General features: G+C 38.0%; 1 protein-coding gene across 2 annotated transcripts; it reads left to right on the top strand.

Annotated features, from left to right (window-relative positions):
• The first annotated feature begins 34,645 nt into the window (after positions 1-34,645).
• On the top strand, positions 34,646-53,733 carry LOC131620355 (uncharacterized). 2 transcript variants are annotated; one of them, XM_058891409.1, is made up of 7 exons: positions 34,648-34,997; positions 35,082-35,165; positions 36,660-36,800; positions 37,028-37,093; positions 52,272-52,439; positions 52,938-53,267; positions 53,408-53,733. In XM_058891409.1, the coding sequence occupies exons 1-7, from the start codon at positions 34,716-34,718 to the stop codon at positions 53,519-53,521; spliced, it is 1,185 nt and encodes a 394-aa protein (XP_058747392.1). In that variant the 5' UTR covers positions 34,648-34,715; the 3' UTR covers positions 53,522-53,733. The 2 variants fall into 2 exon arrangements, with proteins under 2 accessions (XP_058747391.1, XP_058747392.1); XM_058891408.1 differs by having other exon boundaries at positions 34,646-35,165.
• Positions 53,734-72,089: the final 18,356 nt, after the last annotated feature.

The raw sequence follows: 72,089 nt of genomic DNA, 5'->3' as shown, positions 1-72,089 counted from the left end.
TCATTTCCAAATAACACGGGAATTTAAAAACAACATGCAAACCACAGCGGAATAATCATCTCATCAAATAAATGGTAAAATAGGATGATTCCCATACATCATCCACCATGTCTCAACATCTTGGCTCAAGGCCACACATTAACCAGAATAACATATTCAAATACGAATACAATATGAGTAAACAAATATCTCATAGCATCGAGTCATAAAAACATAAAACCCAACCCCCATGTGTTACATATGACCAGAGCACAAGTGACTACTTAGTCACGACACCCTACTAGAGATCTAGATCTCGACGCTAAGCCTCCTTCGAAGCATCACTATCCATGAAACTTGCACGTTACCAACAAAGGATAACATTCAAACAGAAGGGTGAGAATTCAACTTCTTATAGATAAACATAATATGGGAAATGTAAAACACAATAAGAATACATTTCAAGAATTCATCACTCTTCACATAAACATGCATCATATGCCACTAATCGGGATTCACATGTTCTTGCCATACCACCTAGTTCATTCAATTCCACATAATCATACATGATTACTAAACAATGTACATAATCATATTTCACCAACATCTAGATTCTAAGTACATATAATTTCACATCTACATCACATATGTTTCAATCACATATATCACAATTAAAACACAACAATCATTCATATCAAATGAATCACTAAATTCACTTATCACAGCTCATACACACATAACAATCACATAATTGCATACATTCAAACATCACATAACACCAATGTGACTCAATGCAAGACATGTGACTCTATGCATGTGGTACCCAATGTGAATCCAATGTTTCACCGCTTTCCGATTCAATGTTTAGAATCCAAGCCACGCTCCCGATCCGGACAAGATCAAAGCCAACACGCCTATTTCCAATTAAGGATCACGTCTGCTACGCCTATTTCCATTCAAGGATCAACGTCTCTTACCATGTGAACCCAAGTTTCACCGCTTCCACCATAAAGCCGACCATGCTATGAATGTATGTACAATTACCAACAACTTATGCAATTAAGATTATCTCATCAATCTTAACTTACCGCATACCACAATAATCCAACTCTATGAATTATCTGCCAATTGTACACCACATTCACAACACAATTAACAATTACAACAAGGCATAACAACCATCATATATCCAGTCACAATCATCATGAATATATTACCACACATCTTACCAATAGTTGTTATTCATTACATACCAAAACGTAACGCACATAAAAGCATTTACATGTATTCAATCCACATCTCAATACATACACCTTAAAATGATCATTATCAACAAGACACATTCAAATAGTACATACAAATGTATATTTATATTCATTCCAACATATCATGGATACCACATCACTTAAGACATATATGAGTATTAACCACAAGTCTTAATTCATAATACACACATAAGTAATCTCATGTTATCCATATATTAACATCCAATTTAAACTATTCCACCTCAACTAGCATTTAGAATTCAATCACATAATTCGCGGTTATCATATCACATAATACATCCATGAACATTGATCATGCACAATTCATCCATAACATACACATATAGGTAAATGTTATTCTCATTTATCATCAAAATTTATAAAACAAGTGTCAATCCATTCTATCCTATCATATAGACAATCTCATTAGCTTCCCAACGCTTCGAACGGCGCATAAAACGGAGTTACGGATCAAAAGTTATGGCCTTTCAAAGTTTGGAAAAAAGTTCTGTAAAACAGGGTTCGCGGCGCCAACAGGGTTCGCGGCGCGAACTGAGCGAATTCAAAAAATTCCAAACTTTCTACCAAGCAGTTCGCGGCGCCAACAAGGGGTCGCGGCACGAACTGAGCAGATCCAGTTTTTCCCAAGTTTCTGCCAAGAGGTTCGCGGCGCGCACAAGGGGTCGCGGCGCGAACTGGCGATTTCAGAAAACCCCAAACTCAGAAAACAGCATACGAAACCCATCCAAAAACCCCCAAACTTAACCCAATCAAGTTGGAAAACACCAAGCATCACGAATATCAACAGAATACATGTTATAGACACAATTATAACACATTCCAAATCATCAATTCATGCATTTGTTCATAAACCCTAACTTTTCTATGTTTCCATGAAATTGCAAAGATGAAGAGATAATCACAACAACACACATTACCCAATCATATAGTCTATAAGAACTTGTATTCAAACCCTTACCTCTTGAATTCCTCCTTCTAACTTCAAGAAATCTACAATCCTCTTCTCTTCTCTCTTCTACTCTTTTGCCTCTTTTCTCTTCTCTACTTTCTCTCTAGCCTCTTTCTCCAAAATGAATGTTATGAGAACTAACCTAATTTCTCTCTTACTATCTTTCTCACATAAATGGGCTTAACCCACAATCTATTATTTCTAACTAAATTAGGCCCATCAACTAATATCTCATAATATTACTAATAATTCAATTAATCCAATTAGCACAAATCTCAAATTAAATAATATCATACTAAATAATTGAATAACATGAATAATTAGTAAAACACCAAATAAAACTAATTAAATAAATAGCTAATAAAATCGGGATGTTACAGTAATACCACGCTCCTGGAGATCCCCAGAGTCATCCTCAACTGTTGGTAAATCTCAGAACGCATCAGATTCACGTAACCAAGGCTGCACCATGGTTTGGAGTTTCAATCTCAAACTCTCGAATTAATTCATATAAATTATTTCCATCTATATATGTGTGTTTATAATTATGGGAGGGATGTTTTTAACGTGTCGTTTGTAAGCTTTGGTACAGGAACAAGAACCTGCCATGGTTATAATTTAGTGATTGCTCGTATCTCCATGCCCTGGCCGTTTCAGTGTCAAATAAGAGCATCACGGTGGTCGTGACGGCTTATAACCGTGATCTGGGTTATTATTTTTGTCTGCCATGGTTGTTTTTGCAGGTTTGAGGATCGTGGGCTTTTGCTATAAAATCGGGCGCAGGATCCGCAGCTAATTCCTAGCTATTTTTGGTAGCTAATTGGTGCAGGTTTTTTAAGGTTGAAGACGAGCTGGTGTGGCAAGATGCTATTCACTGGTTTAAATGATTGGAATTCCCGGAGTGCGCGCGTGATCACGATTGGCCGGTCAACTTTTCCAAGTTCTCTCCCTTTCTCTGATTGGCTGCGTATGGAGACTATTTGGGCCCAGTTCTAATGATCGTTTGACCTTTCCATTTGAATGCCTTTCTTTATATTTATTTAATCTTGGTTAATGTAATAACAATATAAATGCATAGCTCATGTGGTCAGATGTGAAACGTGTGACACAAAGGGAATGTGTTCGATCCTTGCTTGTTACACATCCCTTCTTATTTTTTTCACGAATAACATTGCCCACTGATCCAGTACCCCACGCCTACGCAAGCTTATAATGTACCCTCACAGCATAACCACCAGATTCCTTCAGCACCAAATCCGAGTGTCCAGATGCATACCTTACCATGGACCTGCACATGCTCGCCTCACAGAATCAGCGCCAGTTCTTATTTTTCTTTTTCCTTATTTATTTTGTTTTTTTCTCCATTTAAATTGTTTTTTTAGGAAAATTCCTTTAATGCTTAAAACCCTTTCTTTTCTCTCTCATTAAGTTTTAATTTAATTAATTTAAAATGATTAAGATTAATTAGGTGAATTAGTTTTAATTATTCTAATTAAAATTAGGATTAATTAATTAATTTAATTAAACAAATTAGAGTTTAAAAAATTAAATTAGGAAATTAAAATTAATTAGGTAAGAAACCAACCAATAATTAATTTTAGGTTTGTTAGCCTCAATTAATTTAGAAACCCTAGTAGCCTTATGTATTTTTAGGTAGGTGTCGTCCATTAACTAGTGCGTTGATTTTTCTCATAAACCTTCATTCCCTAAAAAAATCAGGGTTTACCCTGAATGTTTTCAAAACCTATATCTTTTTCAGAACCTCTTTTATCTATTATCAATGCCTTGTATTTGCCACAAAAAGTTTTCTACCTTTCTCTTCTTCATTTTTCAGGGTTACCATCAGGGTTCTTCCGACTACGCGCGTTCATATCAAAAGCTAAGTTTTCTAATTTCTCTTGTTTAAATATCATTTTATTATTATTTTATTTTATTTTATTTTGCCTTTTAATAGGGTTTGCCCCAATAGCCATTGAATCTGTAATACACTAACACTTATTTATTTTCCTCTTAATTTGTAGAGTTGATCAAGGGTTCGAGGAAGATCAAGGCTCAAGATAATTATTCATCCCTCTTATTTTTTCCGTCTTTTAATTTCCCCCATCGTCTTTTAATTTCCCTCATCCCCGCAGGTGTTTATTGTAATAGCGTAGGAATTTATTTTCTGCCTTTAATTTCTGTAATATTAATTGTTGTGGTTAGTAAATTAGGGAGTGCAAGATCATCAATCAAACGTTAGAGCACTAACAATATAAGATTAGATATTCGAACTGAACCACATGATTATTGCACCCACACACCTTTAGGGTAATCCCTCTTGTTGCCTTATACTGTTGCCTTATTAATTGGTTGCCTTAATTTCGTTGCCTAAAAATAGTCAAGTCCCTCGATTCCGAGGATACCTAAAGCAATGTTGCCTGTGGCCTTCAAAGTTATTGAAACTCCCTCGAAGCTGCCTTACATAGAATAATTGTCCCAATTGCTAAGGTATCCTCACATGATGCCTAAAGATATAAAATGACTATTATATCCTTCCCTTAGACTACCTGCCCTCTTTATGGCATGGGACAGTCTTATGGCGAACGATTATTCTCGATGACCCTTAAACATCCAATTGAAAGACTTCCTACCCTCTTATGGCATGGATAGATCCTTTCGCCTGAAAAACTAAAAGAACGATTTTTCAAACTTAGGGTAGTTGCTACTAATTGCTTGCTCTTATTTCAAATTCAAATTCAAACTCTTTTTCCCATTAATTTTCAAATACTTTTCAAAAAGACTACGCTTATTTACAAGCTAAAGTTCTTATTCGAATTTCTATTCGCACCCCATTTTTCAAACAATTCAAACATTTTCAAAACAAAGTGAGCTAAGCAATTAAGAGCCCATGGATAACCATGGATGCAAATGGTGCCTTACATCTTCCCTTTGTATAACTTACCACCCGAACTCAAAATCTTTTAAAAGGTCTTTTCCTATTCTTTTAGCCTTTCTATTAATTGGATAAAATAAAAGTCGGTGGCGACTCTTGCTATCCGCAACATTTCAATAAAGTCAGTTCACCGTATTACAGATTAGAATGAGGTCCTTAACAAAATATTTGATTTTCCATGATTTATAAAAATTAATTATCACCTTTAAATGATCAAAAATTCATATAAAATCAAATAAAATTCAAAAATTCGTGGAAATTAAGTTTGGAGTCTTGGATAACTTGAGGATCAAGATTGGATCATAAAAAGTTAGGCCTTTTTACAAGAAAATCCATTTTGAAGCCTTTGTTTCACATTTTTCCCTTTAAAATTGTCCAACTTTGACAGGGCATATCTCCCTCAATTTTTAAGATATGGAGAATTTCTAAAACTTTTTGGAAACCTCAAGATGTCCTCTACAAGCCACTTTGGAAGCGTTTTTTCATTTGAGGATTTTATCTTGATGATATGGGCTTTGACAAAAAACTGCTTTTGGTTGACTTTCAAAAAGGACCTATAATCTTTTGATCCATATCTCTCAAATGAAGCATTTTTGGACTTGGCTTGTGAGAGAAAAATTTGCAGAGAATTCAATTTCCTTAAAAATGAGCTTTGGATGGAAAATTTCTGATGTTCCATGTGAAAGTTACGGCTGGTCAAAGTTAAGTTGACTTTAGGTCAAAAAACCCTAATTTAGAAACTTTAGGTTTTGTTGATTTCTGATTTTTCCTTGATGAATCATGATCAATCCTTGATCAAATGATGAATGATACTTCAAAATAAGGTTGTTGACAAAAAATCAGGAATTTTGACTGCACTTTGACCACAGTTGACTTTTAGGTCAAACTAGTCGACTATTGACTTTCTGAGCAATTGACTGGGCAATCCTTGGAATTGAAGCTTGTACTTTGTCATAGAGATGGTTTGAAACATCATAAGCCATATGAAATCCATTTGAGACCTTGATTCATTGATTTTCTTTAGAGAATTCAAAACCCTAGTTCATTGAGCCATTGTCTAGGAGAGCGTGTCCTTGAGTTTTGAACTTTGGTATGAGCTTGAAAGGAGAAGTGAGATGGGAAAATTTTGGGGTATGATAGGCACGCAGGCCAAAAGACTTAAACATAGAAAATATTCATGCACCTTCTTCCATTTGAACTTCCCCGGTCTCCTGAGTCGCTGGCTCGTCCCCGAAGTTCGGAGAGACAATCTGGTCACCCTCCACGTGATGGTACGACCCGGTGCCCTCGGTCACCAATTCCACCCCATGATTCTTTAACTTAAGCTGGGCCACAGTGGAGTTGTAGGTGTCCTCGACAACAGCAACACAATCACCCCCCAGGACTCCTATGTACTGGATCAAATATGCCCGGGTCAAGAGGGCTTTCTCCTCCTCCGTCTCGTCCTCAGCAGAAGCCTGAGATCGGCGAAGAGAAGCCTCATTCACCGAGGAAGACAACATCATCCCGTACAAAGTCCGGTAGAGCAAAGTATAATGGCCATGCACATCCGCCAGGGTGTCCTCTTTAGCACTCAACCGAGCCTTCACCGCCGCCAGTTCTTCACCCTGCTCCTTCATCTCTCGGTCTCGCTCTTCCAGAGCAGACGCCTTAACCTTGGCATCCTCCTCGAGCATCCTCGCCGCCTCCACAGACAAATGCACCGACCGAGCATACAGAGTGGCAAGCTCGAGGACCCTGACCACAACCGAAGCATCTTGCACCAGGAACCTTTGACGAATAGACGGCTCCAGACACTCAATATGGAGAGATTCTGCCCGAAGAATAGTCAAAGAGGGCCCTCCCTCGAAAAATAGAGGCTAAAGAAAGCACGAGTGTAACACCCTACTAATACCCCGCATAAATAATAAACAATAATCAGAGTAAACATGAAAAAGGGCATTACAACTTCCAAATAATTAAACAATAATACTCATGTCATGCCATAAAAGAGAACGTCAACCAAATTTATTCAGATCATCATGTTTAACACAGCGGAATTATCTTTAACATCTGAATAACAAACAGCCAAGTCACAGACTTAAAACATCAACATAAAAATCCATCCAAAATAAAAAGAGTTTAACAAGTAACTCTAAACGACGCCCCCAGTGTTACACGACCAGAGCATGACACGGACCCAACTGACTCTAACGAACTACTTGACGAGCTAATCCTCACCAAGTACGAGAGCTACTCCTCAATCTGGAAAATAACAACAGTAAGGGTGAGTCTCATTCACATTTAACTAATGTTATAAGATATAGATAATAAAATATCATTTCACATGCCATTCACCCAATCACAGTTATTATCAGATTCAAACCATACAATCAGTAAGCAAATAACCAGATTAACACATATTATAACATTGGACAATCTTCCATTCATGTTATAATAGCAAAACAGCCTAATGCAATGCAACTACATGCATGTGGTACCAAAATCTGGGATAACCCAACTCACCGACCCACCATCGTCAAGGATACGGTAACACCCACTCACTAGTTCCACACAATGGGAATTAGCTACCACTGATCCACCATCGTCAAGGACCAGCCACATAATGATTATGAATGCATGTGTAATACGGTGAACTGACTTTTATATCGAAATGTTGCGGTTAAGCATGAGTCGCCACCGACTTTTATTTTATCCAATTGGAAAGGCAAAAAGAACAGGAAAGACCTTTGAAAGATTATGAGTTCGGGGGGTAGGTTATACAAAGGGAAGGTGTAAGGCACCCTTTGCATCCATGGCTATCCATGGGCTCTTAATTGCTTAGCTCACTTATTTGTTTGAAGAGTTTGAAGTGTCGTGTGTGAATAGTAAAAACTTCGTTAAGGACTTTAGCTTGTAAATAAGCGTAGCCTTGTTTTAAAATTATTTGAAAGGAGGTGCGAAAAGTAAACCTTGAAGAAGAACTTTAGCTTGTAAATAAGCGTAGTCTTTTTGAAAAGTGTTTTGAAGTTTAATGGGAAAAATAGTCCGAGTTTGAATTTGAATTTGAATTGAGGTGTAAAAAGTAATTTGAATTAGAGCAAGCAATTAGTAGCAACTTCCCTAAGTTTGAAAAATTCGTTCTTTTAGCTTTTCGAGGCGAAAGGATCTATCCATACCATGAAGGGTAGGAAGTCTTTCAATTGGATGTTAAGGGTCATCGAGGTTTATCGTTCGCCACAAGACTTTCCCTTGCCATACAGAGGGCAGGTAGTCTAAGGGAAGGAATATAATAGTCATTAATCTTTTTAGGCATCATGCGAGGATACCTTAGCAATTGGGACAATCATCATGTTTTTACCGAGGCAACTTCGAGGGACAGAATTGATGATAACGAACTTAGGGCAACGTTTGTTTTGCTTTAGGTATCCTCGGAATCGAGGGACTTTGACTATTTAGTACAATTAGAGGCAACAAGGCAACAGGCAACAAAGGCAACCAGAGGGATTACCCTAAAGGTGTGTGGGTGCAACATTCACGTGGTTAACTTCGATTACATTTATCTTGTAGTTAGGTGATCTATGTTCAGTTCATGGCTTGCACTCCCTAAATTACTAACCACGCAGTAAAAAAATAATATAACAATTTAAGTGCCTTCAAGGCCAATCAATACAACCAGTAAACAGATACATAATAATATGGGGGAGGGGACAATGAAACCAGCGGATCCCTTAATAGGGCTTAACATAAGTAATAATAAAAATAGGGTTTAGGTTTACCAACATCCGTAGCTTTGGCAGTTTGGGCAAACCTTTAGCTTTGAAGGTTGATGGGCGGGGGTTTCTGACGATAATCCTGAAAAGTTGGACATAAAGAAAAAGGATGTAGTGAGTGTATGGCTAATTCGAGGCAAACCCTATTTTGGGCAAAAGGCAAAAAGTAAACAATGTTTAAATAAAATAAAGATTGGAAACTTAGCTTTTTAATTGGCATGGCGCGTAGTCGGAAGAATCTCGATCATTAACCCTGAAAAGGACATAGGAAAAGGAAAACATTTTTAGTGTAGGCACGTTCTTCGTAAACCTTTATTTAGGGTTCAACAGTTGATAACAACAGTGATTAATTATCATGCCAAAATAAAATCAAGGTTTTAAAGTCATGGGTCAAACATGTAAAGTGACTAAATTAATATATATAATAAAAAAAATATAATCGAAAGTTCAATTAAATAAAATTTAAAAGGGCATGAAAAATATTTATTTAATAAACACAAGTGAAAAAAGAAAGAAAAAAAAAATTCTTTGCATTAAGTTTCTTTAAAAATAAAAAAAATAAAAATAGGAATTATATGATTAAAAATAAATTAATTAAAAAAAGACTTAGCTTCTAATCAGGTGTGATGGCCCTTCGATGGTGTACCATGGACTGCTTTGCTTATCTGCGTTGGATCAACCTGGGCGGAGATCATATGGTGGACGTGTGAGGGTCCATGATGACTTTTGCGTGTGAGACGCACCAGATCCGCAAGCCAATGACTTTTTAAAAAATACTGACGTTGCCTGGGTTCGAACCCAGGACTCAGAGATGGCAAGATACTTCAGTTACCAATTGGCTGCGTTTATTAATTCGTAGATAGTATAACACGAATTAAATAAAAAGGATAAAGCTCACTGAATGTTGAATTGAAATCAAAAGTCAAAGTGAGGCCTCCCTGGGTTAGCGTGAACCAATAAAAAAGGAGAGAGAAAAGGGAGACTTATTGACCCTCCAATCAAGATGCACGCGCGTGGAAGAGAGAGAGATTGTCACTTGACTGGCCAATAGAAACGTGCGAAGAGGCCACGCGTACATGTCCACCATCCCAGCACCACTGTTCATCTTTTCTCCCAAGTTTCCTGCGGATTTCTTTATGAAATTTGCTACGCATTTACCTGCGACTTTTCTTGCCAGTTCTCCTCCTCCCGTAGCCGCGGCTTGGAGCCTGCAAAAATCAAACAAGCAATGAAAGCAAAGTGCCCAGATCCTCTTAATAGCTTACCACGGACTCAACAGTGTCATCTTTTTAAACAAACAAGGTACGGAACATGGAAAACGAAGACCTCCATCTTTGAAGCTCTAGGAATGGTGGATCTTGATTCAGGACCTGAAGCTCTCATGTAACACATTACACTTGCTCTAATATATCTCAGGAACTTGTTAGTGGTGTTAGTTCACGCAAAAAATCAATGGAATGCAAAATATGAATATTGAAAGTTTATAGCCAAACCGAGTTCGTGATATGTGTGTTTCATGGAAGTTTTGCCACGATCCTGGACTGGTACTTACTCCACAACACTTTAGAGATGTAATGGAAGCGTTGGTTGGCCTCGAATCCTTCTGAAATCTCTTTTTCCTCGTGCCCTAGTTTGGAGTATTTTGTGAGAGTTATGGAACATATGTGGAGGCAAGGATTTTCGTCCCCTCATGAGGCTGCATCATTAGGTATATATATGAAGTGGATTAGGGTTTGCAAATATTGGAGAGAGGGCATGAGATTTGAGTGAAAAATATTTGGTTTTGATCATGCATATAATCTTTCCAATCTTGGCCAATTCTATTTTCATGACCTCTCATTCACGTGTAATTTGGCTTGGTGAATCAATTTGAATATCCAAAATTAATCTCACGATATTTGAGGATTAAATCATAATTTTATTTGATTTATTTTTGAACTTAAATGGATAAATTCAAAAGTAAAAGAATAAAATCACAAAATATTATATGAGATTGATTTATGGGCCCCCAAGATGATATTAGATAGACTTTGATTTGTAATATTGATCACATAATCCTTTATCATTTATTTTATGATTTCTTTTATTTTAAATTGAATTTAATTGAATAAATTCAAATAAAAATGCAATAAGATCGAGAAATAAATAATATTTGGTTTATGGGCCTCTCATGAGCTTAAAATCATGTGAGAAAACCAAAAGTCAAAGCCCACTACTCAAAGATTGAAAATTTGCCAATTAGGGTTTTGCCATTTCCTTGAAAATCGACCAACTTGTACCAAGCGTATCTCCCTCATTTTTAATCATATGAAGGTGTTCTTATACTTTTTAGAAAGCACAAGATGTTCCCTACAAACTCCTTTTGGTTTCATCTCAATTGAGTTTACCATGTTCAAGTTATGAGCTTTAAGAAAAAATGACTTTTTGCGATCTCTTAGAAGGACCTATAATGTATTAGCTCATATCTCTCAAATGAAGCATTTTTAGACTTGGCATGTGAGAGGCAAAGTTGTAGAGAATTCAATTTCCTTCAAATTGAGCTTTGGATGGAAAATTTCTGATGTTCCATGTGAAAGTTATGGCCGGTCAAAGTTCAGTTGACTTTTTCCTTAAAAACCCTAATTTAGAAACTCAGGTTCTTGATGATTCTGGCTTTCCTTGATGAATCATGATCAATGCTTGATCAAATGATGAACGAAACTTCATAATGAGCATGTTTACCAAAAATCAGAAGTTTTGACTGTGGTTTGACCATAATTTGACTTTTAGGTCAACTAGTCGATTATTGATCGTTCGGGCCATTGAGTGAGCAGTCTTTTGAATTAGAGCTTGAAAATTGGTATTAGGATACTTTGAGGTATATGAGAGACCATGAAGTCCATTTGAAGCATCAGAAGTTTATTTTACTTGGCAGGAAATAAAACCCTAGTTTTGGTCCTCATTGTTTAGGAGGAGAGTGCATGCTTTCTTCTTGTATATCTTTGAGCATTTGAAGATCATATGAGTCAGAGTGTTTTGAAATATGATGGGCAAATTTTGGGGTATGACAGCTGCCCCTGTTCAATCTTCTTAAACCTGAAGATGTAGAGTGGTTGTATGCCAGTCGGTATCTGAAGGTGGAAGTTGATTGAACACTAGAATACCAAGAAATTTGCCCTATTTGAAGCAGGGACTTTTGTCGGAGATGGGCTTGTAGATGCCATCTGGTAGTTGTTGGAGTATGGATTGTTGCGAAATTTCTGCTTTTGCCGTCTTCTCTTTTTTGTTTGAATGTTGAGGAACCGTCAAAGGTGTCGACTCAAGTCTGTGTTGGGTTATTTAAGGAACCGTCTAAGGTATCGACTTAAATTTGAAATACATCGTTAAGGAACCGTCCAAGGTGTCGACTTAACTCTTGATGTGGGTTGTTAAGGAACCGTCAAAGGTGTCGACTTAACTTTGAAGCATATCATTGAGGCACCGTCAAAGGTATCGACTCAGATATGTAGATAGATTGTATAAGGAACCGTCAAAGGTGTCGACTTATATCTGAAGCATATCATTGAGGCACCGTCAAAGGTATCGACTCAGATATGAAGGTCGTTAAGGAACCGTCAAAGGTGTCGACTTAACTTTGAAATGGATTATTAAGGAACCGTCAAAGGTGTCGACTTAATTCTGAAAGGTCGTTAAGGAACCGTCAAAGGTGTCGACTTAACTTTGAAAACAGAGACAGCAATATCCTGAAAAGTAAAGGTTAGTTTTCTTATGTCATGATGCATGTGTTATGTAATGAGTACCTCAAAATAAATGAGAGACTTTGTATGTTTATGAGGTGATGTATGCGATGTATGAATATGTTTGTGTCGTATGGTATGCGAAATATGATTTATGTTGTCTTAGTCGAGAGAATAAATCTCCAGGTCTCTGTGATTTTGATGTTTGATTTCGTCTTGAAAGATGCTCAACTGGGGATTTATGATTTCTGCTTGGGGATGATCAGTAACTTGATGTACCCTGATTAGTGATAAAGATATTAATGCGCCCTGTTGGAGGAAAGTGAAGTGTCGGAGGACCGGTAGCGTTGAAGGTGTAAACTCTGTTGGGGAGTCATGTCTTTGTCGAGACGAGAGCATTTGAAGATGATTACTCTGTGGGGATATGATCTTATGAACCCGGCTCTGTGGGAAGACGTGGGTGTCTTGAATGTTGCCCCTAGTATTATAGTACCTGCCATTCCTGGATTTAGGACATGTCACTGAATGTTGATCAAGATGTCAAACTGGACTTGCATAGATTTGCCCCAGTTAGTAGGGACTTTTGGAAAGATTCGCCTCGCGAGGATTTTATGAGATGTGCACTATGGGCGTCATGCCCCTCGTAATCATTGGTCCAGGACAATGTCCCATGTTGATTGGGGAGTGGCTTTATATATACTTGGATGCATGCCCTTGATTGTTCGAGCATCCATGAGAGATTCTCGGAATCTTGACTTGATTTCCCCAGATCGATCGGGGGAGTAGTTTGAAATCCTCTTGGGATGTATACCTTTGAATGCTTGGCTTTTGAAAGATTCTTTGAATCTTGACCTGATTGCCCCAGATCGACTGAGCAAACGTGACATGCCCCTTGTATACATAGGAGACATTGCTTCTCAGAGTAACCTTGTCTGTCGGGATAACTTTCAGTCATTAATTGTACCCTGTTGCAAGTTCTTTCTGATGCTAACATTTGAAATTATGTAGCAGAATATGTTTAATAATGAATTCATGAGATGCAATGCATACGTTTGTCTTGAGTTTTAAAAAACATTTAAGCAGGAGATGTAAAAGCGTGACATTTGTAGAATCGTGATGTTTTTTAAAAAACAAAATATCAACTCAGCATTTGTAGTAAACCTTAAGGAGTCGGGATACCTTTGTTGTGATAGTACGCTTTCGAACTAACCATGCTTCAGTTAGGACTTTTAAGGGTTGTAACGTGGCTTGGTTCACGGTTTAAGAAACAAAGGATAATGGCTCAAAATTTATTTATACCCATCCCCTTCATCGTGATATTCTTCAGTCCTAAGCTCAGTTAATGTAACTTATGCATTCAGGTTCCAAGAGACTTTCGGATTTGCACCTTTGATCTTGATGATGGTTTACAAGCAAAGAGAACCTTTGAGATGGCAGTCACTTCTTCTTTTTGGTAGTCACAATATTGTGTTGTTCAGGAATTTATTGACTTCCTTTTTTTCATCTTTTTGATATCCCTAACTTTTGCCTGAACTGTCTATTTTGAGCTTACAGTCAGCGGGATGCCTTGATTTTTGCCTAAGTCTTCTTTTTGATTTTTGACTTAGCAGGCTTTTCTTTGTATATATGTTTTTTTCATTTTTCTCTTTTTTTTTTGAAAGATATTGACTGCCTTGCTTAATGTTTGATGAACCATCGTTGGCTTTTGATTAACACTTCTTTGATGTGTGCGGATGAATGCTTGTGATTGAAACTTTGTTGAAAGGTGTACTAAATGATTCTCTTAAAATAGAATGCACAGCCAAATTAACTGAGAACTACCTTGCCCCAGGTTATGATCAAGGGTTTTAATTAGTACAAGAAAAAAAATCTTCTACTTCTTAGGCTCAACGGGGTTGACGAGGGATTAACATCCTTATATCTCCACTGTTTAGGAATTGAAACAATGCCTGTACATCGTCAGCATAGTCCGCTCAAAAGCATACCGTGTGAGGTTGCGGTATCGCTTTCGTCATCCTCCCTCAGAAGGCTTACAGCTTAGCAGGAGTTGAATATCACAAAAACATATGCGGAATAAAGACATAATTAAAAATGAGTGATAACGAAATAATTTATTCAAGACAAACATATGCAATGCACTGATGATGATTATTAAAACAGATAATGTCTATCATGAGTCAAATGTTTAAACAAACAGAATATAAATTGCACATGAAAGTAGATCCAATGATCCAATAGTTCGTCCGTCTAGATCTCAATCAGTCTTGTCATGACTAGGCATAAGAGCGGCGATCACCACAGGAGTCTCAAGAGGGGTGAATTAGATTTCTCCATCATTGATCAGATCTTGAATCTTATTCTTCAATGTCCAGCAATTGTTTTTGTAATGTCCAGTACTGTTGGAATGGTACGCGCACCTCGCGTTGAGTTTATAGTCAGGAGTGGAGGTGTTAGCATTTTTAGGAGGGTCCCTCAGAGTAATCAATTCGATCTTCAATAGATGTTGTAATGCTTGAACCAATGACATATTGATCTCGGTGAATTGATGCTTGGGTACGTCTGGCTTTCTTCGTTGTTGTGGAACTGGTGTAGAGATTCAGAGTATCCGGGATTCGAGCTTCCGGAATGTATCTGACATAGGACATCAGAACGAGTTATTCATTAAACCATATCTGAAGAGGAATGCCAGAACGGGTCATACATTAGACCATATCTGGAAGTGGGAAATCAGAACGAGTTATTCATTAAACCATATCTGAAGGAGAACAATCAGAACGAGCCATGCATTGGACCATATCTGATGAAGGATGTCAGAACGAGTCATTCATTAGACCATATCTGTTAGAATGTCAGAACGAGTCCTACATTGGACTATATCTGTTGAGGAATGGCAGAACGAGTCATACATTAGACCATATCTGTTGGAATGTCAGAACGAGTCATACATTAGACCATATCTGACTGAAGATACCGGAACGGATCATACATTAGACCATATCTGATAGAGAATGCTTGCTTGTTAGAGTCGATGAGTTATTTTGACGAAGTTTTGGAATGTAAAAAGGGCTTGTCGGAATGAATCTCCAGCTCAATTATATCTGAGAGGAATGATTGTCGAGGCGGAACCTGAAAACAAGGTTAGGAATATGCGATGTCATGAATGCAAATGCAATACTTTCAAGGATCTTTAGGAATTTAGTTAGCAACTTTAGAAAATGATTTGGTTGCATCTTTGTTTGAAGAATTCTGAATTTCGTTTTTGAACATCCTTCTTTGAGAATCGAGCTCACCATATCGAGTGGGTCATCGCCTCTGATTCGGGATACTTTTGAATTTGAAGATACATAGCAAGAGGAAAGTAAATCCTCTTGCCCTTTGACAAGTGCGGTGTCTTTGAATTGGAAGGTACGTGGCCAGAGGAAAATAAATCCTCTTGCCCCTAGATAGGAATTCAGTCCTTGATAAAGGCACCTGAAATTGTGCTTCCTAAATTCCTAAGATCCTTGAAAGGGTTAGTTAATGATGTCATGATGTCATGATGTTATGCGAATGCAGTTCATTAGACATAGTGTGAGATAGTAAGGGTAAACCCGTCCTTTAACAAAACCTGCAAGGAAGCAACAGTTAGTATGTTATGTGAATGCACCTCATTAGGCACAACATAGAATAGTGAGGGCAAACAAGTCTTTTAACACAACCTGCAAGAAAACAAAGGTTAGTAGCAAACACAGACGAGTCACACAAGTGTCCTTAGGTTTAAAGGCTCGTGTGAAGTTCGTAGGTAAGTACCCTCCCCACTGAAGTTTAGTTGGTTCAACCTGTCCTAGATAAAGATCGGGTTCTATGGTGCTCATATCTCTGATCTTTCTCGTGGGCATTGTCTCAACATAGCGCACAATCGGCCAGCCAAAAGCATCCCTTGAGTCAAATCTCAATGAGTGTAGCATCGAGTATCAACCGACTTCAGTCAGGAATCCAAAGCCAGCCATCTCGCTACTTCCTATAGGCCAAAGTCAAGTTCAACTAAGGTTCTAAGGGCGAATTAGTGCTTGTGACACCACGCGGTAGCCAAATGTCTCCTCGATCATATTCAAGGGCCATCAGGACAAACCAAAGCGTCGCACTAACGGTGGCCACCAGTTCAACCATAACGATACATGTCGTACAGCCTCCCTGGTCTCATGTCACATACCTAAGGTACACTAGATCCGGGTGTAGGATCTTTCACACAGTAGAATACCCAAAACAACCTTTAAAGATAAAGCAAACAAGTCAATCAAATTTAAAGTGATCCTAGCTCTAAGGTAACCCCTCTTTTATTCGAAAGCATCCCCAGCAGAGTCGCCAGTTCTGTAATACGGTGAACTGACTTTTATATCGAAATGTCGCGGTTAAGCATGAGTCGCCACCGACTTTTATTTTATCCAATTGGAAAGGCAAAAAGAACAGGAAAGACCTTTGAAAGATTATGAGTTCGGGGGGTAGGTTATACAAAGGGAAGGTGTAAGGCACCCTTTGCATCCATGGCTATCCATGGGCTCTTAATTGCTTAGCTCACTTATTTGTTTGAAGAGTTTGAAGTGTCGTGTGTGAATAGTAAAAACTTCGTTAAGGACTTTAGCTTGTAAATAAGCGTAGCCTTGTTTTAAAATTATTTGAAAGGAGGTGCGAAAAGTAAACCTTGAAGAAGAACTTTAGCTTGTAAATAAGCGTAGTCTTTTTGAAAAGTGTTTTGAAGTTTAATGGGAAAAATAGTCCGAGTTTGAATTTGAATTTGAATTGAGGTGTAAAAAGTAATTTGAATTAGAGCAAGCAATTAGTAGCAACTTCCCTAAGTTTGAAAAATTCGTTCTTTTAGCTTTTCGAGGCGAAAGGATCTATCCATACCATGAAGGGTAGGAAGTCTTTCAATTGGATGTTAAGGGTCATCGAGGTTTATCGTTCGCCACAAGACTTTCCCTTGCCATACAGAGGGCAGGTAGTCTAAGGGAAGGAATATAATAGTCATTAATCTTTTTAGGCATCATGCGAGGATACCTTAGCAATTGGGACAATCATCATGTTTTTACCGAGGCAACTTCGAGGGACAGAATTGATGATAACGAACTTAGGGCAACGTTTGTTTTGCTTTAGGTATCCTCGGAATCGAGGGACTTTGACTATTTAGTACAATTAGAGGCAACAAGGCAACAGGCAACAAAGGCAACCAGAGGGATTACCCTAAAGGTGTGTGGGTGCAACATTCACGTGGTTAACTTCGATTACATTTATCTTGTAGTTAGGTGATCTATGTTCAGTTCATGGCTTGCACTCCCTAAATTACTAACCACGCAGTAAAAAAATAATATAACAATTTAAGTGCCTTCAAGGCCAATCAATACAACCAGTAAACAGATACATAATAATATGGGGGAGGGGACAATGAAACCAGCGGATCCCTTAATAGGGCTTAACATAAGTAATAATAAAAATAGGGTTTAGGTTTACCAACATCCGTAGCTTTGGCAGTTTGGGCAAACCTTTAGCTTTGAAGGTTGATGGGCGGGGGTTTCTGACGATAATCCTGAAAAGTTGGACATAAAGAAAAAGGATGTAGTGAGTGTATGGCTAATTCGAGGCAAACCCTATTTTGGGCAAAAGGCAAAAAGTAAACAATGTTTAAATAAAATAAAGATTGGAAACTTAGCTTTTTAATTGGCATGGCGCGTAGTCGGAAGAATCTCGATCATTAACCCTGAAAAGGACATAGGAAAAGGAAAACATTTTTAGTGTAGGCACGTTCTTCGTAAACCTTTATTTAGGGTTCAACAGTTGATAACAACAGTGATTAATTATCATGCCAAAATAAAATCAAGGTTTTAAAGTCATGGGTCAAACATGTAAAGTGACTAAATTAATATATATAATAAAAAAAATATAATCGAAAGTTCAATTAAATAAAATTTAAAAGGGCATGAAAAATATTTATTTAATAAACACAAGTGAAAAAAGAAAGAAAAAAAAAATTCTTTGCATTAAGTTTCTTTAAAAATAAAAAAAATAAAAATAGGAATTATATGATTAAAAATAAATTAATTAAAAAAAGACTTAGCTTCTAATCAGGTGTGATGGCCCTTCGATGGTGTACCATGGACTGCTTTGCTTATCTGCGTTGGATCAACCTGGGCGGAGATCATATGGTGGACGTGTGAGGGTCCATGATGACTTTTGCGTGTGAGACGCACCAGATCCGCAAGCCAATGACTTTTTAAAAAATACTGACGTTGCCTGGGTTCGAACCCAGGACTCAGAGATGGCAAGATACTTCAGTTACCAATTGGCTGCGTTTATTAATTCGTAGATAGTATAACACGAATTAAATAAAAAGGATAAAGCTCACTGAATGTTGAATTGAAATCAAAAGTCAAAGTGAGGCCTCCCTGGGTTAGCGTGAACCAATAAAAAAGGAGAGAGAAAAGGGAGACTTATTGACCCTCCAATCAAGATGCACGCGCGTGGAAGAGAGAGAGATTGTCACTTGACTGGCCAATAGAAACGTGCGAAGAGGCCACGCGTACATGTCCACCATCCCAGCACCACTGTTCATCTTCTCTCCCAAGTTTCCTGCGGATTTCTTTATGAAATTTGCTACGCATTTACCTGCGACTTTTCTTGCCAGTTCTCCTCCTCCCGTAGCCGCGGCTTGGAGCCTGCAAAAATCAAACAAGCAATGAAAGCAAAGTGCCCAGATCCTCTTAATAGCTTACCACGGACTCAACAGTGTCATCTTTTTAAACAAACAAGGTACGGAACATGGAAAACGAAGACCTCCATCTTTGAAGCTCTAGGAATGGTGGATCTTGATTCAGGACCTGAAGCTCTCATGTAACACGTTACACTTGCTCTAATATATCTCAGGAACTTGTTAGTGGTGTTAGTTCACGCAAAAAATCAATGGAATGCAAAATATGAATATTGAAAGTTTATAGCCAAACCGAGTTCGTGATATGTGTGTTTCATGGAAGTTTTGCCACGATCCTGGACTGGTACTTACTCCACAACACTTTAGAGATGTAATGGAAGCGTTGGTTGGCCTCGAATCCTTCTGAAATCTCTTTTTCCTCGTGCCCTAGTTTGGAGTATTTTGTGAGAGTTATGGAACATATGTGGAGGCAAGGATTTTCGTCCCCTCATGAGGCTGCATCATTAGGTATATATATGAAGTGGATTAGGGTTTGCAAATATTGGAGAGAGGGCATGAGATTTGAGTGAAAAATATTTGGTTTTGATCATGCATATAATCTTTCCAATCTTGGCCAATTCTATTTTCATGACCTCTCATTCACGTGTAATTTGGCTTGGTGAATCAATTTGAATATCCAAAATTAATCTCACGATATTTGAGGATTAAATCATAATTTTATTTGATTTATTTTTGAACTTAAATGGATAAATTCAAAAGTAAAAGAATAAAATCACAAAATATTATATGAGATTGATTTATGGGCCCCCAAGATGATATTAGATAGACTTTGATTTGTAATATTGATCACATAATCCTTTATCATTTATTTTATGATTTCTTTTATTTTAAATTGAATTTAATTGAATAAATTCAAATAAAAATGCAATAAGATCGAGAAATAAATAATATTTGGTTTATGGGCCTCTCATGAGCTTAAAATCATGTGAGAAAACCAAAAGTCAAAGCCCACTACTCAAAGATTGAAAATTTGCCAATTAGGGTTTTGCCATTTCCTTGAAAATCGACCAACTTGTACCAAGCGTATCTCCCTCATTTTTAATCATATGAAGGTGTTCTTATACTTTTTAGAAAGCACAAGATGTTCCCTACAAACTCCTTTTGGTTTCATCTCAATTGAGTTTACCATGTTCAAGTTATGAGCTTTAAGAAAAAATGACTTTTTGCGATCTCTTAGAAGGACCTATAATGTATTAGCTCATATCTCTCAAATGAAGCATTTTTAGACTTGGCATGTGAGAGGCAAAGTTGTAGAGAATTCAATTTCCTTCAAATTGAGCTTTGGATGGAAAATTTCTGATGTTCCATGTGAAAGTTATGGCCGGTCAAAGTTTAGTTGACTTTTTCCTTAAAAACCCTAATTTAGAAACTCAGGTTCTTGATGATTCTGGCTTTCCTTGATGAATCATGATCAATGCTTGATCAAATGATGAACGAAACTTCATAATGAGCATGTTTACCAAAAATCAGAAGTTTTGACTGTGGTTTGACCATAATTTGACTTTTAGGTCAACTAGTCGATTATTGATCGTTCGGGCCATTGAGTGAGCAGTCTTTTGAATTAGAGCTTGAAAATTGGTATTAGGATACTTTGAGGTATATGAGAGACCATGAAGTCCATTTGAAGCATCAGAAGTTTATTTTACTTGGCAGGAAATAAAACCCTAGTTTTGGTCCTCATTGTTTAGGAGGAGAGTGCATGCTTTCTTCTTGTATATCTTTGAGCATTTGAAGATCATATGAGTCAGAGTGTTTTGAAATATGATGGGCAAATTTTGGGGTATGACAGCATGCATCAACCATAACATGCTCATCACCCACATAAATCGATCAATGTCATAATCATTAATAAAACACGCATTTCACGCCAACAATACATGTATAATAAACACCAGTTATAACCACAACATCATACAGGTAAAACATTCATTAGTGTACCTATTAACATATCCCACCACAAACAAATAAGATCTAGTGTTTTAAAAATAATTCAAGCCACAACTCAAAACACCATTTGAGTATATAAATTATTTGATTAGCTTCACTGTACTCGAAACAGCACCAAAATCCGGTTTACGGTTTAAAAGTTACACATTTTTAAACTTTTCAAAACGACCTGTCGCAACAACTAACAGCACGCGGCGCCACACACATTCGCGGCGCGGAACGAATCGGAACTACGCCTTCGCGGCGCAAACAAGGTTTCGCGGCGCGGAACGAGAAGGAACTACGCCTTCGCGGCGCGGCCATACGCTCGCGGCGCGTACTGAACACAACAAAACTTCCTGGCCTTCTGCCAAGCAGTTCGCGGCGCCAACTCCTGGACGCGGCGCGAACTGGCGATTTCCAGAACTCCGAATAGCAGAAAACAGCCTGCGATTTCGTCCCTCTTTCACCGAGTCACTACCAAACCAATCTCATTCCATCCAGGTTTCGCATACAGTGAAATAACACATATTATAACACATTTATAATACATTCAACCATCCAATTATCACCAATACGTGATCAATACAATCATTATAAATCAATTCTCCCAAAAACCTAACATTTCTACAACCTAAGCATAACCCAATTGATCCGAATAACACGATCAAATTCTATCATACTACCTATAATCCCATAATAGAAGATAAACGGAAGAGTCCCCCCTTACCTGAAGGTTGATTCTTCGCTCTTCCTCGGGTCGCACTTCTCCGCGCCTCTTCTCTTTTCACGTTCAGACTCTTCTCTTCTCCTTAGTTCTATTCCTCTTTTCCATAATTCCTCTATTTTTCTATTTTATGAAAATAAGCTTATCATTAGTAATGGGCTTCACTACTGACACCCCCCCTTCTACTACAAGCGACACTGGCCCATTAGCCTCATTATTTCCATTTTTCTCAGTTAACTCAAATAATTCTAATATTTAATCCAAAAATTAATTAAATTAAATAAAGAATTTTATGGGGTGTTACAACGAGGGCAGGGTAAAGATATCACCAACTTCTTCCCAAGTCAAATCCACAGACTCAACCTGCGGCCGCTTGTGACGAACTAGCTCATCAGGATCCGGCTGCTGACGGAGAGGAGAAGGAAGAACTGTGATCGGCCTCAGGGATTCACCCTAGTCAGAAGCCCGCAGCGGAGAACCAATTGCAGTCGGGGAGGAAGAAGAAGTGCCCGAACCAGTAGCCGGGGACCAAAGCACAACAGCTACCGAGGGTCGACACTCTTCTTTGTGAATACAAGATCACACTCACAAAGAAGTTTTTGATCCATGGCAAACTCCACAAGAAAACAAGCAACAAGGCACAAGCAAAAGAACTCAAGGAAAAGCAAGTTTGGCTATTCAAGACAAAGCAAGTCGACCTGCTCTGCATCTAGGTCGACTCAAAACAAGGAAAACAAGGAAGATTCAGAAATGCCACAGATAGGTCGACCTACTCACACTCCAGGTCGACCTAAAATGATGAAATTTACACACCTCACTGTTAGGCCGACTCACATAACAACTAGGTCGACCTAACCTGAAGAAAAGTCTTTAGAACATGTTTTAACAGAATTCTGGTCGACCTAAACCTTCAACAGGTCGACCTAACTGGCAAGAATTTCATCCAAGTTGAATCCAGTTCTGTTAGGTCGACCTAAGCACTACAAGAGGTCGACCTATTTGATCAAAAAGGCCAAAATTGCTGATCTGCTATGCTCCAACTGACCAGCTCTCATATATATTATCTAATGTCAATTATTGATCAATTAACACCAACAACTGAAAGATACACAAAGGCTTCTCATCTTCGATCATCGACACAACTCCAACACAACTACATACAATCATTTTTGCGTTGAGGGTTCGTGTTCAAGATTGATAACATCCATGGAACGGAATTGAAGATTCCTAGTGGGTGAAGATTTATGGGGTTTTTGGTGAATAAAATCTGCGGGTTTTGTCCTCCAAGATCGGTGAATTTTGGGGGTTTTTATCAAGAGACTTCATCAAGGATCCAGCTGAGTGTGAAGATTGAAGAACAAGGGTTCAAGCAATTCAAGACACTGCAGAAAGAGATCAAAGTGAAGCTCTTGGAAGACCTTGATCTGGCTCAAGATTAAGGGGAAGAAGATTCAAAGGATCGACAAAATCGGTTTATTGTTTTTCGCTTTGTTATCTTCTTTGTATAAACTGCTTTCAATAATAATGGAAGACTTCCCAATTCCCGTTTGGAATTGGGGGCAGATGTAGTCGTAGCGAGGACGATCGACGAACTGCCTGAATAAATATCGTGTTGTTATCGCTTTTGTCTTTTCTTTTACGTTCTGTTCATACTTGGTTATAATTGAAAATTGATCAACGATTCAAATGTTAAAATTGTGTGTTAAGAACCTTTGTGAACATCACAATTCACCACATATTGAATCACAATCAATTTGGATATTATCACCAAGTGTTTGTGTTTTTGCTTCATCCACCATCAAAGCATTACAAACAAAGTTTATCAAATCAAAAGTTAATCGTTTTTCATTAGAGCAACAAATTGATTCTATAACCTATCGTTTCATTGTTACTCCCAATTATTTTGTGGTTTTATCATATATACAACCTTTTCAATAGTGGTCCAGAATAGACGCGAGTCAATTCAGAACCGCTTTCGCTTAAGTTTGAAATAATTCCGAAAAACTCCGTGAGATCTATTCACCCCCCTCTAGATCCTTAAGCCTTGCATCTAACAAGTGGCATCAAGAGATCTGGTTTATTCCGTGCTACGTGAAACACTTATTGGAAAGATGGCTTCCGGACCTAAAGGGGCTCACAATAGAGCTCCAGTTTTCAACGGTGAAAACTATGGCTATTGGAAGGATTGTATGTGTGTGCACATCAATGTCATTGATAGGAACATCTGGACAACAATTGTCAATGGTCCCTTTCAGATCACCATGACAAATGCAGCTGGTGCCGTTGTTCCAAAACAAGAAAATACTTGGGATGCTGAAGATGAAAAAAGATATGGATACGATTGGAAAGCGAGAAACATTCTAATCTCAGCTCTAGGAGTTGATGAATACTATCGCGTTTCCCATTGTAGATCCGCTAAAGCTATGTGGGACACATTGCAAGTTGCCCATGAGGGAACGGATGATGTCAAACTAGCTAGAATCAATACGTTAACTCAAGAGTTCGAACTCTTTCACATGGAAGATGGTGAATCCATCAAAAACATGCAAAAGAGATTCGTACATTTGAAAAATCGTTTAAATTCTCTTGATAGACCTGTTTCCAATGCAGTTGCTACTAACAAAATCTTGAGATGTTTGAACAGGGAATGGCAACCCAAGGTTACGGCAATAAGGGAAGCAAATGATCTAAATACCTTAGACATCACCACTCTCTTTGGTAAACAAGAAGAACATGAACAACATCTTAAATGCCTTGACATACATGAGAAAAGGGCAAAGAAAGATAAGAACATGGAGAAAGAGGTAGAGAAGAAGTCAATAGCTCTAAAAGCTTCAAGCTCCAAGACCTTAAGACAGGAGCTAGAGGATAGTGGTACAAGTGATGATGAAGACTCTGATGATGAGGAAATGGGACTGTTTGTGCAAAGATACAACAAATACCTAAAGAAAAATGGAGCAAAACATTCCGACAAAGGCTTGATCAACTATAGAAAGCAATCAAACAAGTTCAAACAAGATGAAAATATCAAAGGAAAAATCAAAGGCCCTTGCTTCAATTGTGGCAAAGTCGGTCACTACAAACCAGATTGTCCATAACTTAAGAAGGAGAAAGAGAAGAACCAAAGAAAAGGTCACAACAAATCTAGAAGAGCCTACATAGCATGGGAAAGTGATTCATCTAGTGAAAGCTCATCAAGCGATGAAGAAGAATCATCAAACTTATGTCTTATGGCTCATCAACACAAGAAAAAGAAACGTGTAAGTCATCTTAAACCTGAACTTGTAGATAAAGTATCTCATTCTCAATTAAAACTTGTTTTTGAAGAATTACATAGAGATGCAATTGAAGCTTTCAAACTTTTGGCCTCAAATAAGAAAATATTTTCATATCTTGAATCAAAAGTTGAGAAAACCGAAAAGGATATGGAAGCTTTAAAACAATCTATGCTAAATATTCAAAAGGATAAAGTTGAGATAGATCCTACATCATGGTTTGGTTGTGAGACATGTCATATTTGGCAAAAAGAAGTAAGAGATCTAAAAGCCAAATTAGACAAGGCTCTACAACCAAAAGTGACGTTTGCGGTTGATCCGAATAAGTTCAAAAGATCGTATACTCCTTTATATAGTAAATACACTTTTGTACCAAAAGTATCAACTAGCAAAACAACATATTCTCATCATATTACCTGTCACTATTGTTGCAAGAAGGGTCATACCATTGAAAAATGCAAATTTAGGAGGATTTTGGTTCCTAAAGGAGTATTTCAATGGATGCCCAAGTGCAACAAATTATGTACTCACTACCAAGGACCCAATGAAAATTGGGGACTTCCCTCTCTAAATTAATTTTGCAGGAAAAGTGTCTTGACATTGCCGAAAGGTTGTGGTTCCTTGATAGCGGATGTTCAAGACACATGACGGGAGACATATCTCTTTTCGTTGAGTTTCACGCAAAGAAAAAGGGGTATGTCACCTATGGAGACAACAATCGGGGAGCTATACTTGGTAAAGGAAGTGTAGGTAACCCCTCTACCACAACTATAACTGATGTATTGCTAGTAGAAGGTCTCAAACATAACCTCTTAAGTATAAGTCAATTGTGCGACAAAGATTTTAAAGTAACTTTTACAAATTCTGGTTGCACAATAGAACATACTAAGAAAAAAGACATTATGTTTAATGGCTTGAGAGTAAACAACATCTATATGCTAAACTTGGACGAAGTATCTAAGTCAAGTACCAAGTGTCTGATTGCTCTAGGCGAAGACTCATGGCTCTGGCATAGACGCCTCACTCACATAAATTTTGACTTACTTAACAAGGTTGTCACAAAAGACTTAGTAATCGGCTTACCAAAAATAAAGTTTTCAAAGGATCATCTATGTGATGCTTGTCAAAAGGGAAAGAAAACAAAAACCTCTTTTAAATCAAAGAACGTGGTTTCAACATCACGCCCTCTTGAACTCCTTCACATGGATCTCTTTGGCCCTTCAAGGACTAAAAGCATAGGTGGAAACATCTATGGTTTTGTCATTGTCGATGATTACTCTAGATTTTGTTGGACAATCTTTCTACCTAGTAAGGATCAAACTTTTCCAGCTTTCACGCAATTTGCAAGATTATGTCAAAATAAAATGAACACCAAAATAGTTGCAATTCGAAGTGATCACGGTGGAGAATTTGAAAACTACCTTTTTGAAAAATACTGTGATAAACATGGAATTGAGCATAACTTTTCAGCTCCTAGAACACCACAACAAAACGGAGTGGTTGAACGTAAAAATCGTGTTCTAGAGGAGTTGGCAAGAACAATGCTTAATGAGGGTAGTCTACCTAAGTATTTCTGGGCTGACGCGATTAACACTGCGTGTTATGTTTTGAATAGGATAATAATACGTCCTATACTGAACAAAACGCCATATGAATTATTAAAAGGTAGAAAACCAAATGTGTCACATCTCCACGTATTCGGCTGCAAGTGTTTTGTATTGAACAATGGTAAGGATAATCTTGGGAAATTCGATGCTAAAGCTGACGAAGGAATCTTTCTTGGTTACTCACAAACTAGCAAAGCATATAGGATATACAACAAAAGATTACTTATAGTAGAAAAGTCAGTACATGTGTCATTTGATGAATCTTATACAAAATCTGTCGAGAAAGGTCTATCTTTTGATAGTGCAGGTCCATCTACTGAAGACATTTTCAAAGATAAGGAAGAAGAGAGTGAAATTATTGTGAAGAAAGATGCTGAGAAAGAGAAAGATGAGCCTCATGATGATTATGAAAAAGAAAGCATCTCAAACAATGAAGAACTTCCTAAGGCCTGGACAAATGTGAAAGATCATCCAATTGACAACATAATAGGGGACATCTCAAAGGGCGTTACAACACGGTCCAAGATAAGTAACTTTTGTCATCATTTTGCTTTCGTTTCACAAGTTGAGCCGAAAAACGCTAAGGATGCATTACTTGATGAGCATTGGCTAATGGCCATGCAAGAAGAATTAAACCAATTTAAACGGAATGATGTTTGGGACCTAGTCCCTCATCCGGGAGATCATCAAGTAATCGGCACTAGATGGGTTTTTCGTAACAAACTTGATGAAAACGGCGTTATTACTAGAAACAAAGCTAGATTAGTTGCCCAAGGTTACAATCAAGAGGAAGATATTGATTATGAAGAGACATACGCTCCCGTAGCACGTCTCGAAGCTATTCATCTCTTACTTGCCTATGCTTGTTCAAAAGATTTTAAACTATTTCAAATGGATGTTAAAAGTGCCTTTCTAAATGGCTATATAAATGAAGAGGTTTATGTCGCTCAGCCACCCGGCTTTGAGAATTACAAGTATCCAACTCATGTCTATAAGCTGAAGCGTGCTTTATACAGTCTCAAACAAGCCCCTAGGGCTTGGTACGAACGGTTGAGCAAATTTCTACTTAGTCAAGGATACTCTAGGGGTAAAGTTGACACTACTCTCTTCATTAAAAGAAAAGATAAAGATGTACTCTTGGTTCAAGTTTATGTAGATGATATTATATTTGGGTCGACTAATGCAAAACTTGTCAAAGAATTTTCTAAGCTTATGCAGAGTGAATTTGAGATGAGTCTCATGGGAGAGTTGAATTTCTTCCTTGGCCTACAAATCAAGCAACTTAGTCATGGAACGTTCGTAAGTCAAACCAAGTACTGTACAGAGTTGCTTAAAAGATTTGGAATGAGTGAGGCAAAGGAGATTGACACACCTATGGCAACAAATAGTAACCTAGACAAAGATAAGAAAGGTAAAGAGGTTGATGTGAAATTGTACCGAGGCATGATAGGTTCACTATTGTATCTTACAGCCTCAAAACCAGACATCATGTTTAGTGTATGCATGTGTGCAAGATATCAATCTTGTCCAAAGGAATCACACTTAAAAGCTGTCAAAAGAATTCTACGATATCTACGTGGAACTACTACATATGGCCTATGGTATCCTAAAGGCAATGAGTGTTATTTGGTGGGATTCTCCGACTCAGACTTTGCTGGCTGCAAATCCGACAGAAAGAGCACCAGTGGAACATGTCATCTATTCTCAAATTCATTAATAAGCTGGCATAGCAAGAAACAAGTATCAGTTGCATTATCTACCGCTGAGGCAGAATATGTAGCTGCCGGAAGCTGTTGTGCTCAGATATTATGGCTCAAGCAACAACTCATTGACTTTGGTATTAAGCTTGATCGTATACCTATCATGTGCGACAACACAAGTGCCATAAACTTGAGCAAGAATCTTGTTTTACACTCACAAACCAAGCATATTGAAATAAGGCATCACTTCCTAAGAGATCATGTAGAGAAAGGAGACGTTATATTTGAACATGTAGAGAGCAAGAAGCAACTAGCTGACATCTTCACCAAACCTCTAGCAACGGAGCAGTTCTTCAACATTCGTAGGGAATTAGGGATATTAGATATCTCTAATTTGAGCTAAATGCGTTTGTTTTCTTAATTTTATTCCTTTACTTTATATATATATATATATATATATATATATATATATATATTGATTATACTCAAGCTAACATCTCTTTTAGTATGAAGGTAGTTCATCCTCAAATCAAGCATCATTCCACATTGACTAGAGGATTATACTTCATTCTACGAAATGATGACGAGACACCTACATATTGAGAAGGCGGTAACATGTTTGTTGTTCACTTCCAAAAATATTATTGATACTATAATATGCTATCAATTAACATGTTTATAGTGACTTCATGTATGATTATCCATATATCTCACTTACTTGTATATGTCTTTCATCATTATTCATAACATATCATGTTTTGGGCATGCAAGCAAGTAAATAAGCATAAATCCATCATATATCAACATCACCTAGGCATTTCAAACAATTGAAACAATTTAGGTCGACTTACCTTGCATCTGAGTCGACCTACAGAAGTTATTTTTCCACAGAAAACAAAAATGCCCCGTTACGTCGACCTACCCTTCTTTTAGGTCGACCTAATTTGATTTTTTCGTTTGTTCTTCTGTTAGGTCGACCCAGCCTTCATTTAGGTCGACCTACTGCTGCAAGAATTCCCAAATTTGGGTCTGTTGGTCGACCCGACCCATCCCCATACATAAATAGACATTCCAATTTCCATTTTTGCTCATTCTCATATCATTGTGTACGGCCAACCCTAAATTCTCAAGTTCAAAGACAGTCAAAGATCATCTTCCTCACACAAATTTCCTCCAACCATGGCACCAAAATCAAGAAAGGGAAAGGAAATCGCATCTGATCAACCGATAAGTGCTCTTGTTCATCCTGACTGTAGGGAAAACTTTGAGAAGTGGCAAATGAAAAGGAAAATTGTTAGGCAATATATCTATAACCCAAATGTTGCCAAACGTATGCATATTCCCGATGTTGCTAATCTGATTGAACACCAAAATATTCATCCATTGGTGCAATGTGACGCTCCGTATTGTGAAAATACCGTTAGGGCTTTCTATGCAAGGGTTCCAAAAAGGGGACGGTTGTAATTTCCGATTTAAAATGGGCTCCAGGTCGCATGTTGTTGACAAACGGGCTTGGATAAGCATTTTTGGTCTCAAACTTGTAGGAGATGAATTTTGTATGGAAGACGGTGACATACCAGGAAACTATGGTCATGTGGCCTACATGAGATCCATTCTCAAAGACCCTTCTGTCTTTGACAAGCCGAATGAAACAATCACAGCTGGTCACTTAAAGAGAGATCCTAGGCTCCTAAATTGGATCATCTCAAGAGTCATTCGACCAAGAACAGGAGGATTCTCAAGAATTGAACGCAATGAAGTTGTGTTAATGTATCTCCTGCAAAACAGAACGCGTGTACATTGGCCACACTTTCTAGCTGCCAAGTTCCATGAAGTACAGCAGAAAACCACTGCTCTAAGTTATGGTTCAATCATTCAAACAATCGTGAACCATTTCGGCATGAGACTTGAAAATTTGCCCTACATCCACATGCAACAGTCTCAAGACTTCTCACAAACGACCTTAACCCTCATGGGATACCACTGGGATCCAAATAGGAAAACCTACTATCTCATTCAAAAGGGAACCGGAAAGATCATATACAATTATGACGATCCTACGGAATTTGGCTACATTGCAGGTAATGAAGAAGAAGGCAATGATCAAGACGTAGCAAATGATGATGATCACACTATGGAAGATGTTTCACATGATACGGATGCAAATTGGCAATATATTCCTCCTCAAGAAGAGGAAATCCCTTAGGGATACACAGCTCCGCCTCAGCCGGATCAAACCAACATCATTTCCATGTTAGAAAATATGCAACTCCTACAACAACAGCACTTCGACACACAGCAGCTCCAATTCCAGAACATGCAACAACTTCAACAAGATCGCTATGATGAACAACAACGACAATATCAATCGTTATACAGCTTGGTTCAAGACCACAAAAGCGACTTTGAAACGTTTGCATCCAACTCGACCTTAAGACACAATCATTTTGAGGAGACTGCATTGAACCGTCATCCCAATCTAAGTCAAAGCTTCAACACTCTAAACATCTCTGTGCTTGATCTGTTGGAACAAGTTGAAGAAGATCTTCCTCAAACATTTCAAAGAGGAAGAGGAAGACGGGGCAGGAGTTAGGATGCATCACATTTCATATCATCATCTCATTGCATTTCATTCCATCATAATTATGTTTGTTTGCTAAACTTTCTAGCACTCACTCTAGTTTCCCTTCAATTAGTTAGAATATTATGTGTGCTTGGGTGTACTTTTAAATTTGTTTGGATATTATGCTATCTCTACTTGCCTTTTATCTATTATGCTATGCATGTTCGCGTTATATCTATTTTATCTTGTTACTCTCTTCCACCATTCCTTCGTTGTATTTCTTTTGATGTTGTCAAAGGGGGAGATAGGTGCTGAGAGTACGGGGGAGCTCAGTATGAAGAAGCTTACGCATACAAGTCCGGAGGAGCTCTCACTACTTGTTTGCCGGAGCTTTCACTACTTGTTTGCCATCATCAAAAAGGGGGAGTATGTGAATACAAGATCACACTCACAAAGGAGTTTTTGATCCATGGCAAACTCCACAAGCAAACAAGCAACAAGGCACAAGCAAAAGAACTCAAGGAAAAGCAAGTTTGGCTATTCAAGACAAAGCAAGTCGACCTGCTCTGCATCTAGGTCGACTCAAAACAAGGAAAATAAGGAAGATTCAGAAATGCCACAGATAGGTCGACCTACTCACACTCCAGGTCGACCTAAAATGATAAAATTTACACACCTCACTGTTAGGCCGACTCACATAACAACTAGGTCGACCTAACCTGAAGAAAAGTCTTTAGAACATGTTTTAACAGAATTCTGGTCGACCTAAACCTTCAACAGGTCGACCTAACTGGCAAGAATTTCATCCAAGTTGAATCCAGTTCTGTTAGGTCGACCTAAGCACTACAAGAGGTCGACCTATTTGATCAAAAAGGCCAAAATTGCTGATCTGCTATGCTCCAACTGACCAGCTCTCATATATATTATCTAATGTCAATTATTGATCAATTAACACCAACAACTGAAAGATACACAAAAGCTTCTCATCTTCGATCATCGACACAACTCCAACACAACTACACACAATCATTTTTGCGTTGAGGGTTCGCGTTCAAGATCAATAACGTCCATGGAACGGAATTGAAGATTCCTAGTGGGTGAAGATTTGTGGGGTTTTTGGTGAATATAATCTGCGGGTTTTGTCCTCCAAGATCGGTGAATTTTGGGGGTTTTTATCAAGAGGCTTCATCAAGGATCCAATTGAGTGTGAAGATTGAAGAACAAGGGTTCAAGCAATTCAAGACACTGCAGAAAGGGATCAAAGTGAAGCTCTTGGAAGACCTTGATCTGGCTCAAGATTAAGGGGAAGAAGATTCAAAGGATCGACAAAATCGGTTTACTATTTATCGCTTTGTTATCTTCTTTGTATAAACTGCTTTCAATAATAATGGAAGACTTCCCAATTCCCGTTTGGAATTAGGGGCAGATGTAGTCGTAGCGAGGACGATCGACGAACTGCCTGAACAAATATCGTGTTGTTATCGCTTTTGTCTTTTCTTTTACGTTCTGTTCATACTTGGTTATAATTGAAAATTGATCAACGATTCAAGTGTTAAAATTGTGTGTTAAGAACCTTTGTGAACATCACAATTCACCACATATTGAATCACAATCAATTTGGATATTATCACCAAGTGTTTGTGTTTTTGCTTCATCCACCATCAAAGCATTGCAAACAAAGTTTATCAAATCAGAAGTTAATCGTTTTCATTAGAGCAACAAATTGATTATATAACCTATCGTTTCATTGTTACTCCCAATTATTTTGTGGTTTTATCATATATACAACCTTTTCAATAGTGGTCCGGAATAGACGCGAGTCAATTCAGAACCGCTTTCGCTTAAGTTTGAAATAATTCCGAAAAACTCTGTGAGATCTATTCACCCCCCCCTCTAGATCCTTAAGCCTAGCGTCTAACATTCTTAACGGCCGCTTTAGCCTTGCCGGTCTGTCTGAGCATCCTCTCATGACGTGCCCGATCCATCGACTTTGAAAAAGAAAAAGAAAAACACGAAACACACAAGGGTCAGTCCGTCACAACCAAAAATATGTACAAAAACAAATAACAAAAATAAATATATCAGACACGGAACAAAGGAGGGAGCAAATACCCAGATATGCTGCTGCACCCTCATCGGTCCCACTGGCCAGAAGTTCCTTTATACTGATTACACCCGGTTCTCTGACGATAACACCGCTTTCGTCAACGACAGGTCTCCCCGACCGATCCAATTTCCCAACCGGGGGAAGGCCCTGCACGAACTTCTGGAGGATGGCGTAATTCGCCTGAGCATCCTCATCCAAGTCTGAAATCTTAGTAATATACTGGTCGGTCCCATACTCAAAATGATCTCGGGACCAGAAAAACCTGAACTTTTGCCTACGGGCAGTAATAGGCTCTCCAATATCATTGGGCACCGGACGACCATGAATATCTAAGGTCGGCACTCGGGCAAAAACACTGTCGCGGGCCTCCCGAGACTGGGGACGGATAAGAAAGAAACGCGGCTTGTAGTTTTTCAGAGAATCGGAATAGGACTTAAAAATCTTCCTAGATTGCTTCAGGGACACCCACCCGAAACGACCGTCCCTTACCGTCCGCTGCACACAGAAGATGAAAAAGAACGAAAGGATCGTCACCGCTATTTTCAAGTGGGAACAGGTCAGCTCGAACGCCCGGATACAAGCGATCGCATTGGGATGAAGTTGCCCGGGAGCCACCTCCAAGTGGTTAAAAACAGCCATCTGAAACTCAGAAAAGGGGACGCGGAACCCCATCTCCCGAAAGACCACCTCATACATTGGGATCAAGTCGGGAGCGTACACATCACAGATACGGTCCTCCTCAGCGGGGATAAGGACTGACCACCCGTTCCTGGAGGCGTCCCCGGCAGAATCCACGTGACCCCCGATATCCAGTCTAGGGTTGTCATCACAACCTTACATTTATATTATGTAGATAATAGAATAAAAAAATATAAAATGCAACAAATTATTGGGTGGCGCCACATCACCCGTAATAAATGTCAAATCAATAATATTTAGTTATTTTTGCTAAAACTCTTTTCTATTCATGGAATAAGAAAAGTTTTAGTAATTTTATCAGAGAGCTTATAGTGTAATTTCCAGGTACTTTTGCTTTTATATATTAATAATAGATAATAATAGATTAATAATAGATTAATAATATATAATAGATTTAATTAATCGTAATAAATGAATATATGTAGGTTGTTAATTTTAATGTCCATATTTTAAATTTCTTATAATTGAAATTATAGAATCGAATGTATATTATTAGCTTATGTTTGTGACTATGTGAATGTTAACCAATTAAATTCAAACTTTATAATTGATAGTTTGATAAACATGTAATGTAAATCTACGGAAGAACCGGAAGATAACATGGATATCTAGTTTGCTTATAAATAGGAATTATAAATAGGAATGAAGGATTACTTAATATTTAAAACATGTATAATTAGGAAAGTGGGATATGAAACTTCTAAACAAACGAAATAACATTTAAATTGCACATTAATCAAAAAGCTCTTATTTCCATGGCGACCTGGCATTTTCTCAAACAGTTAACCTGCACACTTGGCGCCCATTCCACGGCCATATCCCGCCCTCTAATGCGCGCGTCACCTTCTTCTCTCTCAGTCTCATCACCACTTCATTTTCTCTTCAAACACCATCACAAAGTTAGTCACCATTGGCCTTCCCATAACATCCCAATCAAATTCAAAATTCATACCGTAGCAGCTTCTTCCACCGCTCTAGCACACAAGTCTTCAACTCCATATATTTCGGTTCTGATTCAGTGTCCTAAAGATAATGCAGTAATTACTTTGCTCTTTTCTTTCTTTCTTCCCTTGTTATTGTTGCTGAAATTTTTTACTTTAACTTTTCTCTGTGCTCACAAGGATGTGCTTGGAGAAGCTCTTTTGTGCTTTGGTGCAACTTCTGTTACCATGGATCATAATGATGGCAGTCAAACAATAGATGAGGTACTTATGAAGTTTTTTGATTTAATCATTTCAAACGTAGTGATTTTTTTTTATAATTTTGATTAAGGTTATCTGATTGAAGATTAGTTGATTCCTTCGGTAGAAATATGGAAAGCAATAAGGATGTGGAAAGGATATCATATAATCATGTTTTTCCTTGCACAAAAATTATGATTAGATATTTAGATAACAACTTATAAAACATTATTTGCTTCACTTCACTTTGAATCATTCCAAATTTTTTGTATGACCAAGTTCAATTGTTCAAAGAAATATCTAGAAGATTGTTTAAGACAATAGAATGATTTGTGAAGTTTACAAGCCAATCTTGAATTCCCTGATAAACAATTTTCTTTAATTTTAAAACTTTGGATGACCAAAACAATTATGGAGAAAACACATCATTAACTATTTCTCAAATGGCCATGGGTTATGAAAGACATTTAAAGTTTCTCAATGGATGTTAGTCCTTTTGAAGCAATATATGGCAGAAAACCACCCTCTATTTTGCAATATTTTTGTATGGAAGTGTTGGTAAGGCAGTTTAGTTGCAAGAGAATTGACAGGCCAAAGGCTCTAAGACAACCTAACGTATGTCGCGATCTCTGAACAATATGAATAAGAGAGCCGATCAAAGCAGACAGGATCCTGTGTTTAATATAGGGCAATTTGTTTTTATGTGGCTAACAAAATTAATCAGAAACTATCAACAATGTTTTAAGGCCCTTTTAAAGAGAAATGGAAGGAAGGTGTATTCAAGAAAAAGATAAAGATGGATATGAGTGGTAGGTTAGGGGAGAGACGTTTATGCTAAGTTGAAAAGGTTTGGGTCCCAAGAGGAGCAGGAGGAACATGGAAAGGGGAAGTGGTTAATGAAGAGGGAAACGGGAATTGTGGGCTGCTGCAGAAAAGTACTCTAGTCTATGGAGTTTGGCCTCTGGCTTGGGCAAGAGTTGCTGACGTTTTCATATTTACGCAGTCTTCTTATTTCATTTATTTATTGTCATTCACATTTTATTGTCACTTACAGTACTTTTCCGCCATTACAATTCCATGGCATGTGTTTGTCTTTATTTGTTAGTGTTATTTTGGATCGGGTTTGCTTCCGTATGATATCTGTCCTAATGAACAGGCTGTTAGGTTGTTGGATGACTAGATTTGGTTATAATTTATAAGCCAGCTAGATGTCCACTGTCCAGCACTATAAATAACTTAGTGTATTCAGATTCATTTAAGAACAGCACCTTACATTTTTCTGATTCATTTTCATCTATTCTACTTTCTCTCGAACTCTATTAGGAGGTTTGAAAATCTACAAGGTTCCAAACGACAATTGTTAGTATTTTCTGTAGGAGCCTAGTATCAGAGGAAAGGATATTTATTCTTCACACAATTCCTTTTTGCCGTATTTAATAAACATCTCTTAAATTTAATGTAGAAAGTAAGTAGTATTACTCATTTATGTGAGTTTTATAAGAATATTATTTTCTGCAGATTTGCATTACTTCTATCTATCCTGAAGGTGAGGATATAAATTTAAACATTTCCCATGCGTTTGATTCTATTGGTTTCAAGGAGAAACCAAGGTACGAAATTAAAGCTATCGAGGATGAGGACTGGATAAAGAGATCCCAGGTTAATGTGTTTTGCTTATTTTGTTTATATTCATTGTCTGTTCTCTTGTTATTTATTTAAACATTTTATTTTTCTTACACCAGCACTTTACTAGTTTGTTTCTTTTAATATATTTGAATGGTGTATGGTGTTTTCTATCTTTAGTTTCCCTAATATTGCTGAAGATTATACATGCTAGAACTTGTTTTTGAAAATAAATTATCGAACTCATCTATTTATGCTTACAGGAATCATTTCATCCAGTAGAAGTTACTAAAGGCTTGTGGGTGGTGCCCGAGTGGAGTACTCCGCCTGTATGACTATCTTAAACTTTATTTGTGGATAATTTGCTATGGTTGCTGATTATACATGTGAACTCTCTTTATTGTCCCTACTTCTATAAAAATTTGTGTTACATTTTTTTCCCTCTTAACTTGAATACTTTGGGTTAGGCTATGTTGGTCTGTTTGTTTTGCTTAAAAAGGAATAAAAATGAAGGATTGCACACCATATATTTTAGTCCATGCTTGATTTCTATTTTTGCAATGATAGAAATTAGAATCATAGATCAAAGCTAGAGGAGAAGATTATAACAAAACTCTAAAGTTCTGTTACTTAAAGAGTAAAGTACTCATTTTCTTATTTTCCTCCTAATTAAATTTTAATATATTTTATTTTATGATATAATATTATAATTATATCACATTCTTTATATGACCACCTCGAATAATACGGCAAAGTCGTAATTCAAGATGTAATTTCAAGAAGATTAGAACTTAGATTTAAATGAAAACTGAGATCTTTTTGTCATATGGAAACTAGAAACTTGATGTAGTGAAGGTTACAAAGGGGATTGAGGACCTTTGATAAGTAAAGGACGAAACACCACAAGTAAAATCGAAGTATCAAAGAAATACTCTTTTGTATCATCACTGCAATATGTGAATTATATTTTCAAATTGACTTTGAATTTCTGAACAATATTTCATTAAAAATACTGAGGTACGTCTTTAAAAGTCAGCAATAAAGGTGACATGAAAATACCTATACCCTAGGACAGTAGGAACACGACTCGCACCCTGAACATCGAAATAGAAAATACCTAAAGGATATTCAATTTATTATTAATACGACTGGAAAAAAGAGACTCTAACATGCTTTGCAAGATGACAAAACCCACACTATAATACAGTGTATTCATAGCAGACTGCTACGACCACTTACTGTTATGTAATTACTATAAGGTTGTTTTCTTTCAGTTACATTATCTTACAGCTCTTGTGGACAGCTATTGGGTTAGTCTAAACCCAACTAACTCTATAAATAAACTATAAGTGTACAACTTGGTTACAACTAAATTTAGTACAAGTTTGGAGTTTTTGCATTTTCTCTCAAAGTTCAGTCCTATGGGATTCTATCATGGTATCTGGAGAGGGTGTTATCGTCAAAAGCTCATATGTCTATAGACCTCTCTTCTGCTGCCACCAAAACCGCTGAAACCACTTGACGCTGGTATACAAACTTCAGTTCCTGCACAGAAACAGACCTAAATGAAATTGCGGTGGGGAACAATGGAATCTCAACAGAGTCATATGGTGCCGATCAGGTACTTTTTCGTTTTTGTTTTAATGACTCTAGAGAGAATTGGGGTAGAATGAACAATCTATAATTTGGGTTTGATTTAGACCAAATGGGTCAAGGTCAACTTAAATGTTAGTTTACTGGGGGAAGCACCTAGAAGTTGGCCTGAATTCAATTATGTGGGTCTATGTTTTAATTTTGAGCCTAATGAACAAAGTCCAAGAGAACAACCTAAGTGAAATAACAAAGATACAAAAGGTTCATCAGAACCCCTGTTCTTATGCGCAGAAAACAAAAGCTCACTCTTCGATTGTGTCAGGGGCAGGTTAAAGAGTTAGGTTTCATTATGGCTGTTATTAGAAAGTTTCTCAAAAAAGTAAATGGAAGATGGACAGTTGGTGTCTTGGATATCCGTCTAAACTTAACGGCTCAGATCTAAGGCAAAGTTAGTGTGATGGGGAAGGCACCTACAGTTTGGGCTGGAGTAGCACTAGCAGCATCAATTTAGCCAATTTGCTTTTTTCTTCTCCATTCTTTGCTGCTATTGGGCGGACTACTGGGCCCATCACTAATAACATGGTGAAGTTCAAGCCAGGATCATCATTTCTCTGGTGTTTGCAGTTGCAATATTTTCTGATTTACCTGTGTTTAATACTTTAATGTTACTAAAGAGAAAATCCCTGACAAAGCCAATGATGAGCATATAGTTCAGATTAGCTTTACCAGCCTCGAAGACAAATTTCTAGCAACATTCAATGCTTTTATGGCCAGAGTTGCTTATGAACGCTGTTGATGAAGCTCTCCCTTAATCTATAGTTTACTAAATTTTGTATATAATAGAGGAAGGGTTCGGGGAATCTGAACCGATGTTAGGTACTACTAGTTGAATGCTATTTCGGATCCATTACAAGTCAGCAAGCTAAGGCTCGGTCCTATTAGGTTCGCAAACGAATTAATATTTCTTTTGTTAGTAAGAAGGGTCTTAGAATGTGTGGATTGGGCCTAAGTCATCCATACATACCAGCTTGTAAGGTGAGGATTACCCCCACTTATGAATACAATTTAGGTGACTAGGAGCGGACCGCATTGAAGGCGGAAATTCCAACAAAGGGAAATAGATCCACTCCCAACCTCGAGGAGAAGGTTTTTTCATAAGGGGGTGGCATTGATAGGACACCAAGGCCCAGCATGTTTAGTGACCCAGTCATTAGGCCTGATTTACACAAGCACAATTTCTAGAAGATTGTAAAGGCAGAGAGAATAAGAATTAGTTAGTACCCTCCCTGATTTTAGGGGAAATTTAATTATATAAGAGAGGGAAGGGAAGTGAGTAATGCATGAAGGATAGAAAAACACTTAGAAAGGGGGGGTTTGAATAAGTGTAGCTTTAAAAACTTGACAGATAAAAATAAATTGCACAGTTATTTTTATCCTGGTTCGTTGTTAACTAAACTACTCCAGTCCACCCCCGCAGAGATGATTTACCTCAACTGAGGATTTAATCCACTAATCGCACGGATTACAATGGTTCTCCACTTAGTCAGCAACTAAGTCTTCCAGAGTCTTCTGATCACACACTGATCACTCCAGGAACAACTGCTTAGATACCCTCTAAGACTTTCTAGAGTTTTCTGATCCACACGATCACTCTAGTTACAACCTGCTTAGATAACCTCTAAGACTTCCTAGAGTATTCTGATCCACACGATCACTCTAGTTCCTTACAACTTAATGTAATCAATTCTAAGAGTATTACAATTGCTTCTTAAAAGCTATAATCACAAACTGTGATATTTCTCTTAACGTTTAAGCTTAATCTCACTAATATATTACAACAGCAATGTAGTGAGCTTTGATGAAGATGAAGATTCTGAGCTTTGAGTAGAACAGAGTTTCAGCAAGTTAATATGAGTTGTTTTGTTCAGAATCGTTAACCTTGCTTCTCATCAGAACTTCATATTTATAGGCGTTGGAGAAGATGACCGTTGAGTGCATTTAATGCTTTGCGTGTTCCGTACAGCATCGCATTTAATGTTATACGCTTTTGTCAACTACCTCGAGCCTTGTTCACGCTGTGTCTACTGACGTTGCCTTTAATAGCTTTTAACGTTCCTTTTGTCAGTCAGCGTAGCCTGCCACATGTACTTCCTTCTGATCTGATGCTTGTGAATACAACGTTTGAATATCATCAGAGTCAAACAGCGTGGTGCAAAGCATCTTCTGATCTTCTGACCTTGAAGTGCTTCTGTGCGTGATACCATCAGAACTTCATTGCTTCTGATCTCATGTTCTTCTGATGCTTCCATAGACCCATGTTCTGATTCTGCTTTGACCATCTTCTGATGTCTTGCCAGACCATGTTCTGATGTTGCATGCTGAACCCTTTGAGACAAAGCTTCTGAGCGCAGAATTATGCATACTCTTTATATATTTCCTGAAAAGGAAATTGCATTGGATTAGAGTACCATATTATCTTAAGCAAAATTCATATTATTGTTATCATCAAAACTAAGATAATTGATCAGAACAAATCTTGTTCTAACAATCTCCCCCTTTTTGATGATGACAAAAACATATATAAATGATATGAATTTGCGATCAGAAAGAGCAGACGGCAAAAGACAAATTACACAGCTATAGCATAAGCATATGAATATGTCTCCCCCTGAGATTAACAATCTCCCCCTGAGATAAATAATCTCCCCCTGAAATAAATACTCGAAGAACTTTAATAAAAGACTTCCCTGATTATTTCGGTAGAGACGATCACATAAGCTTCTGTCTTCAGAGAATTCATAGCTTCTGACTTCTGCTTCCATTGGACAGCTTCAGAACTAGAATTTCTTTAGATTCTTAGAACACTCACAGCTTCTGATTCCTGCTTCCGTTTAGGACAGCTTCAGAACTTGAATTTCTTTGATCTTCAGAACATTCACAGCTTCTGATTTCTGCTTCCATTTAGGACAGCTTCAGAACTTGAATTTCTTTGATCTTCAGAACATTCACAGCTTCTGATTTCTGCTTCCATTTAGGACAGCTTCAGAACTTGAGTTTTCTGGATCTTTAGAACATTCACAGCTTCTGATTTCTGCTTCCCTCGGATAGCTTCAGAGCTTTGAATTTCTACCAACATCACTTCATGCTAGATTTGTATCAGAACATTGTTGAATGTACCAGAGCATCATCAGAGCATCTCTACATCCTGAAATGTTACAGAACAAAAACTAAACGACAAAAGTCAGCATGAACGAGTCAGAACATAAAATGTATATTAGAACACATGATATGTATCAGAGCCATATAGGCTAAAATAATGTATCAGAGCAAATAGAATTTTGTCAGAGCAAATAGACAAATATGGATCAAATTCTATTATCAGTGCTTCTGATTCATTCTTCTTTCTTGCTTCTGATTTCTGAAGCTTGACAGCACTCAGCTTGCTTCAGTTTCCATGAGCTTATTCTTTTTACAGAATAACACTTCTTATGGTTTTGCTTCTTGTGTTTGCTTTGAAGATTCTCTTCACTTCTTTATACCTGCAAAACACTTAAACCATATAGAACTTGCAGTTCTTGTTAGTAAAAGCAACTGATTAAATCAAATCATTTATCACATATTTCTCCCCCTTTTTGTCATATCATCAAAAAACAGAAAAGAATCAGAGACAAACAAAAAGAAACACACGGAGGAAGAAGATGATTTCATTGAAGTTCAAACAGCAGGTACAGAAGTACATGAAGATAAGTAAGATCAGATGCACAAAAACAGATGCAACGAAAAAGAAACAACACAGACTCAATCTAAGATGGCCCTAGCCTTGACAAGATCTTGGCCAGCATCTCTTGAACCTCATTGTTGTGTCCATCTTGCCTCACCATGAAAGCTCTATACTCAGCATTGAGTGAGCTTTGCTCATCCTGTCTCTTCTGAATTTCTTCCAGAGTCCTTGCAAGACGAGAAGATTCATCAGAAGAAGCTTCACCGCTTTCAACCACAGGAATAGCAACTTGATCTGTAGCTTCCATGGATAGATCATTTGCAGGGATTTCCTCAACATGATCTGATTCAGCAACATGATCTTCAACATCTGCTTCTTGCATAGAAGCATCTCCATATTCTGCAGCAGGAATTTCCGAGTCTCCATTCTCAAGTGCCTGAAGAATGGCAGCTAGATTCTTGGGAGCAGAAGGACCTTCAACTTCTGGTGGGTCAACAACTTCTGGAATGACCAAGCTTGGGTCTTTCTCAGAAGGGTTTTCCCTCAGATAGTTAAAGAGAGTCTTAACGTCTCCGAGCAGAACAGGATAATCAGGAATAAAGATAACAATATCCCTGCATGGATTTGCTTCCATTTCAGCAGCCAGTCTTAATTGTTCCATCTCATCCAAGAAGGGCTTCTCTTCCAACAGATGTCTTCCTTTGAGACTAGCAAACCAGAAGTCTTCATAATTCCTTAGAATTCCACGAGGCCGTGGGGCAGCAGCCACAAGTCTTTTCTGTACTCCCATTGCTTCTTCTTGAAACACCTTGCGAAATCTTTTCCAGATATTTCTTGTAGAAACATCATTCAGACCATTTAGGAAGGCTTCCTTCAGAAGGTCTAAGTCATTGATTACTTCATATCTGAAAAGTTCCAGGTAGGTAGAGAGTTCAGGTTCAGGCGGATTGAGGGTGAATTTGTAGTTCGGGTAGAGAGGACAAAAAGGTTTTGATTTTCTGGTAGGTAAGGGATTGGATACAGAAGGTGGAGGTGCGGTGGATGAGGAGGAGGGAATAGCTGAGAGAATGATTGATGAGGATGGATTATTTGTAAAGGGAATTGGTGAGAAAGTCTTATCAGAAGGAGTTGGGGGAAGAATATTTAGAGGAGTGGGATTTAGAATGGGAGAGGAGGAGGTTGATGGAGAAAGATTTGGTAAGGTGAAGTTTATTTTTGGTTCAGATGGAGGTGATTGGAAGGATGGTTTAGGGACAGAGGGAGGTGGAGTAAAAACCTGCCTGGAGATTTGCACAGAAGAAGAAGATCTGGTTCTGCGAAAGGAATCTCTAATCCTTTTCTCCCTTCGTTCTTCAGAGTCCACCTTGTCAGGATCAAAGGTGACTCTCAACTTCTTGGCTTTCTTAGCCTCATCTTCTCGGGCTTTTCTTTTAAACCTAGCCTTTTGTTCCTTCTGATCCTTCTTCAAAAGGTCAGCCTTGGACGGAAGTACTCTGCCACGGATCCAAGCAGGATCAATATCTGATTGCTTCCTAACACAATCTTCCAGGTGAGACTTGACAACCTGATGCAGTTCTTCTTGAAACAAGGAGGCAAAACCTTCAACAGCAACTCTTCTTGAGAGAATGTCAGGAAAGCTTGGGCACACAGAAGGTACATTTTGAATGAGTTCTAATCTGAACAAATCCACACCATTAAAAATGGGACCTTGAACTACTCCAAGCAAATGGGATGCATTGAGTTTTCTGATGGAGTCCAGCACTTTGCTTTCAGTAAGAATGTCTGAAATCATTCTTCCAAACGGAATAGTCGTTCTTGAAAGATGAGGGTACTTCGCCCTTTCCTGTTCTCTTGACTCAAGGATTGAAGTCTTCAGATTTTCAAACAGAATGTGAGAAATGTTGATCTCAGTCTTTTTGCCAATGCAGAAAAGAGTGTGCTTGTGATCTGGACTGATGTAAGAAGAGGAGAGCATCCTTTTTCTGTGGTGAAGAGAACCCAGAATAATCTCAGCCCATACTCTATAAAATGGCCTCAAGGTGCCTGTGTTATTCGAGTCAATCCCAGAAGACTAAGAGATTTGTTTTTCAACTATCGACCAATCAACAGATGCATGTCGAAAACCAGACCAACCTTCTTCATCATTCAAATTGTATAGCTTCCTGATCAGTTTTTCAGAGATAACCACTTCATGCCCTAGCACGAATGAAATGATGGCCGTTGGGGTAACCGTTGCATGTACCCAGAAATCCTTCACAAGATCAGGATAAATTGGACCAACCAATCTATTAAGGTACTTGGACCATCCTTGCTCAAAGATTCTTGCATCACACTTAAAGCCATTCGCTTTAAGATTGTTTAAGTCCATAGCAGTTTCACATAAAACCTCCAAGTCCTTCGTGGGTATCAAGCAAGTTTTCAAAGGAGCATATTCATAATTTCGTAGAAGGATTTGTGAAGAAGTAAGTCTTTCTTTTGAGGAAGATGAACAAGAGGAAGAGTTCATGATGATTATGTCGTAAGATTAGAACAAAGACTAGGGTTTGAAAAAGAAAAACAGATGCAGCGAAAAAAAATGTACAACAAAATAGAGAGACGGAGAAAAGAATGAAGTTGAAGCGGGCTATTTAAAAGATTTGAAAATAACTTAAATCATTTTGCGTTAAATGAGAAATGACATTAGGAGAGATAGCATGGTAAATGAAATGATTTAATACAGTTACCTAGGTCGGCGTCTTTTCAACTGCACGCTTCGTACTGACCGTAGAGACACGTGTTCATCATCAGATAATGGATGACAGGTGTGAAATATTCAATAGGCTTTACGCCTTCTGATTCCGATCACTGCTTCTGAATTGATCAAGTTTCTCTTCTAGAAACACTCCTTCTGAAGTGTGCTGATATAAATCTGAATGATCTTCTGATCCATTACTTCTGATATACACAGCTTCTGGAGATTCACTTCTTTGTTCTGCAGCTTCTGATAAGATAAAACTGTATCTGCAGAAATTCTTAAGCTGCTTTGTTTCATCAGAAACAAGTTTATCATCAAACCAGATATTTATTGATTCGTCCACAATCAATGTTTTCAATATTGTATATTCTGTAGCACTTAGAGCATTCAGAATAATCAAGAACGAAACACCATTGCTTTAGAAACAAACAAAACAAATGGTTTCAAGACTAATAAACTTTCTTTTCTGATCTCCTACAAACATAGTTTCTTCAACAGATTTAAGTACCAGAACTTGGAAGACAGTCCTTCTTCCCTTCAAGTGTTGAGACCAACTTGAGTCCAGGTGACATGACATGTTGACTTTTATCTTCTTTGTTGCCAAGAGAATCTGCAAAAGAAATAGTCTTTTTCTTTGGTACCCACATCTTCTTGGGTCCTTTCTTGTTAGTTCTCCTCAAGTTCTGATTGAACTTAGGTTTAACATTGTAAGCAGAAGGAGGAACAGCATGATAATTCTTAATGTGAGTTTCATGATATTTCCTAGGTTGTGTCACATGCTTTTTGGTGTGTGTTATGTGAAAACTTTGAGCATGTGAAGTGTGCCTAATATCATGGGAGTGGCCATACTTGAACTGATCATACAATGACTTGTATGTGAATTTCATTTCATCAACAGGTTCAAGTTTGTATGGGGTTTCACCCTCAAAACCAATGCCAACTCTTTTGTTTCCAGACACAGCATATATCATAGAAGCTAGCTGACTTCTGCCAATACTTCTAGATAAGAACTTCCTGAAACTTAAATCATATTCTTTCAGAATATGGTTTAGACTAGGAGTGGATTTTTCTGAATCAGAAGGAGATCCAACATTATTGGATAATTTTAAAAGTTTTTCTTTTAATTCAGAATTCTCCAACTCAAGCTTCTTTGTTTCAAATTCAAATAGCTTTTTCAGCTTTTTGTATTTGAGACTAATCTGAGACTTGAATGCCAGAAGTTCTGTTAGACCGGAAACTAACTCATCTCTAGTAAGTTCAGAAAATACCTCTTCAGAATCTGATTCTGATGTAGATTCTGATCCGTCATCTTCTGTCGCCATCAGCGCACAGTTAGCCTGCTCATCTTCAGAGTCTGAATCATCTTCTGACTCATCCCAGGTTGCCATAAGACCTTTCTTCTTATGAAACTTCTTCTTGAGATTTTCCTTCTGAAGTTTTGGACATTCATTCTTGAAGTGTCCAGGCTCATTGCATTCATAGCACATGACCTTCTTCTTGTCAAATCTTCTGTCATCAGAAGATTCTCCACGTTCAAATTTCTTTGAACTTCTGACGCCTCTGAACTTCCTTTGCTTGTTCTTCCAGAGTTGATTTAGCCTTCTGGAGATCAAGGACAGTTCATCTTCTTCTTCAGATTCTGATTCTTCAGGATCTTCTTCTCTAGCCTGAAAAGCGTTAGTGCATTTCATGATATTGGATTTTAATGCAATAGACTTACCTTTCTTTTGAGGCTCGTTTGCATCCAGTTCAATTTCATGACTCCTCAGGGCACTGATCAGCTCTTCCAAAGAGACTTCATTTAGATTCTTCGCAATCTTAAATGCAGTTACCATAGGACCCCATCTTCTGGGTAAGCTTCTGATGATCTTCTTTACGTGATCAGCCTTGGTGTATCCCTTGTCAAGAACTCTCAATCCAGCAGTAAGAGTTTGAAATCTTGAAAACATCTTTTCAATGTCTTCATCATCCTCCATCTTGAAGGCTTCATACTTCTGGATTAAAGCGAGAGCTTTAGTCTCCTTGACTTGAGCATTTCCTTCATGAGTCATTTTCAAGGACTCATATATGTCATAGGCCGTTTCCCTGTTAGATATCTTCTCATACTCAGCATGAGAGATAGCATTCAGCAAAACAGTTCTGCATTTATGATGATTCCTGAAAAGCTTCTTCTGATCATCGCTCATTTCTTGCCTTGTCAGCTTTACGCCACTGGCATTTACCGGATGTTTGTAACCATCCATCAGAAGATCCCATAGATCACCATCTAGACCAAGAAAGTAACTTTCCAGTTTATCTTTCCAGTATTCAAAGTTTTCACCATCAAATACCGGCGGTCTAGTATAACCATTGTTACCGTTGTGTTGCTCAGCAGAGCCAGATGTAGATGTAGACTTTGCAGTTTCATCAGCCATCTTTTACTGAAGCGTTTTTCTCTTTCTGAATCTTTTCTAAACACGGTTAAGTGCTTGCACCTTAGAACCGGCGCTCTGATGCCAATTGAAGGATAGAAAAACACTTAGAAAGAGGGGGTTTGAATAAGTGTAGCTTTAAAAACTTGACAGATAAAAGTAAATTGCACAGTTATTTTTATCCTGGTTCGTTGTTAACTAAACTACTCCAGTCCACCCCCGCAGAGATGATTTACCTCAACTGAGGATTTAATCCACTAATCGCACGGATTACAATGGTTCTCCACTTAGTCAGCAACTAAGTCTTCCAGAGTCTTCTGATCACACACTGATCACTCCAGGAACAACTGCTTAGATACCCTCTAAGACTTTCTAGAGTTTTCTGATCCACACGATCACTCTAGTTACAACCTGCTTAGATAACCTCTAAGACTTCCTAGAGTATTCTGATCCACACGATCACTCTAGTTCCTTACAACTTAATGTAATCAATTCTAAGAGTATTACAATTGCTTCTTAAAAGCTATAATCACAAACTGTGATATTTCTCTTAACGTTTAAGCTTAATCTCACTAATATATTACAACAGCAATGTAGTGAGCTTTGATGAAGATGAAGATTCTGAGCTTTGAGTAGAACAGAGTTTCAGCAAGTTAATATGAGTTGTTTTGTTCAGAATCGTTAACCTTGCTTCTCATCAGAACTTCATATTTATAGGCGTTGGAGAAGATGACCGTTGAGTGCATTTAATGCTTTGCGTGTTCCGTACAGCATCGCATTTAATGTTATACGCTTTTGTTAACTACCTCGAGCCTTGTTCACGCTGTGTCTACTGACGTTGCCTTTAATAGCTTTTAACGTTCCTTTTGTCAGTCAGCGTAGCCTGCCACATGTACTTCCTTCTGATCTGATGCTTGTGAATACAACGTTTGAATATCATCAGAGTCAAACAGCGTGGTGCAAAGCATCTTCTGATCTTCTGACCTTGAAGTGCTTCTGTGCGTGATACCATCAGAACTTCATTGCTTCTGATCTCATGTTCTTCTGATGCTTCCATAGACCCATGTTCTGATTCTGCTTTGACCATCTTCTGATGTCTTGCCAGACCATGTTCTGATGTTGCATGCTGAACCCTTTGAGACAAAGCTTCTGAGCGCTGAATTATGCATACTCTTTATATATTTCCTGAAAAGGAAATTGCATTGGATTAGAGTACCATATTATCTTAAGCAAAATTCATATTATTGTTATCATCAAAACTAAGATAATTGATCAGAACAAATCTTGTTCTAACAATGCATTGCGAAACATTGTTAGAGTTGATTAGGAGAGTTTTCTCTCGGGTTAGGAGCATTGTGCTCTGGGTCGGAGTTCTTTTGAAATCTGGTTTATCTCTTTCATTCTGGTATATAATGAAAAAAAAATTAAGAAAAAAATTTGAGTAAATAATAAACACATTTTCTTCTTTTGATTTTCTGGGTTCTATCATGATCCCACTTTGTTTAGGTCAGTAGTGGGGGCTCTCCAATCTGCCACTATCACTAGACCTGAGGTCAGTTATTCCGTGAATAAGGTGTGGCTTTTCATGGAAAATCTTTGGATTCCCACTGGCAGGCAGTGAAAAGCTATGTACTTCAACTGCATCCTGCATCATTTCAATAACTATACACTTTACATGGGTACTGTGATGCAGACTGGGCTGCTGACCCTTATGATGGCAGGTCTAGCTATGGCTCAGCCGCTCAGCTATCTACTGTTGTAGCTAGATCAAGTGGAAACTGTGGTAGCTAGATCAAGTGCAAAAGATGAACACAGAAGTCTTGCCTTAACTACTGCTGGTATACTTTGGCTCTAAACTCTTCTTCATGATCGCAAAGTTTCCTCAGCTTCCCCTGTCATTTTCTGTGACAACGAAAGTACAGTTGCTATGGCTCACAATCCTATTCTCCTTGCTAGAACTAAACACATGTTGATAGATCTGTTTTTTGTATGAGAGAAAGTTCTAGCCAAGCAACTGCAGGCTGTGCACAATCCTGGGACTGATCAGAATGCAGACATTCAGACCAAACCTCTTCTAATGACAAGTTTCTTGCCTTCAGGTCCAAGCTCAAGGTAGTTCCTCTGTCATCACCTTGATCTTGTGGGGGTTTATGCCAGATAAGATGATTCTAGTTGCTTTTCTTCCCTTTCTGTTTGCCGCATCAGCATAACAAACCAACAGTTAGTTATGATTGAGTTTAGATTAAGACACCTAGATTCAGCTATGACTAAATCATAACAATCATTTGTAACATTTTTCACAAAGAATGAAAGATATTTTCTCTCATATAACACTAATAACTCAAAATGGCCACCCTGAGGTGAAAAGTAAAATTTTGCAATGATAGTTGGAATTTTAGAAAATTGTGTAGGCAACACTAAACAGTCCTTGCAGAATAACATGCCCTGCTGCAGTGAAAAATTAGGAGGGGTGTGAGGCTACAGTTTTACTTGCTGGATCCATTGTCTTATTCCTCCATCTGCTGCAATTTCCTTCCCCCACTATTCCACTAAAGTTAAGGCTGCATACATTCTGTCAGGATAAAGATCAACAGCTCTGTTTGAACTCCTTGACTTTTACTGCACTTCAAATCTTAGCCTAATAACTTTGAATTCCATTTAAATTGATCCTCCCCCATAATTCCTTGGTCAGTCAAAAGTTTCATATTCCTTTGGTTGGATCTGATAAATAATATTCTGGTCTAACTTGATAATGAAATGCTTCCCAATGAGGCAATGCCTCCATTTTTGTACTGCCAACACTATTTCCGTTAGCTCTGTCTTTTACACAAACTCTTGTTAAGACCCTCAGTGACAATAAAAAAGAGACTGGTATTCCCTCTTCTTTCAGTGTTGCTCCCATCTCTTGAGGTATCAGCTTCAGTAATATCTTGTTTCGTGAAATCTAGGACTACTTAGGTAGAGATGTCATGGTTTCCTTGAGCTGGTTGAAGAACTTTTCAGCCTCCTCTCACCAATGAAAACTATCATTTCTCAGTAGCTTTCTAAGAAGTTGGGCAAGCACCCGAAATCCCTCTACAGATCATTTATATTATTTTGTAAGCCCCAAAAATCCTTGCAGTCCTTTCACATCTTTTGAGACTGGCCACTTGACCATAGGCTCCGACACCTTTGGGTCAGAAGAAACCCTTTGGATAGAAACTACATGTTCTAATCAATGAAGCACGGACACGATACGAGTATCGGATACGATACGTATCCGATACGGCGATACGTTATTAATTGAATAATACAAGATACGATACGTTTAAGATACGCATATAAAAATTATAATAAAATATTTAGTTAAATTATAGTCTAACAAAACCACTCTCATAATAGAACTTTCAATACATAACTATATTACTAAAAAATATTAAATCTAAGATATTGGTATAGTATCAATGTTGGAAAATGTTAGTCATATAAATAGCCACTAATAATAGCCACTAATGATCAATATTATTGGAATTGAAAACTTAGCATAGTTATTATTAATAGTTATTGCCTATTACTTTTATGATAACGTACAACTATTGCCTAATATGCCTAATAGGAAGTCCCAACTAATGATGAATAATGATGAATTTAATTAAATAAGATATTAAAAATTGATAAAAAAAATTATTGGAATATAAATATTAGGAAAGAATTAAATAGGGAAATAAATAATCACTATTCAAAAATAAAAAAATAAATGAAGAGTCATTAAAAAAATAAAATCTGCAAAAAAAAATTGAAGATCACGTATCGGGACGTATCGGAAGCGTATCGCAGCCGTATCGGATTTTTTTTATTTTTTATTTTTTTTAAAAAATTCGGATACTCCTTCGATACGTATCGGTAGCGTATCGGAGCGTATCGGCGTATCAGAGCGTATCGGATACGATACGACAGGGATTTTGAAGTATCGGTGCTTCATAGGTTCTAATATATTCAGCTTTTAACACCCCAAAATCTCTCTTCTTTTTATTCACTACCAACTTATGTTTTTTGTAGCAATTGAAACACTTTTCTCTGTTGTAACACACGACTCCTCTCATCTCTATTGTATATTAATGTCATCCAAAAATATTAACAAATTTCCTCATAAATGGTCAGTACCTCATTCATTAAAACCTGGAAGGTTGAAGGTGCATTGGTTAAGCTAAATTGCATTACCAAATACTCATAATGGCGTTGTGCGTTCGGAAAGCTGTTTTAGATATATCTTCCTCCTTCATTCCAATTTGGTGGTAGCTTGATTTGAATTTCAACTCAGAAAAGTTATTGCATCTGCCAAATCATTTAGCATTTCATCAATAAGAGGAACAGGAAATTTGTTGGGAATCATGCTTTATTCAGTGCCCTATAAACCACCCAAACACGAACTGTCATTCTCTTTTATTAAGATGTCTGAGTTAAAATAGGGATTGTTATTATGCCTTACAGTACATGTTATTAACATATCACCTATCAGTTTCTCAATTTTATTTTTGGAAATAGGCATGAGGATCAGAATTGTTTCTCCTTCTACCATATGGTCATGTTCCCTTCCAAGTGGCAACTTTTAGTGCAGATTGAAATTCCTGGTAACTCAAACAACGAAGTTGTGCACTATCGGACCGAACTCTAATACCATGTTGATTGGTTATAGGTAAAGGAAGGGCGAGAATAAGGACTTTAAATATGATGTGCACTATGATAACTTGGTGCAAAGGACTAAACATTAACCTCTATTTATAGGGAAACACATCGTGATAATACTTACGTAATATGAAAACTAATCTTCAAAGATACTCTAAGATAATAAACTAATCATATGAGATAGTTCAAGATATTCAAATATAAAATCAAGGTATTTATGAGGTATTTTATATATTCTAACGAGTTTATATTTGTCGTCCGAAGAGTTGTATTGTGTTTATCAGGTACTGGGATGCTTGGTTTGTTTCTTAGAGAGCATTAGATTTAACCCAATGCTCAAAATGTAATTGAATTTCTTCTGACCAATTCTCAATTTTGCATAGGATGTTCAAGCAACAAATATAATTCTCAATCCTGGACATGCTTTTGGAACAGGAGAACATGCCACCACTAAACTTTGTCTATTACTCTTGCATGATTGTATAACTGGAGGAGAATACATCTTAGACTATGGCACAGGCTCTGGAATTCTTGCGATTGCTGCTCTTAAGGTATTCAATTGAATGTCAGCATACTACAGAGTTGAACATAATTGAAACAAACTGTTTAAAAGTAAGCATAGACCACAGTAGCGGTCTTTAGTTTTATGTTCAATCTCAGAAAGCTGGACAGTGCAGTCCTGAATTCTGGTTTTCCTCCTTATGATGACCCCTACCTATGTTCTTAGTTGCTTCTCTTCAAAATGCCCCCAATTTTATAAGCAACAAGTCTCAAGATGTCAGTTTTTATGTACTTTCAGTACTTGTTATTTTGTGGTGGTATCTTGAGCAAAAGAAAATATTTTGGCTGTAAACGTCATTGGTAACTACTGTATAGGCTACTACTTACATTGGTTAATGAGGGAAATGAAGCCCAAATACTGGTAGTCGTCTCATACTGCTCCATATGTACTCAAAAAGTATCAAATACTTTAACAGTTTTTCAGTATTGTTTATATTATGTATAGCTGAATCTTCGTTTCCTATTTTGACGTGCTTTTGTACTATTAGTTTGGTGCTTCCTTAGCAGTTGGAGTTGATATAGATGCAGAAGCAATTGCATCAGCATATCAAAATGCCGCCCTAAACAACATTGGACCAGACAGAATGCAACTGCAGCTAATTGCTAGTGAAAATACTTTATCCTCCAAGGGTGACGAGACATCTGGAGTTGTTGAGGGTGAAAACACTAGTGAGATACAAACTGTTAATGACAAGGATAAGTATGATGTGGTCATTGCAAATATACTCTTAAATCCTCTATTAGATAATGCTGAGAAAATTATCTCTTGTGCAAAGCCTGGAGCAATTATTGCTCTCTCTGGTATATTATCTGAACAGGTAACTTAGTTAATGCAATTATTGATTTTCTTTTTCAAAAGGCAGCCATCTGTTAATTGTCACCTAGGATGTTCTGCTGGGCTGAATTGGTTTTCAATTATATGGTGCACAAGAGTTCATTGTCGTTGTGTTTTATGCAGGTTCATCACATCATAGAAAAATATTCCCCATTCTTAGAAGGCATAGAAGTTTCCAAAATGGATGACTGGGCCTGCGTGAGTGGTAGAAAAAGTAGGAATTTGAATGCATGCTGACTCATGCCTATAAGTGATCAATTTCGATGTTTGATAATTCTTGGCCAACTTCTCAACGATGACAGTGACACTCATCATATTTTGTATGTTGAGAGGTAGGGATGCATAAAGTTATTTTAAATCTTATGATAAATTCCAAGGTGTTCCCTTGTTTGTAGGATATGCATTGTGTTCCCTTTGAAATGAATTCTAAATCTTATCACATGTTCCAAGCAGTGATGTGTATATGCAGGATCTATTTAAAAACTCATTTTAAGAGTCTATCACCTGATGTTTTTACACCGTAAAAAAACTGTTACCGAAAATACACCTATCGATTATTGTTAATGAGGAGAAACCATTGGTCATAAATAAATCAATGATCATTTTGTCCTGATATTGTTGAGGTTGAGCAATAGGAGGGGATGTAATGACAGTCAAAGACATGCTGATGAGCATCATCAGAATGTCAGCGTCAAATTTTGGTGGTGGGTGGAACTGGCAGGAAGAGCAGGAGATGGAAGGAAAGTCTACCAAATTTCTTGAACTGGGTAGCCGGTCATATGATATGAGTAGTGTATATTTAGACCCTTTGAAGCAAAACTTGTTGCAATATCATAAACATGAACGTTAGAATGAGAGTTAATGTTGTACCAAAAAAGAGTTCATCAAATTTATAAAAGCAATAGATAGCAAATATAATTGGCCCTGAATCTTGAAATAAGTTAGGGGGATCGCTCATTACCCACATAATATTTCTCTCAAATTTTGTATATATTCGATAGAGTAATGCTATTTAGTACGAAAACATTTAAATAAGAAACACAAGAATGTACACGTGGCATTAATTTAGTGGATATTTTAAAATTTATTTTTAATTTAATTTCCTTTTTAATAGGAATCATGGGGTGGTTATGATATTGAATGATTGAGATTTATTCTTGTCTTTCTTGTTTTAATATTTTCTTAACATTAAGCATTTTCCTATTCGAAAATGCACATCTCATAGCGTCCAGAGATCTAGACGCACCATTCAATATGTCTGACCAAGTTCATCCGCAAATACTTCCAATGTATAAAGAAAATTTCTTTTTCCACTCTTATGGTGTGGTTCACACCTCTGAAAATTCGAAATTTTCAGAAATTTTCGTAGATGTATTTCTGAATGCACATTTGGCTCATTTTGTGAAAAATTGATCGGGAGATGTATCTATGAATATTGTTAGAACAAGAAATGTTTCGATCAATATTCTTAGTTTTGATGATAATATTATATATGAATTTTGTATAAGACAATGTGGTACTCTAATTCTTTACGTTTTCCATTTCAGAAAAAGTCTAAAAGAGTATGCACAAAATCAACATTCAGAAGCTCTGACCCAGAAGATCTGGATGGCTTCATCAGAACATGGACTGGCAGACATCAAAAAATGGTCTTGAAGAAATCAGAACATGATCTAGAAAGCATCAGAAGATGGCAGTCAGAAGCAAAACTCTGAAGATCTGATGGTATCACGTGTAACGCCCGGAAAATAAGTATATGCTTAATTTGGACGTTTGTGACGTTTATTGGAATTTTACCGTTTTTGGAGTCGTTTCAGTCGGTATTAGTTCGGGATGGCGGACTAATATTTAATTGAAGGTTTTCATATTTTTGGTACTAGAAATATTATTAAGGTAATATTCCGCGTTTTGGGGCGTTTGAACGATATTTGAGCGTATGGGCATTTTGGTCATTTCCGCGGGATAAATATTTTCTTTATAAGAAAGAGATATTTGTGAGAAAGGAAAAAGGATGGAAAGAAAAAGGAAAGAAAGAAGAGAAGAGAGGAAGAAGAAGAGCAAAGGGGAAAAACAAGAGAAAGTGGAGGATTCTCAACCGAATCGATTGCCGATCGTCACAATAGCAAGGTAAGGGGGTGAATCTAATTTATCTTGGATGTATGATTCTTATAGTCTTGTTCTTGTTCTTGTTCTTCTTGTTCCAATTTCCACAATTTTCTTGTGTGGTCTTTGTTTGATTTAAGTTTGTTTGAGAATGATTGTATGATGATTAAATGATATCCTTGTTGTGCTATGGTGATTGATCATGTTTGTTTTCCATTTCTATGGCTTGATTGAGTTTGGATAAAAAGTTAGGTTTTGAGATAGATTGATGAATCAACCATGAAAAGTTTGATGTTAGGTTGTTTCTATGGTTTGTATGTGTTGTATTGGTGTTATAATGATGTTTTGGAGTGGTTTTGGTGGGTATAAGAGGGTTAGAACCGTTCTGGTTCGTTCTGGTTTTTTCTGGGTTTACGCAGGTCCGCTGAGCGGAGGTGGGTCCGCTGAGCGGAGGTTCTTTTGCAGAAAAATCTCTGCGAGGGTCCGCTGAGCGGAGCTGAAGCGGACGACAGCATTTTCTGTTTTTCCAAAACTTTAAAACTCCGTAACTCTTGAACCGTAACTCCGATTTTGTCGCCGTTCGAAGCGTTGGAAAGCTAACGTAATGAACTATACTATGATCTAATTAAATGATTCATAGGATGTGTTCTCCTATTATTTTTATTAGGATTTAGTGATATAACTATGTAGGGTTAACTTATGAAGTATGTTTATGCTTTACAAACTTTGAAAAGTCGTATCTTTTAACTCGGGTATTCGTTTTATGTGTCGTTTGAAACGTTTGGAAGCTATTTCCATGCTCTATATGATGATGTAGGATGTAGTAGTGGTTGGTTGATTTTCATAAATGGTTTTGTGAACTAGTGCATGATAAATCATGATGATGTGTTGTGTGAACGTTATCGTATTGATACGAGGTATGTGATTAATTGTCGATAACATGAGATCTTGTTCGTATAGGTTATGTATTAATGAATGTTCATTCTTGATATGTGACGATGTTTGGTTGTTTGTTATTAACATGATGTGTGGCCTTATGGCAAGTAATTGTTGTTATGAGAACGATGTATTATCATTGTTGAAATGTTGTTATTACAACTTGTTGATGATGTATTGATGGAGTTGTGGGCCAATGACCAATATTAATTGATGTGATGCAATTATGCGATCATTTATGCCGATGTGACAAGTATGTTTTGACGGTGAATGTGTGTTGTGTGCTTATTAATGCCCGTGTGGTAATTATGGTGTGATGTAATTGATAACGATGTTAATAATTGGTGATGTATCCTTTTGGATAGAATATAAACGGTGTAACGTGAGTATGTGACCGTGTTATATTGTTGATGATGATGTTGTCGTGTAATAGAGTCATAAATTTGCACAACATAACATTTCATTACGTTAATGGCGGAATGCTATTAACAGGTGGCCTGAATTGGCAATTATTACCAGTGGGAGCTTAATGCTCGGTAAAAAGGTGTATTTGCCCAAGTGGCAAGAGGTCATCAGTGGGAGCTACATGCTCGATGACAATAGCCTGCGGGCTCTGAGTGGAATAAAGTCGTAGCTTACTGCTCGACAAAGGTGTATTTTCCTGAGGGAAAGAAGTCCCAGCATAATGCTCGGCAAAGGTGTATTTGTCATAATGACAAGGAGGAGTTTACTCCGGATTTGGTACCACATGCATATGCATAGTCGAGTCTCATTCATCATTGTCTGTCTTTATAATTTATGTTATCATCCATGTGTCACATTACTTATATATTGATTGTGGTTGAATGAGTGGATTACTTTGTTGTATGATTTTTGATGATACTTGTTGGCATTACTATAATTGTCATGCTTTCATTATGAATTATATTCTCACCCTTCTGCTGATTTGATGCTTGAGTGGCATCCTGCAGATTAGCCGCTTTGGGAGTCTTTAAGAAGAGGTAGTTCTCCAGTGGGTATTGTCGGTCGCTCTGATACGTAACACCGGGTAGTCGGGAGTCTGTTGTTATTTATTTGTATATGACTCTTTTGAACATGTATATGTGATAACGTGCCATTGTGTATTGTAAACACTTTATTTTGGAAAACTCCTCTTTGAGAGGGAGAGCTATACGTATATATATATATATATATATATATATATATGTTCATATCTTCCGTGTGTTATGTATCATTTTATTGGCAGGTGTGTATGCTTTTGGCATCGTTGATGTCCGTTTGTTTTCTAGGTGTTTGTTTGGTTACTTAGTGTAACATCCTAATTGTGTTGTATGAAATTTTAATACTCTGATATTTTCTTGCCTAAATGCTTTGGGTAGAATTGGGCTGTTACATAAGTGGTATCAGAGCAGGTCGGTCTATCCGGCCAGTGTTGTCTAATGTGTTTAATTCCTCAGTACGTGATAAGTGTGTGGAGCACTGTCAGTACTTGTTGTGCCTCTAGCCGGTTGTATGCAGGAATGGTTTGGAGCTAAGTGGGGGAGAAGATATGCTTCTCGGATATGTTTCAGTTGCAAGATGTTAGTATGCTACTGAGGGCAGCAGTACTAGTGTTGTTGGAATTTGTTGTTTTCCGAAGTGAAGGCGACTTGGACTTAAGACTTTGGTTGTTAATCAAGTTGGAGTGTCACGGAGTAGATGTTGGTTAATTCTAAAGAATGGAATTTAGAAAGTTGTGATGCTCTAACGCTACTGATGGACTGTGAAGTTGTTGTTTGAGTAGCCTTGTGTGAGGTGTCTTTGTTGGATTAGTGATTTAGGAAAGTATTGTGGTAGACCTGGTTGTAGGAGTTATTGACGTTGTTGGAAATGTTCTGAAACTCGAGTAAGAATTAGGAATATGAAGAGATGAGTAGGATCTCAGGTATTTTGTTTTGAGATATTGTTAGAAGTGTTTTGGTATGTAGCTACCGGACGTCGGTGTTAGCTGGCTCAGGCAATCTTGGGAGAGTTGTGAATTATGGAATCATAGTGCTTCTGTGCTATGAGCAAAAGTTGGAAAAGAATATTATTAATGTCGGCACTGATAGTTTATACTCTATTATGATTGTCGGCTACCTATTGACAAATTGAGGACTTGATCACCCTTAATCTCTTGTTGATAGTAGACGGGATCGTATTGGACGTGATAGGCTTATCTGGCTAGTTTGATAATATTGGAAGTGAATGAGTCGGTGCAAGGTGGTACGATATTGTTTATGTTGTCGACGACTTTGGATGTTCTTGAGGAATAGCAATTGTGGGAATTGCGGATAGTTGTGCATTTGTATAAGTGTTTCTTGAAGGTTTAATTGATTCATCGTCGAAAAGAGGAATTCTGTCTTGGAGTTCTGTTTTGACGGATTTAGTTCCTAGAACTATTGTTGTGTCGAGGGTTCCGTATCAGATGCCATCTTTTGAGTTGAAAGAGTTGAGGAGTCAACTAAAGGATTCTCTTGAGGAGAGGTTTGTTCGTTCGAGTGTATCGTCGTAGGGTGCATGTGTTTTGTTGGTTAAGAAGGAAGGTTCTACGAGGCTTTGTGTCGATTTTAGACAATTGAGAAAAGTGACAGTTAAGGAAAAGTATCCACTTTCGAGGATTGATATTTTGACGGATCAAGTTGGTTGGATCTTGTTTGTTTTGCAAGTTTGATTTGAGGTATAGGTATCATCAGTGTGAAGATGATCATGCTAAGTACTTGAGAATTGTTTTGTCCGTGCTGGGAAGAAGAAGTTGTTTGCAAAGTTTCCTTATGTGAGTTTTTGGTTGAGTGAAGTGAATGTTCAAGGGGTAAGTGGAGGTTTATGCTTTTATGCAAGTTAAGATTTTTGAAAGGATTTATCTGTCACAAGATTTAGAGTTGGCAGTTGTTATTTCTGTTTGGGAAATTTGAAGGCACTAATTATTCGGATCGAGATTTGTGTGTGTAAGTGACTACAAAAGTTTGAAGTATTCATTTGATCAGGACGAGTTGAATATGAGAAACCATTGCATATGTCTATGTCGATGATTCGAATATTGTGATTGTTGAAACAGTTGTGAGATTTGAGTTTGGTTCGTAAAGTGACTTCTTCAAGTGTTGAGCTTTATATGTGAAAGCTTACTTATGGTATTCTTGATGAGATTAGAAAAGGTCAGAAATCGGATTTGAATGGGTTGATAAGATGACATTTATTAGTCAAAGATAAAGATGGTGATCTTCGGATTGATAAGAACAATGTCATGGGATGTCATGATCAAGTTTGTATTCCTAATGTTCGGATTTGAAAAGAGGACTTTGGATGAAGTGCGTCATAGTGATTTGAGTATTCATCCTGATGCTACTAAGATGTATCAAGATTTGAGAAGGTCATCTTTAGTGGCAAGATAATGAAGAAAGATATGAAGATTTGTTTATTTGTGTTTGACTTGTCAGGAGTCGTCTGGTTTCATGTAACTGTTATCCATTCCTGAGTAGAAGTTGAATAGCATTTCTATGGGTTTTGTTTCTGGTTTGCCGAGGACGTCGAGTAATTGTGAGGCGATTTGGGTCATTGTGGATATATTGACGAAAACTGTTCACGTTATTTCGATAAGAATGGATTAACCGATGGAAGTACTGGCGAGTGGTATGTCGATAAAATTGTTTGTTGGTTTGTTTGTTTGCATGGTGTTTCGTAAGGTAATGTTCAGATTGAGATCCGAGGTTTACTTCTGAAATTTTGAGAAGGTTCGCAAAGTACTTTGGGTACAAAGTTGCGTCGAGTTTGGCGTATCGTCCTCAAACGGATGGTCAGACTGAGAGGACGATTTAGTCACTTAAGGATCTATGAGGGCTTGTGTTGTGAAACAAGGATGTGTTTGGATTAGCTTTTTACCTTTGAATTGGATAATACAAAGACTTTTGTCTGGTGTTCAAGCTGACACAGCATATTAAGAGGTTGAGTATGATAAGAGAGAACAATGAGTTTCTGGTGAATACTAGAAGGAGTTGGAAGTTGGTTATGAAATTGGTGAATCTGTTTGTTGCGGGAAATCAGAGTGCGCATCGGAAGCGTGAAACGACGCGGTTCGTATGTGCGTGTACGAATTGTTAGAGTTCAAATTGTGGACAATGGATGTGGTAGGAATTATAAGACCACCAGATGTTTTGGTTACATGTTTGACTGCTATGTCTTGGCATGGTTATTTGGATGTTGTGCGACCGGGTTGTTGTCTGTGTCTTGACTACTTCTTGTGTTTTGGTGTTAGTCGATGAGTGTATTGTATGGGCATTGCATCTCGTTGTCGTTGTTGTGTTTTGGTTGTTTGGCTTTTAGCTAGAGTGATTCTTTGTTGGTGCTGATTGTGTCGTTGCTTCCGTGACTTGATAGTTGGTTAGTCGGATGCGAGAGCGTATCCAGGTTTGTTTGCGTTTAGGATATTTCCGAGGACGGAAATGTTCTAAGTGGGGGAGAGTTGTAACGCCCGGAAAATAAGTATATGCTTAATTTGGACGTTTGTGACGTTTATTGGAATTTTACCGTTTTTGGAGTCGTTTCAGTCGGTATTAGTTCGGGATGGCGGACTAATATTTAATTGAAGGTTTTCATATTTTTGGTACTAGAAATATTATTAAGGTAATATTCCGCGTTTTGGGGCGTTTGAACGATATTTGAGCGTAGGGGCATTTTGGTCATTTCCGCGGGATAAATATTTTCTTTATAAAAAAGAGATATTTGTGAGAAAGGAAAAAGGATGGAAAGAAAAAGGAAAGAAAGAAGAGAAGAGAGGAAGAAGAAGAGCAAAGGGGAAAAACAAGAGAAAGTGGAGGATTCTCAACCGAATCGATTGCCGATCGTCACAATAGCAAGGTAAGGGGGTGAATCTAATTTATCTTGGATGTATGATTCTTATAGTCTTGTTCTTGTTCTTCTTGTTCCAATTTCCACAATTTTCTTGTGTGGTCTTTGTTTGATTTAAGTTTGTTTGAGAATGATTGTATGATGATTAAATGATATCCTTGTTGTGCTATGGTGATTGATCATGTTTGTTTTCCATTTCTATGGCTTGATTGAGTTTGGATAAAAAGTTAGGTTTTGAGATAGATTGATGAATCAACCATGAAAAGTTTGATGTTAGGTTGTTTCTATGGTTTGTATGTGTTGTATTGGTGTTATAATGATGTTTTGGAGTGGTTTTGGTGGGTATAAGAGGGTTAGAACCGTTCTGGTTCGTTCTGGTTTTTTCTGGGTTTACGCAGGTCCGCTGAGCGGAGGTGGGTCCGCTGAGCGGAGGTTCTTTTGCAGAAAAATCTCTGCGAGGGTCCGCTAAGCGGAGCTGAAGCAGACGACAGCATTTTCTGTTTTTCCAAAACTTTGAAACTCCGTAACTCTTGAACCTTAACTCCGATTTTGTCGCCGTTCGAAGCGTTGGAAAGCTAACGTAATGAACTATACTATGATTTAATTAAATGATTCATAGGATGTGTTCTCCTATTATTTTTATTAGGATTTAGTGATAGAACTATGTAGGGTTAACTTATGAAGTATGTTTATGCTTTACAAACTTTGAAAAGTCGTATCTTTTAACTCGGGTATTCGTTTTATGTGTCGTTTGAAACGTTTGGAAGCTATTTCCATGCTCTATATGATGATGTAGGATGTAGTAGTGGTTGGTTGATTTTCATAAATGGTTTTGTGAACTAGTGTATGATAAATCATGATGATGTGTTGTGTGAACGTTATCGTATTGATACGAGGTATGTGATTAATTGTCGATAACATGAGATCTTGTTCGTATAGGTTATGTATTAATGAATGTTCATTCTTGATATGTGACGATGTTTGGTTGTTTGTTATTAACATGATGTGTGGCCTTATGGCAAGTAATTGTTGTTATGAGAACGATGTATTATCATTGTTGAAATGTTGTTATTACAACTTGTTGATGATGTATTGATGGAGTTGTGGGCCAATGGCCAATATTAATTGATGTGATGCAATTATGCGATCATTTATGCCGATGTGGCAAGTATGTTTTGACGGTGAATGTGTGTTGTGTGCTTATTAATGCCCGTGTGGTAATTATGGTGTGATGTAATTGATAACGATGTTATTAATTGGTGATGTATCCTTTTGGATAGAATATAAACGGTGTAACGTGAGTATGTGACCGTGTTATATTGTTGATGATGATGTTGTCGTGTAATAGAGTCATAAATTTGCACAGCATAACATTTCATTACGTTAATGGCGGAATGCTATTAACAGGTGGCCTGAATTGACAATTATTACCAGTGGGAGCTTAATGCTCGGTAAAAAGGTGTATTTGCCCAAGTGGCAAGAGGTCATCAGTGGGAGCTACATGCTCGATGACAATATCCTGCGGGCTCTGAGTGGAATAAAGTCGTAGCTTACTGCTCGACAAAGGTGTATTTTCCTGAGGGAAAGAAGTCCCAGCATAATGCTCGGCAAAGGTGTATTTGTCATAATGACAAGGAGGAGTTTACTCCGGATTTGGTACCACATGCATATGCATAGTCGAGTCTCATTCATCATTGTCTGTCTTTATAATTTATGTTATCATCCATGTGTCACATTACTTATATATTGATTGTGGTTGAATGAGTGGATTACTTTGTTGTATGATTCTTGATGATACTTGTTGGCATTACTATAATTGTCATGCTTTCATTATGAATTATATTCTCACCCTTCTGCTGATTTGATGCTTGAGTGGCATCCTGCAGATTAGCCGCTTTGGGAGTCTTTAAGAAGAGGTAGTTCTCCAGTGGGTATTGTCGGTCGCTCTGATACGTAACACCGGGTAGTCGGGAGTCTGTTGTTATTTATTTGTATATGACTCTTTTGAACATGTATATGTGATAACGTGCCATTGTGTATTGTAAACACTTTATTTTGGAAAACTCCTCTTTGAGAGTGAGAGCTATACGTATATATATATGTTCATATCTTCCGTGTGTTATGTATCATTTTATTGGCAGGTGTGTATGCTTTTGGCATCGTTGATGTCCGTTTGTTTTCTAGGTGTTTGTTTGGTTACTTAGTGTAACATCCTAACTGTGTTGTATGAAATTTTAATACTCTGATATTTTCTTGCCTAAATGCTTTGGGTAGAATTGGGGTGTTACATCACGCTCCAAAGCACTTCCAAAGTCTGATGACTAAAGTTGAATCTGCACCAAAGCTGAAGACTCTGATATTCAAACGTTATTCTAAAAGCCCGAGTCCAGAAGCAAGTACAAGATGAAAAGGCTACAAATTCAAATTTGTCTGACTGACAAAAGGAACGTTAGAAGCTACAAAAGGCAAAGTCAGCAAAAGTAGTTGAAGCATGGCTCGAGGTAGTTGACAAAAGAGTGAAACATTAAATGCAGCAGTGTACTATTCACGCAAAGCATTAAATGCTCTCAACGGTCACATTTTCTCACTGCCTATATATAGAAGTTCTGATGCTGAAGCAGCAACAACTCTCTCACGCTAAGTACCAAAACACTGCCAAATCGTTTACACACAAGAAACAAAGAAGAACTTCATCTTCAACCTCACAACTTTGTAATATCTTAGTGAGTGTTAGAACTTAAACTTAAGAGAAAAATCACTTGGTTATTATAGCTTATTAAGAAGCAATTTAATCTCTTGTAAGATTTGTTTTACATCTTTTGTAAAAGGAAGTTCCTAGAGTGATCAAGTTGTGATCTGTAGGCTCTAGAAGACTTAGAAGTTGTCTAAGTGGAGAACCATTGTAATCAATATTGATTAGTGGATTAAATTCTCAGTTGAGGTAAATCACCTTGTCAGGGGTGGACAGGAGTAGTTTGGTTAACAACGAATCAGGATAAAAATAACTGTGTGATTATTTTTTATCTACCATTTTAGAAGAAACCCTTATTCAATCCCCCCCTTTCTAAGTGTTTTTCACTCCTTCAATTGGTATCAAAGCGCCGGTTCTAGGTGCAAACACTTAACCGTGTTAGAGAAAAGATTCGGGGAGAAAAACACAAAACAGTTGTGTAGCAACCTGCCTTAAATTTGAAGGTTTTAGAGTCGCCACCTATTCTGAAGGGCGAATAGGAAACCCTACGCAGATATGAGATTCAGAGTAAGTTATTACAATCAGGTTGAGGGAAGGTGTTAGGCACCCTCATCCCTTTCCTAAAGGCTAACGTTTAAAGATAGAGGTTTATGGCAAAAGATAAGGTTTATAGCTAATGAAATGAAAAGGGTAAAAATTAAGATTTAAAACTGAATTGAGATTTTAACGGGGGAGACTCGCCTTGTTACCAAGTGCCTACGTACCTCCTTATGGAGGATCAGAGTCAACGTAGTTCGGGCATAGGGTTGTACGCCTTAGAATTGAATTTGATTTGTTACGGTTGTAAAGAAGGCTTTTTGAGTGGCCTATTCGCAGTTTTGAAATTGATTTGAATGGGAAAGTGTTTTTGAGGTTTGGCATACAACCCTGATACGACACCGTTAGATGCGGTGACCAATAGATTTGGTCAGTATAGCTAACGGATTGAGGGCATTGCTGATTGCTCAGATCGATAGATTGATCATCGCGGGCAGCAAATTAAAATGTATTTTTATTTGTGTATTTTTATCTCTCGTCTAAAGCGACTGATAGCTTCAGTCGGGTTGAGGAGAGAATTGATAAGAGTTAATTAAACTATAAATTAATCAGAACAATTTATTTCTCGTCTAATACGACTAATGGATTTAGTCGGTTCGAGGAGAAATTAAGTTATTAATAGAAACAATTTAATAAATTTTAGAAATTTAATTAATTAGTTTATCAAAAAAAACAATTAACACTTTTTAGAATTTTAATTAATTAGTTGTTTAAAGAAAACAATTGACAACTTTTAGAGATTAGTTAATTAATTTTATTTGTTTCACAGGGGGGGGGTGTATTACGCTGAGGATAAGGAATCTGTAGGGGTGTGAATCGTAAAGGTTGAGCCCATTAACTTTTTGAATCTAGATGGTCGAGTGTGGTGAGGGCGTATAGGTTTTGGTGGGAGATCAAGATCAGGACCGTCTGATCTAGATCTTGTGACCTACATGTGTTTGGGTCTGAAGGTGCATGGTAAGGGAAGCACTCTGAATCATATTCAGAGATGCTGCCAAATGTCCATAGGAGGACAAATGGCGAAGATCCAACGGCCAGGAGGGGGTTAACCAAAGAAACACAAAATTCCTCTCTCATTTTTCCCTTCCCTTTCTCTCTCTAAACTCTCTCTCCCTTCCCTCATGCTCTCGCCTCTCTCTATGAACACGACCCAGAAAAAAACCCCAGGTCCACCCTTAGCGCCGCCGTTAACCACCCTAATCCACCGTGAAAACCCAGAATGTTCATCAACCCGATGAAGATTCGGATGAACCTTCATCTTTTCCCACCCCAGACGTTCATATCCAAGCCCAGAAACACAAATCCCAACCCAAATCGCAACCCAGATTCATCAAATCACGCATGCAATTAAAGATTCAAACCAAAAGAACAACATACAAACATGTCAACATAGAGATTATGAGCTAAGTATACGCGATCGTTACCTTGAATCTTCGATTTCTGGAACGTGTGAGCTCCGATTCCCCTCTAATCCCTCTCTCTTTTCTGTTTCGCAGATTGAAGATGAAGAACAAGCAAGCGGCGCTTAGGGTTCTTTCTCCAGCAAAATTCCAACGCCTCTCAATTTCTTCTTCTGCTTCTTTTATAACATTAGGTTTTTTTTATTTTTAGGAAGATTAGATTTAAGTTAGAGATTTTATTAGATTCTGATTTTGCGTTAAAAATTGTTTGTAATCTTGTTTTGAGTTAATGAAAAGATTTGATTCAGTTTTTGTTTGTTAAGGTTGATTCTTGATTTGTTTGTTTAAGATTTGATTCACTTTTCGTTATTGCATGATTGTGATTTTCTGTTATAATTCGTTTGCATTTTGATTTGGAGATTCGACTTGCTTGATTTGCGTATGGGCTTGGGCAATTGGTTTGATTAGGGTTTGTTTGTTGGTGGCTGCGGCGGCCGGTGGTGCAAGAGGACGCTAGGGTTTGCGCATGAGGGAGGGAGAGAGTGAACAGTGGCCGGGTTGGGTTTGACCCGGTCCACTCCATGATCCGTTCACGGCCCAGCGTGATAGGCCGGCCCAAAGCTTCTTTTTTTTTATTTTGGCTCAGAATGCAACAATCCAAAAAAACATTAAAAAACTCAATTAACCAATTTAATGATTTAATTAATCTCTTAATCATCTATGATAATTGCAAATGATTATTAGGTTTAATATTATCAATTAATAATAATATCTAAAATAATACTAATATTATCTTAAACACTAATAATAATTAACTTAATTAAACCAATAATAAAATACTAATAATCTCAAAACTAGTAAGAAGAATAATAAAAATGGTTAAATGAAGATAAGCAAATGGGCCTATTGGGCCCCCAAATTTTTTTAAAACACACCCCTCTATTTTCTTTTTCCTAAGAAGCAAAAGGAAAAGACCAAGTGCCAATTGGATTCAGAGAGATTTTTGCTATTTACACCCTTTTTATTTTAAACCAATTTATACAGGAGTTTTATAGGAGAGCGAGTTTAATAATAGATATATCAAACCCTATGGCTCCTAATTTTTTACGCCCTTAATAAATTGAAATGAGAATCACATCGGGTAAATTTTGGGGTATGACAGCTGCCCCTATTTAATTATCTTGGATTGAATAGCGTGAGAATACGCAGGTCTCACGCTTTTCGAATCGAAGAGTTATTAAATAATGGAAGACCCCCAAATTTACCTCATGCTTGAGTGTGATGAGAGAATCGTCCTGCTAAAGCCTGAGTCTTACATAGCGAGGACTTTCCGTTAGTTGTGTAATTAGCTTGCTGTATTGCCAGCAAACTTTCGTAGTTTATGAACCCCACTTACTATAACTTTAGTAAGTTTCTCGTAGTTTGTGAACCCCAATAGGATCACTCGCTATAGTTCTAGCAAGTTCACCTGCACTGTTTAGGATTATTTGCTATGCTTATAGCAACCTCACCTGCACCATTTGGGATCATTTGCCATGCTTGTAGCAAACTCACCGACACCATTTAGGATCATTTGCCGTGCTTGTAGCAAATTCACCCGCACCATTTAGGATCGTTTGCCGTGCTTGTAGCAAACTCACCTGCACCATTTAGGATCATTTGCCGTGCTTGTAGCAAACTCACCCGCCCCATTTAGGATCGTTTGCCGTGCTTGTAGCAAACTCACCCGCACCATTTAGGATCATTTGCCGTGCTTGTAGCAAATTCACCCGCACCATTTAGGATCGTTTGCCGTGCTTGTAGCAAACTCACCTGCACCATTTAGGATCGTTTGCCGTGCTTGTAACAAACTCCCCTGCACCATTTAGGATCATTTGCCGTGCTTGTAGCAAATTCACCCGCACCATTTAGGATCGTTTTCCGTGCTTGTAGCAAACTCACCTGCACCTTTTAGGCTAATTCGCTATGCTCATAGCAACTTCGCCTGCCCCGTTTGGATTGCTTGCCCTGGTTTGGGCAAGCTTACCTGTATAGAAGTTTGTTCTGTGAATGCGTATGCATCATGCCTATGCATCGTGCTTATGCATTATGCGCGTGCATGTGCCCCTGTTGTTTATATAATGTATGTGTATGGATGTTCACACATGCAAATGATACATCTATGTAAATGAGTATGTATGATAACCCCAACACCATATCTCCTTATCACCCATTGCCTTTGCTTAACCTCTTTTGAACTATTTGTGAATCCTAGCTCAGATTGTATTCGAGTAATCCATTGATATTATCCTTTTTGAGAGAGTTCTATTAGATTCGAGTTATCGCAACGTAGGGCGTATGTAGCCTTCCGGAGATTTTGCAGTTTTATTCTATTGCTTTTGTATTGACAGTTTGTAAGTTTCTCATGTTAAATCCTAGTTAAAGTTTACCAAAATAATTTAACCTTTGCAAACGGTATTGAAATGAGAAAAACGCGGTATGCAAGGAAAAAAACTTTTATTGATGTTGCCTTGAATCGGCTAGTGTACAAAAATGCAAGATAAGTAAATGACAAATGGAAATGATATTAATACTGCCGTAGCTCTTTTTGTTATCAAGGGTCCCGGTAATCCTTCGACCTTAGAAATGGATGATTGCACGAATCACTATCCTTCGTAGTTTGTCTTCAGCTTATGGTCCATAATCCTGCCTTTGCTAGGCGTAATATTTCTTGACCGCATCAGAATTGATCGGGTGTGGTAGCTCGTCCCCATCCATTGTAGTGAGAACTAGCGCTCCTCCTGAGAACACCGTTTTTACAATATATGGACCTTCGTAGTTAGGCGTCCATTTTCCGCGGGCGTCAAGTCGAGGTAATAGTATTTTCTTGAGAACAAGATCACCTTCTTTGTAAGTTCGAGGACGGACCTTTTTATCGAACGCCTTTTTCATCCTTTTCTGATAGAGTTGCCCGTGACACAAAGCCGTCAGTCGCTTTTCTTCAACGAGATTAAGCTGATCGAAACGGGTTTTTACCCATTCCGATTCTTCTAACTTTATGTCAGCCAGGACCCTTAATGAAGGGATCTCTACTTCAATAGGGAGGACTGCTTCCATACCGTAAACCAGGGAGAATGGTGTTGCTCCTGTGGATGTACGCACCGAAGTCCTGTAACCGTGTAGGGCAAAGGGAAGCATTTCGTGCTAATCCATGTATGTTTTCACCATCTTTTGTATTATCTTTTTGATATTTTTATTTGCAGCTTCGACAGCGCCGTTCATTTTAGGCCTGTATGGTGAAGAATTGTGATGTTCAATCTTAAACTCCTCGCACAGCTCCCTCATCATGTTGTTGTTTAGATTCGACCCATTGTCGGTGATAATTCTGTTTGGAACCCCATATCGACAGATGATGTTATGCTTGATGAACCGAGTGATTACTTGTCTCGTCACGTTGGTGTAAGAGGCAGCTTCGACCCATTTGGTGAAATAGTCTATGGCAACCAATATGAATCGGTGTCCATTTGAAGCTTTCGGTTCGATCATCCCTATCATGTCAATCCCCCACATTGCGAACGGCCATGGTGAACTCAGAACGTTCAACGGATTTGGCGGCACATGTACTTTGTCAGCGTAAATCTGGCATTTGTGACATGCTCTTGCATATTGGAAACAGTTAGCTTCCATTGTTAACCAGTAATACCCTGCTCGCAGTATTTTTCTCGCCATTGAGTGTCCATTTGCATGGGTTCCGAAGGTCCCTTCATGCACTTCTCTGATAATCTCCCTGGCCTCATTTTTATCCACACACCTTAATAACACCGAGTCGTAGTTCCTTTTGTATAGGATGTTTCCACTTAGGAAGAACTTAGATGCTAATCTCCTCAATGTCTTTTTATCGATCGTGGAGGTGTTCTCCGGGTATTCTTGCTTCTCCAAGTACCTTTTGATATCGTGGTACCATGGTTTGTTGTCAGACTGCTCCTCGATTGTGAGACAATAAGCGGGCTCATCAAAGTGTCTAACCGTTATTCGTGGCTCGTGGTTTGGCCAGGTCACTTTGAACATAGAGGAAAGTGTTGCTAATGCGTCAGCCATTTGATTTTCTTCCCTTGGGATATGAGTAAAAGTGATTGTCTCAAACTCAGCCATTAACTCCAGTATAAGGTCATGATATGGGATTAGCTTTGAATCTCGAGTATCCCATTCTTTGTTGACTTGGTGGATTACCAGCGCTGAATCCCCGTACACCTCAAGCAGTTTAATCCTTAGATCAATTGCTGCTTCTAACCCCAATATGCATGCTTCATATTCTGCAATATTGTTGGTGCAGTCAAAGCATAGTCTTGCAGTGAAGGGTAAGTGCCGATTGTCAGGAGATGTCAAGACGGCACCTATGCCGTGTCCATATGCATTTGAGGCGCCATCGAATGTAAGTGTCCATACCAAGCCTGGCTCGGGTCCTTCGTCGGGTCCTGGTATCTCGTAGTCTCTTACCAGCATAATGTCCTCGTCGGGGAAGTCGAACTTCATAGACTGATATTCTTCTATGGGTTGGTGAGCAAGATGTTCTGCCAGTACACTCCCTTTTATCGCCTTTTGGGGGACGTATTGTATGTCATATTCTGATAGCAACATTTGCCATCTTGCAATTCTACCCGTGAGAGCCTGCTTTTCGAACACGTATTTCAAAGGATCCATTCTCGATATCAGCCATGTGGAATGGTTCAGCATATATTGCCTTAGACGTTTGGAGGCCCATGCTAGGGCACAACATGTCTTTTCCAATGGTGAATATCGAGACTCGCAATCCGTGAATTTCTTGCTTAGATAGTAGATAGCGTGTTCTTTCCTGCCTGTTTCATCCTGTTGCCCCAGTACACACCCCATAGATCTCTCGAGAACTGTGAGGTACATGATCAATGGTCTCCCTGGTACAGGAGGTAAGAGTATCGGTGGCTCTTGCAAGTAGTTCTTTATAGTTTCGAAGGCTACCTGGCAATCGTCATTCCATTTGATAGGTTGATCTTTCCTGAGCAGCTTGAATATAGGCTCACATGTAGCCGTCAGATGTGAAATAAACCTTGAGATGTAATTCAATCGACCCAAGAATCCACAAACCTCTTTTTCTGTCTTTGGAACAGGCATTGCTTGTATAGCCTTTACCTTGTCGGGATCAACCTCTATGCCTCGTTGGCTCACGATGAATCCTAATAGTTTTCCTGACCTTACGCCGAATGTACACTTGTTCGGGTTTAACCTTAGCTTGAACTTCTATAAACGCTTGAACAACTTATGTAGGTGTGTGATATGTTCTTCCTCTGTGCAAGATTTGGCAATCATATCGTCTACATATACCTCGACCTCCTTGTGAATCATGTCATGGAACAGTGTGACCATGGCTCTTTGGTATGTTGCCCCTGCATTTTGCAATCCAAAAGGCATTACCTTGTAACAGAAGGTACCCCAGGATGTCATGAAGGTTGTTTTCTCCATATCCTAGGGAGCCATTTTGATCTGATTATACCCGGAGAACCCATCCATAAAGGAAAACACCGAAGCTTGTGCTGTATTGTCCACCAAGACATCTATGTGTGGTAGTGGAAAATCGTCCTTTGGACTTGCTTTGTTCAGGTCCCTGTAATCCACACACATGCGTACCTTCCCGTCTTTCTTAGGAACTGGCACTATGTTGGCAATCCATGGTGGATAGTCAACTACAGCAAGAAACCCGGCGTCGAACTGTTTGAGCACTTCTTCCCTGATTTTACTATCCATATCCGGTCGAACTCTTCGGCGCTTTTGCCTGATAGGTGCACATCCTTCTTTGAGTGGTAACCTATGTACAACAATATCAGTATCCAATCCCGGCATGTCACGGTATGACCAAGCAAATATCTCTGCATACTCGTGGAGAAGCTTGATTAGCGTCGCTTTCACATCCTCGTTCAGTGTTGCCCCAATCTTGATGTTCTTGGGTTCTTCGTCTGTACCCAAATTTATGGTTTCAATGGCCTCTTGCGGAGGGAGCATACTTTTGGATTCCTTATCCATTAACCTTGACAACTCCTTCGGAAGTTCATCGTCTTCCTCATCCCCTTCTTCGGACTGATTAGCGAGAGCCTCGAGTTTGTACAGAGTTTCAGCAGTATTATTATCGGTAGTGTTAGAAGGCGATCTGCACACGTTTTATGTTTTGTCTTTAGTATGCAGATATGAACGTGCTTTTTTGTGC

This window comes from Vicia villosa, linkage group LG7 (genome assembly GCF_029867415.1).
Source record: "Vicia villosa cultivar HV-30 ecotype Madison, WI linkage group LG7, Vvil1.0, whole genome shotgun sequence".
NCBI classification, from domain to species: domain Eukaryota; kingdom Viridiplantae; phylum Streptophyta; class Magnoliopsida; order Fabales; family Fabaceae; genus Vicia; species Vicia villosa.
The sequence above is the reverse complement of the archived record's forward strand: the minus strand, read 5'-3'. Positions and strand labels throughout refer to the sequence as shown.

Excerpts from the sequence above, each read along its gene's own strand:
- LOC131620355 (XM_058891408.1), top strand. The coding sequence starts at position 34,716 with ATGGCGACCTGGCATTTTCTCAAACAGTTAACCTGCACACTTGGCGCC. Across the intron at positions 37,094-52,271 it reads CCGAGTGGAGTACTCCGCCT|GATGTTCAAGCAACAAATAT; the intron begins GTATGACTATCT and ends AATTTTGCATAG. Across the intron at positions 53,268-53,407 it reads CTGGTATATTATCTGAACAG|GTTCATCACATCATAGAAAA; the intron begins GTAACTTAGTTA and ends TGTTTTATGCAG.